General features: G+C 37.2%; 1 protein-coding gene across 1 annotated transcript; it reads left to right on the top strand.

Moving 5' to 3' along the window:
• The first annotated feature begins 44,355 nt into the window (after positions 1-44,355).
• Positions 44,356-60,972, top strand: LOC142504614 (uncharacterized). The gene is made up of 8 exons (XM_075617481.1): positions 44,356-44,539; positions 45,648-47,088; positions 47,279-48,461; positions 58,778-59,674; positions 59,773-59,880; positions 59,973-60,257; positions 60,366-60,470; positions 60,563-60,972. The coding sequence occupies exons 4-8, from the start codon at positions 59,606-59,608 to the stop codon at positions 60,851-60,853; spliced, it is 858 nt and encodes a 285-aa protein (XP_075473596.1). The 5' UTR covers positions 44,356-44,539; positions 45,648-47,088; positions 47,279-48,461; positions 58,778-59,605; the 3' UTR covers positions 60,854-60,972.
• The last annotated feature ends 11,117 nt before the right edge of the window (positions 60,973-72,089 follow it).

Below are 72,089 nucleotides of genomic sequence, written 5' to 3'. Positions count from 1 at the left end.
CTTCGCCATCGTCAACAAATTATCGTGTGTTTAAAACGCAAAGGCACGCCTATTCTTTTCTTCAAACATCATCACACCATAGTATTTGTTTATGCATGATTTTTTTTTAGAAAAACATAGTACCATGCTAAATTTTCGTAACTATATACTTAGGTGTTTCAAATGGGTGTTTTCAATTTCCAAAATCATGTTTTATACTTGTTAAAGGAGCTTCCATGATTAGGACTTGTTAGGAGCATGTTTTATATGATTTTAAAGGTCCTAGAATGCACTAATAAGATGCAAACGTGAATAACAAAGCTGGGAAAAATAAAAACGTAGGCTACAAGAAGGAAACGAAGGTGTGTTGGCAAGTAAGTGTCATGTAGGCTCGGTTCTGTGCATGGGCTGGAAGGGGCTCGGCTAGTGCTGGGTCAGGGTCAGGGTAGTCTCAATCTAGGGTCTGGTAGGGTCCTAGCATGGCTAGGACCCGTGGCTAGGCGGTTAGGAAGAGCCCATGATCACATGGACTCTTCCCACGCAGGATTTTGGTGCAGACGAGAGCTGCAATTTTCGAGGGGTTAGGGGCTTGGCTAGGGTGGTTCAGGTGATGGCTCAGGGTGGTCCATAGAGAGCCAGGAGGGTTCGGGCTTGAGGGAGACTCGAGCAGGAAGTCCTAGCCGAAGTAGGAAACGCACAGCGCCTAAGGACAGCACAGATGCGCAGCTGCTGGTTTCCTGAAGCAGGTGGCTCGCGCGCGGTTTGTAGGGCTTGGGTCGGTCTGGCTTGGTCTAGGCATGGTCCAGGGATGGTTAGGGTCATGAGGGGTCAGTTGGTTAAGGGCTGGAGGTGTCCTAGTTGGCTAGGACTCTTGGGGAAGAGAAAGGAGTCACACACGCACAGGGGCAGAATTTGGGTTGAATTCCAGCAAGCTTTTGGTCGGGCCAGGGCTTTTTTTTTGGGTTGGGCTTTGACAGTAGGGTCCCTAGATGGGTTGGCTAGATTTTGGTTCAAGGCAGCTCGGGCGTGGCTCGAGAAAATTTGGAGATGGCTTGGTATGTTCGTCGGTGTGTCAAAAAACGAAAATTTAGGAACTAAAATTGAATCCAAGGGTCCACGGGGGTGGCTCATGACTTGGAAGGGTAGAATAAATATTAAAAATTCTATGTTTAAAATTTGTAATCAAAATAACGAGTTTTGGATTTATTCGGAATTTAATCGCCGCACGAAACGCTAATTAACGAGTTAATTGAAACGCATAGTTTTAAGCTTAATAAAATTATGAAAAATTAGATTTAAGCTTAAATAATTATTATAAGTCTAAATTTTTAATTTGGAAATTTTATATTAAGGTTTGGTTTAATTCGGGATTAAAACACATTAATACGTCATATTTAAAGAATAAATTAAAAGTACTTGATTTAAGCTAAATAAAAATATGAGAAAATTCATGTGAGCTTAAATAATTATTTGGGACATGTTAGAGTCAATGGAATTAAGAAAAAATCAAAAATATGAAATTTTATGTCCAAGGGTAAAACGGTCTTTTTACACCTAAAAATTAGTAAACGTCATGGCAGTGTCCTAAATGCTATTTTATATGCTAATATGATTATTTTCAATGATTATGGATGTTTATACGTTTATATGTCAATTCTAAATGTTTATGGATTTTTAAGAGGATATGTTTATTGATTTATGATAATATGCGAAAACGTTTATTTTAAATGTTTATGATTTAAATGTTTATTTTAAATATTTATGATGTAAAATTGATTATTTTAAAAATGTTCATGGATGTTTATGATTTTTAATATGCTAAGTGATGATTTTTAAATGTCTATGATTTTTATGATTTAAAAATGGATATTTAAAAGACATGTTGCATGCTTGGTTTCAAAATAAAAATGATATTATATGCATGTTTTTATTAAGTGATGATAACATGTTGAAGGACGTGAAGGGATTGTGACTACTACAATATGTTGGAAATATCGTGAGGGTTATGGTCCCAGTGGGAGCCCGACGATCGTGTTTCCGTTGATACGAATACGAATATGATGAATATGATTGGAGATGTTGTGAGGGGAGAAGGCCCCAGAGGGAGCCCATTTATGGGAAAAGGCCCCAGAGGGAGCCCCGACGTTCGTATTTCCAATGCCATGATATGTTAATACGTAGGCCTGGGCCAGTTGACTGGTGAGAGTGTTGCTGGTGTCCCCCGCCGCCCAGTACTGTGGTTACATGTAGATGGATCCATCGCCCAATACGTTTAAGAATACGAGTCATAATCACGATCTGAATTCAACAAACACGAACATGAACATGAATATGTGTGAGGCCCGGGGCCGAAGAGGGCCGGGGGGTGATCGCCGGTGCCATGAGGTTGCACGGACAATGAGCGGCTCCTGACAGGCTTCTAGGTGGAGGGAACATGAATGAACCGATCCCACACCGGAATAAGAGGGATTCCGAGACTGTTCAATGTAATGGACTGTACAGTTTAAGAGGGCTTAAAAGATTTGATTTGTACTACTCATATCACGAAGGTGCATCTTCTTTTCGGTAGCTCATCACATAAAAACTCCAAAGTTAAGCGTACTTGGCTGGGGCAATTTTGGGATGGGTGACCTCCTGGGAAGTTTCCCAGGGTGCGTGTGAGTGGGGACATAAGCACGCTGTAAAGACTCGTCTTGATACAATGAGGACAGTCGTCGAATCTGGGGCATTACAGTTGGTATCAGAGCCGAACACTATTAGTATGGTGTGGTTCGGGGACGAACCAAGCGGAAGCTGGTGGGCATGTGAGGCCCGGGGCCGAAGAGGGCGGGGGGGTGATCGCCGGTGCCATGAGGTTGCACGGACAATGAGCGGCTCCTGACAGGCTTCTAGGTGGAGGGAACATGAATGAACCGATCCCACACCGGAATGAGAGGGATTCCGAGACTGTTCAATGTAATGGACTGTACAGTTGAAGAGAGCTTAAAAGATTTGATTTGTACTACTCATATCACGAAGGTGCATCTTCTTTTCTGTAGCTCATCACATAAAAACTCCAAAGTTAAGCGTGCTTGACTTAAGGGCAATTTTGGGATTGGTGACCTCCTGGGAAGTTTCCCAGAGTGCGTGTGAGTGAGGACATAAGCACGCTGGAAAGACTCGTCTTGATACAGTGAGGACAGTCGTCAAATATGGGGCGTTACAATATGAATATGAATATGAATATGGACACGAATATGGATATGAATATGAATATGAATATGTTTATGTGATATGTTTATGTTTATATGAAAACGTTTTTATGAAATGTTTTTATGCATCATGAAAATGTTTACGAAAATGTTTATGTTTATGCATCTTCATGAAAATGATATTTTAAGTACAAGTATTTTTCACTGTTATATGTTAATTGTCTTACGTATTATTCGTTATCAAGAATATGACGTGTTGAGTCTTTAGACTCACTAGGTGTGATTGATGCAGGTGGTATTGATTATGAATATGATAATGGAGGTTTTGATGGTTGATCTAACTGGACTGAAAGTGCACATAACCCGAGGACCAACGCTAGTTTTCCGCACTAGTTATGATTTATGATTTTGAGTTATGTTAAAGATATTTTTTCGACGTTTTATTTGTGAGTGGTTTTTGAGAGGTTATAGTATGGGCTATACTTTTCAAATGTTAGATGGTTGATTTATTTTAAAATGATGTCAAAAATATTTTATGTAATTTTTGGTGGTTCGGCCGATGCTAAGGGAGGTTTTAAAAAAAAAAATTTCTAGCACGTTTTAAGAAAACGAAAAAGGGCAGACGCTTCAGTTGGTATCAGAGCAATGGTTCTGTAAAGGGTTGTGCCACCATCAGCACCGGGAAGATCAGTCATTAAGCCTCAAATTTGTAAGTTTATATGCTTTATATGATTTTATGATGTTACCTGCATAAGTACATGACTTATATGTTTACGTCACATGTTTGTTTTATATGCTTTGAATTTTTATACGTGATACGATATGAAATGAAAAATTATTTTTCAACGTATGTTTGTTTTGTGGTGGAATTGGACTATCTTGATATTTGGGTTTTAGTGTTGACGTTCTATTTTTGGGCTATAAGTTAATCATAAATTTTATGAATGTTTTGGGACACATAGATTTTCTAAGGCAATTTTTATGATTCATGGTTACTAGTCGAATTAATTTTTGGGAATTAGACGTAAGGAATAATGATTTAAGGATTTGCAACGACTTTGGGAGTAAGAAAATGTATAAATTGGGATTTTAAGTTTTGATGAAAGATAAGATTGATTATGAGAATTGATTTTTGGGTAAATAAGTTTAAAATTTTCGAAATTATGTTATGGGAAACCAGTAGAAAGAAATTAAGAATGCCAAGAACTTATGGGTTAATCATAGGATTTTTGAAGTTAAGGACCAATTAAGATAATTTTTGAGGAAATTAAGAATTTATTTTGAAATTTTTAAGGAATTTGGGGACTAGTTTAGCAATAAGCGATAATTTGATGGTTTAAATTATAATAATTTTGAGGATTTAGACTTTTAAGAATATTTGGAACCTTGGGATATTTAGGTTATAACGTTATAAGGAATGTTAATCAAGGGCTTTTAAGGATGAAACGATATTAGTTTAAAATATATTTTTCTATATGGTTGCATTAAAATGTATTTTTAAAGGTTATTTGAGTTGCGATCGAGGAACGGAGACCGAGGGCTGAAAAACGGAAAATGTTTTTATTAAATAATTGTTTTTATTTATTTAAAATATGATTGTGGGTTTTTCTTATTTTTGAAAATAAAGAGTTTTGATGTGATTTTATACGCCGGGACGTAAATTTTATCGTTGTTGGTTTTTCAACAAAAATACGAACTTTTTGACAACCCGGCTATTAAATTCACAAACTTATTTTTACCAAAACTATTTTAATATTTTAATTAAATCCTAATTAAGACTAATGGGCCTAAATTGTTGGCTTAATAGGCCTAAAGCCTTGTTAGTGTTTAAGTAGTATTTAATATACATAAAACCCTACCAAAACCCCACACTTGTACACGCCTCTTTTCTGAAAATATTTTCTCCCAAAGACCTCAAATCACACGGCACACACCATCACTAATTTGAAGGAGAAAATTCGAGAATTTGCAAGGTAGAGTTCAAGCCAAGGTTCTTGCTCCGTTCTTCGCCATCGTCAACAAATTATCGTGTGTTTAAAACGCAAAGGCACGCCTATTCTTTTCTTCAAACATCATCACACCATAGTATTTGTTTATGCATGATTTATTTTTAGAAAAACATAGTACCATGCTAAATTTTCGTAACTATATACTTAGGTGTTTCAAATGGGTGTTTTCAATTTCCAAAATCATGTTTTATACTTGTTAAAGGGGCTTCCATGATTAGGACTTGTTAGGAGCATGTTTTATATGATTTTAAAGGGTCCTAGAATGCACTAATAAGCTGCAAACGTGAATAACAAAGCTGGGAAAAATAAAAACGTAGGCTACAAGAAGGAAACGAAGGTGTGTTGGCAAGTAAGTGTCATGTAGGCTCGGTTCTGTGCATGGGCTGGAAGGGGCTCGGCTAGGGCTGGGTCAGGGTCAGGGTAGTCTCAGTCTAGGGTCTGGTAGGGTCCTAGCATGGCCAGGACCCGTGGCTAGGCGGTTAGGAAGAGCCCATGATCACTTGGACTCTTCCCACGCAGGATTTTGGTGCAGACGAGAGCTGCAATTTTCGAGGGGTTAGGGGCTTGGCTAGGGTGGTTCAGGTGATGGCTCAGGGTGGTCCAGAGAGATTCAAGAGGGTTCGGGCTTGAGGGAGACTCGAGCAGGAAGTCCTAGCCGAAGTAGGAAACGCACAGCGCCTAAGGACAGCACAGATGCGCAGCTGCTGGTTTCCTGAAGCAGGTAGCTCGCGCGCGGTTTGTATGGCTTGGGTCGGTCTGGGCTTAGTTTAGGCATGGTCCAGGGAAGGTTAGGGTCATGAGGGGTCAGTGGGTTAAGGGCTGGAGGTGTCCTAGTTGGCTATGAGTCTTGGGGAAGAGAAAGGAGTCACACACGCACAGGGGCAGAATTTGGGTTGAATTCCAGCAAGCTTTTGGTCGGGCCAGGGCTTGTTTTTTTGGGCTGGGCTTTGACAGTAGGGTCCCTAGATGGGTTGGCTAGGTTTTGGTTCAAGGCGGCTCGGGCGTGGCTTCTAGAAAATTTGGAGATGACTTGGTATGTTCGTCGGTGTGTCAAAAAACGAAAATTTAGGAACTAAAATTGAATCCAAGGGTCCACGGGGGTGGCTCATGACTTGGAAGGGTAGAATAAATATTAAAAATGCTATGTTTAAAATTTGTGATCAAAATAACGAGTTTTGGATTTATTCGGAATTTAATCGCCGCACGAAACGCTAATTAACGAGTAAATTGAAACGCCTAGTTTTAAGCTTAATAAAATTATGAAAAATTAGATTTAAGCTTAAATAATTATTATAAGTCTAAGTTTTTAATTTGGAAATTTTATATTAAGGTTTGATTTAATTCGGGATTAAAACACATTAATACGTCATATTTAAAGAATAAATTAAAAGTACTTGATTATGCTAAATAAAAATATGAGAAAATTCATGTGAGCTTATATAATTATTTGGAACATGTTAGAGTCAATGGAATTAAGAAAAAATCAAAAATGTGAAATTTTACGTCCAGGGGTAAAACGGTCTTTTTACACCTAAAAATTAGTAAACGTCATGGCAGTGTCCTAAATGCTATTTTATATGCTAATATGATTATTTTCAATGATTATAGATGTTTATACGTTAATATTTAAATTCTAAATGTTTATGGATTTTTAAGAGGATATGTTTATTGATTTATGATAATATGCGAAAACGTTTATTTTAAATGTTTATGATTTAAATGTTTATTTTAAACATTTATGATGTAAAAATATTTATTTTAAAAATGTTCATGGATGTTTATGATTTTTAATATGCTAAGTGATGATTTTTAAATGTCTATGATTTTTATGATTTAAATATGGACATTTAAAAGACATGTTGCATGCTTGGTTTCAAAATAAAAATGATATTATATGCATGTTTTTATTAAGTGATGATAACATGTTAAAGGACGTGAAGGGATTGTGACTACTACAATATGTTGGAAATATCGTGATGGTTATGGTCCCAGTGGGAGCCCGACGATCGTGTTTCCGTTGATACGAATACGAATATGATGAATATGATTGGAGATGTCGTGAGGAGAGAAGGCCCCAGAGGGAGCCCATTTATGGGAAAAGGCACCAAAGGGAGCCCCGACGATCGTATTTCCAATGCCATGATATGTTAATACGTAGGCCAGGGCCAATTGACCGTTAGAGTGTTGCTGGTGTCCCCCGCCGCCCAGTACTGTGGTTACATGTAGATGGATCCATCGCCCAATACGTTTAAGAATATGAGTCACAATCACGATTTGAATTCAACAAATACGAACATGAACATTGACATGAATATGAGTATGAATATGAATATGGACACGAATATGGATATGAATATGAATATGTTTATGTGATATGTTTATGTTTATATGAAAACGTTTTTATGAAAATGTTTTTATCCATCATGAAAATGTTTACGAAAATGTTTATGTTTATGCATCTTTATGAAAATGATATTTTAAGTACAAGTATTTTTCACTGTTATATGTTAACTGTATTACGTATTATTCGTTATCAAGAATATGACGTGTTGAGTCTTTAGACTCACTAGGTGTGATTGATGCAGGTGGTATTGATTATGAATATGATAATGGAGGTTTTGATGGTTGATCTAACTGGACTGAAGGTGCACATAACCCGAGGACCAACGCTAGTTTTCCGCACTAGTTATGATTTATGATTTTGAGTTATGTTAAAGATATTTTTTCGACATTTTATTTGTGAGTGGTTTTTGAGAGGTTATAGTATGGGCTATACTTTTCAAATGTTAGATGGTTGATTTATTTTAAAATGATGTCAAAAATATTTTATGTAATTTTTGGTGGTTCAGCCGATGCTTAGGGAGGTTTAAAAAAAAAAATTTCTAGCACGTTTTAAAAAAACGAAAAAAGGGCAGACGTTTCAATCTCGCTTGGGCCACTGCTGCACATACTAACATGCGTTCAAACCCTTAACTTTCATTGCTTAGACGTAGGTACTCGTGCTCACCACCGAAGTAAATGAATAGCTTATGACATTCTAGATCACTCGGGACTTGACCTCATTTAATCATCGTACTAAATAATGACATCAAAACCCCAAAACAACCAACATATTTTCCCAAAAATCTAGTACACGGACCCCGTGCCCGGGTCCGGCTATGGGTCCTTGTAGGCTCTATAATGCTATACACGAAAAGAACGAAGGACACGAACCCCGTGTCAAGTCCATCTAAGGGTCCGTGTAGGCTCTGTAAGTTGATACTTTGAAAGAAACAAGGGCATGGACCCCGTGTAATGGTCTGGCCCCGGGTCCGTGTACCTGCGGGAGAAGCAAACCAACGAGAATTTCCTGTGCATGTGACTTAGTCTCCCTAGCTCGATCATTACGACCTTGAAACAACACCTCGAGACCCATCCTAGGATACCATAGTATTGACTCAAACCTATGCAAACGCCCCAGAATAACTACACATCATAAGCAACGCAACAAATCCGTGAACACGACACTTGACGCCAAAACTATTCCTACGACTTCTAATTCAACCAAGTGTCTAACGACACGAAACGAAACACCAATGATCATCCTAACATCATTCTCGATATACCTAAATGCAGCAGTGATCACCCGTCGATCCCCAACAAAGCCTGCAACAATAAAACTTCAAGAACACATCAAGAACGTATTTTTTGGAAAAACGCAGTTTGAGCTGTCCCACGAAAACGATCATAACTCACTCATTTCTTATCTAAATATTTCGAATTTACTGTCAAATCGAAGGTATCAAAAATTTATACGTTTCGTATGTTGAAAGTTTTTCCAGAAAACCGACTGAAAAATCGCAGTAATTAAAATGACAGCGAATTCGTGTTTTGAGATTCAAAAACAGTTTCAAAAGTGATCCAACCATATTTGCTCAAACTTCTACATAACATACTGTTGGAACGTTTCAAGTTCGCAAGCTTGATTTTGGTAATAACAAAACCTGTTAATTATGTTACTAATGATCTACCTTAGTGTGCAGCATCTAGGATCACTTACGAGATGTTTACATTACAAAACTAAAGACCCAACTGATCGCACAAAATGAATCAGTCTAACTGATTACGTCAATTGAGCAGTCCAGCTGATTGTCCAGTTGATAGGTAATTCAGCAGGAAAACCTCAGAAGCGTGGCCAGCCGAAGGAGTGGTCAACTGATGAAGAAACTCAACTGATCAGTCCAACTGAACAAGTGTGAAATCAGTTCAACTGACGAGTCAATTGATTTCACCAGCCCAACTGAAAGATCAGTTCAACTGACCAGTTCGAAGCATCAATTAGAATCTTTCAGTTATGGATGAAGACAAACTCTCTCAAGTGGAATCCAGCTGTACGTGAAGGTACAAAGCCATTATCCAGTCAAAGGGCAATAATGGACGTTGCATCAGTGCATTAAAGACAAAACGTTTCAGAAGGGCAGTTGAAAAGTCGAGACACAAAGTCCAAGAAACAAATTCAAGATGCAACGGATACAACCAATGAGTCTCACTGTACGATCAGTTTTCCCGCCTATTTAAAGAGAAGATCAGTGAAGACTCGACACACACACAACACAAGAGAGAAAAGAAAGGGCACGCTTCAAAGTCATATCAGCTTAAAGAGAGAAGCATTCAGCCCAGTAAAGGGAACTCTTCACAGATATATCAGCTTAGATTAGAAGCATATTTCCCTCAGTGTGTGAGAACATCCTTGTTCAATTCTCACACACACAAACACTTTCTACTCCATTCAAAAACAGTCTTGCACAAAGACGTTAAACTTGTGTATGTAGTCTTTGACACATAGACGTTAAAGAAGTGTTGGCTGGAAGGTGTTGCCTTCAGTCGTAGCTAGGAGTTCAGTTTTGGCAGTAGTGTAAGTCCTAGCTGAGTGGGTTTGTACAAGTAGTTGTATAAATCAAAGTCTTCTAGTGGATCATGTCCGTGGAGATAGAAGGGGTGACGTAGGAGCAGTTGAAGTCTCCGAACATCTATAAACATATCTTGTGTATTTAACTGATTAACTATTGTTTTCAAAGTATTTTGATCAGTTGGAGTATTCGTCAGTTCAGTTGTCACCGTAACTGAACTGAAGAATGCAAAAACTAATATGTCTTATTTTAGTTAGTCTATTTACACAAGTTAAAATGTTTTCTAAATATATCAGTACTCTTCACGAAGGATTACTTCGAGTTTCTTCCGCTTGGTTTCAAAACCAAACTCGATTTAATTCATCGGTGCTAATATTCTTAGAACACGAGCTATTGCAGCTTATTGGGGAATATTTTGTTTGAAGCATCCCAAAGATGCTGAGCAAACGATCCTTCACAAACACATATTTTTCATACAATAAACATAGAAATCGTTACTAGGACAAGATCGATGCAAAAACGAGATAATATACATGCCTTTTGATGATTTGAAATATCGAAACGACGATACCGAGGCGGGAGTGATACGAAAGATGATCCGGAACGAACGTGGCACGATTTTCTTGAAGGAAAGTAACCAAACTCGTAGGAAAATATACAGAGGATGGGGCAGCTGCACTCTTGCTAGAAGAACCCTAGGTTTGCTCTCAAAAATCTGAAATAGAAGTGTAAAGAATTGTGTGTGTGTGTTTTACGTGAGTGTGTGTGTGGGAAAAAGTGTGTGTGCGTGTGTTTGGGTAATTAGGAGGAAAAGTATTGCTTAATTACACAACTAAGAATGTTAATTAAAATATTAATTGAAATATTAACCCACCTTTAACTTCTAATAAACTTCTCTAATTTAAAATCAAATGCACACTTGCTAAACTTTAAAAGTTTAAAATCCTAAAATCACTAACTAAATCAATTAGGCTTTAAAAATTCTAAAAACTAAATAAACCTTTTAAAATGCCACAATCCTAACTTAAAATAAAATACCAAATTTAAAAATCTCCATAATCGTCGTCGATCTCTTTTCTTCGATCTCGCATCGAATAATCGTCTGAAACATGAAACTCAAGAAAACATTTAACGTGCATCACAAAAACATAAATAATTAAAATAATACAATTTAAATAGGTCATGCATCGCTATAAATCATTTTAAACTTAAATAAGTTCTACAGTTCCTCCCCCACTTATATAAATTTCATCCTCGAAATTAAATCTTACCAAACAACTCCGGGTAGCTGCTTCTCATATCTACTTCGGTCTCCCAAGTGGCCTCCTCCACTGATTGATTCAGCCACTGGACTTTGACCGAATTGGTTACTTTGTTCCGAAGTCTCCGTTCTTGTCTGTCTAGGATTTGAGTAGTTTTTCCTCATACGACAGATCTGGAGCAAGCTACAATGGCTCATAGCTCAAAACATGTGAAGGATTAGCTAGGTACTTCCTTAACATCGAGACGTGGAACACATTGTGTACTCCGATTAGATTTGGCAGTAAGGCTACACGATAAGTTAGTGTCCCAACTCTGTCAAGAATCTAAAACGGCCCAATAAACCTCGGACTATAGTTTGCCTCTTTTCCCAAATCTCATAACACCCTTCACGGGTGCTATCTTTACAAAACGTGGTCACCTACGGCAAACTCTAGATCCCTTCTTCTCTTGTCAGCATAACTTTTTTTACGACTCTGGGCAGTCTTCATCATGTCTCGGATCTTGACCACCACATCTGCAGTCTGGTGAACAATCTCTGGTCTAAGTTCTGATCTCTCACCGATTTTATCCCAATGAATCGACGATCTGCACTTCCTCCCATACAATGCCTCGTAGGGAGCCATACCTATAGATGATTGGAAGATGTTGTATGTAAACTCCACTAGAGGTAGCTTAGATTCCCAAGTCCCATAGAAATCGATCATACAAGCTCGCAATAAATCCTTCAAAATCTGAATCACTCGCTCAGACTGGCCATCTGTCTGAGGGTGGAAAGCTGTACCGAATAGCAACTTCGTCCCCATGGCTGCATGAAAACTCTTCCAAAAGGCCGATGTAAATCTCGGGTCCCAGTCGGACACAATAGAAACTGGGATCCTGTGAAATCGAACTATCTCCATGATATAGAGCTCCGTTTACTGCGTCATGGAGAAAGTCATCTTCACTGGCAAGAAGTGTTCCGACTTAGTGAGTCGATCCACTATAGCCCAAATAGCATTAAATCCTCTAACTGACCTCGGCAAACCAACAACGAAATCCATGGTGATATTTTTCCATTTCCACTCGGGGATAGGGAGTGGCTTAAGCATCCCTACTGGCCTCTGATGCTCCGCTTTCACCTGCTGAAAAGTGAGGCATTCAGACACAAATCGGTGGATGTTCCGCTTCATACCTGACCAACTACTGATTTCTCTTGCACTCATCTTTCTCATCGAATCTACTTCGAACTCATTTCTATTTGCAGAAAATGGCTGGAGCTTACACACTCAATGCCTATCAAGTTAACTTAAATCAGTCCTGACAATCAAGGACGATAATCTTGTTAAGATGTTTCAAGCTATCGAAAAATCTGGTCTCAGAAAGTTTTTGGAAACACCTGCTGTCATCTACAAAGCTACTCTCTTAGACTTCTACGCCAAGTCAACCGTAGAGGATGGAAAAATCATTTACTCTCAAGGAGGTGTGTCCATCTCCATTGATACTGCACTACAAGGATCGACGTTCTTTCTCCCGTTTTCAACTTCTAGAGAGGATCTCTCTCCCTCATGTTTCAAAAATCTTCTGAAAATGGAATATCAAGTGCTTGCTGATATTGTCGCAAAGGCACTTCTGGTCAAAGCTGAAACATTTAATTGGTTGACCAAGGAAAATGTTCAAGTAATGATAGCCATCACTTCCAATTTCAAAGTGGACTGGAGCCGTTTCTTTTTCAAAATCATGAAGGATATGGTTGTTAGGAAGAGTTCTGGTTTGGCTGTGCAGATCAGCACAATGCTAAAGGATGCTGGTTTTCCTTTAACTTCGGAATAGGACGCTTCTTTTGTGACAATGGCAGATGCTGATAATGTGCTCTCCTTGAGGCCAAAGCCAACTGTGGCGGAATTTATTGCTCTAAAAAGGGAAATTGGAGATGCTCAGACTGAGGTTCGAGGAACTCAGAAGAAGATCAAGAGAAAAAGAGTGGTTATCTCCACTGATTCTGATAAAACAGTATCTGAGAAGTCTGCTGCTCCTACCCAAGCATCTATCCCTGCCACCCCAAGCAAGAAGAAGGCTCGCACGGTGCTTCGCATCAAGAAAACAGCAGCCATTGCTGATTTAGACATTGTCCCGTTGAGACAAGTGTTTCCAGAAGCCACATCTTCTTTGCAAGTATCTATCCCTGTCACTAAGCCAGCAGCCACTTCTGCTGCCACAACCTCTACTGCTCCGACCTTCAGACCCTCGTCTGGAGTTGTTATTTGTGAATCTACTGCAGGGTCTTTTGCTTTTAGACCCGTGATGCCTGCCTCATCTTCAGATAAAGGCAAAGAGAAACTCATTGCAGAACCACAATTTCACGGCGCCAAATCATCTATTTTAACTAGTATTGATCTTCACTTGGAGGAGATTGAAAAATCTGCCAATGAAGGAATGAATTTCTATGATGATTGACATAAGGTTCGAGTATTCCATCCACTCACATTCTTCAGAACACCAGGTGCATTTCGTAAAATGGTAAAGAATGAAGAGAAGGTGTTTGAACTTGCCAAGACTGAAAATGAAATTGAAGCTACGAGACGCCGAAGTTTCATTCTTGAGCAGCTGAAACGACAGAAGCTGGAACCAGTGTTGAAGACTCTTCAGTCCAATTTTGATGTCATGATTCCCGCTGCTGCTCAGGATCAAGATGTAATCCATTTTTTGACCGAGAGACTGAGATCAATGAATGAGCAACTTGTTGCTCACGAACAAGCGTTTGGAGAACCTGTTCAATATCATGAAGGCTTCGTTCCCGATTTTTCTCAGATTAAGCCAGTTGAGGAAAGAACTATAGCTCCTCAAGAAGCTAGGGTTTCCAATACTTCTGCATTTCCGAAGCAGCCTACTCAGTCTTCATCTCTTCTATCTGTTCGTGAATTGACTTCAGTGGATGAAGTCATTCAATCTATTGTTCTTAATGTCTCTGCTGCACCGGAAGCAGCTCAGGCTGATGACATGGTCCAACTGGACACTCAACCAGCAGACCAACACTTAGCAGAATCAGATGCTGCCCCATCTCAATCACTGCCAAATTTTGAGATTTTCTCTGCTGAACATCAAGCAGAAATGGTAGTTATCTTGAATGATCAAATTCCTGCCGTTGAACAACTGGAGGCCATGGAAGCCGAGCAACCAGAATCAAGAACACTTCCTGAACCCTCTGCTGCTGCTGAAAGATCTTCTGCTGAACAATCTACTGCTGTTACTACTGCTCCAACAGATCTTGTTTCTTCTACTGCCTTAGTTGTCCTTCCTACTAATTCACCATCTCGCATTGCTCATATTACACATCTTGCTGAAATCTCAGAATGTATGCTCGCAAGAAGTCCATCCCCAGACGAAGAGCGCTCTAATCTTGAATTTGAGATTGACATACTAAAATGAAATTTTGACAGACTTTCAGAGATCGTCAAACAGATATCCTATGAATATGCTGGTGAAGTCGACGCCACCAAATTCTTCCGAGAACGCGTAACGAAATATGTCAATAAAACGGAAGAATCATTGGCTAAGCTTGAAGTTGAATCCGACCTTTTCAGGAAGAATGTTTTGTCTAGTCACGCCAACATCGTTCTTGGTCAATCTGATGTCATTCAAACTTTGTCTGCTTATGAGTCGTCTCTGTAACGTACCGTACTTTTAACTACTTAAAATTTGCGGAAGAATTAAAAATTTTCTTAAAATAAATAGTTAACCTTCAAAATTCGATAAAAAAACTGTTCATCCCAAAGTAGTTGCACAAAAGATCTCAAAGAAAAGTTTGCCAAAAGTGTTCGTTTAAAATCTCATAACCAGTAACATAAATCAGAGTATTTTTGAACTTTCATAAAAACTTAAAACATGGCGGTCCTCGGGTTTGGCCTCCCGCTCAGTCCAAGCCAGCTCACTGGTCCTCACCCATCGTCTCCTCAAATGCATCCTCACCTGCATCGATCAAGTCTATTGAGCCTAAAGACTCAACACGTATAAACTGGAAGTAGCAAGTAATACGTAATAAAATCACATGCACCTTTAAAATTGAAAATACATACTTGAACTTGAACTTGCATAAATAAACTGGAACATACGTACATACATACATAGACGTGCCATCAACATAAAACTTTTTTTTTAAACATGCTTGCATACTTGTACATACTTGAACATACATAACTTCATCATTTTTCGTAGAGGCATGTTTCAAAGCAAGTGACCCATACATAATACGCCTGATCAGACTAAACCACCGTACTGGGCTGACAGAGAAAATCCACTGCCACATGCATTAGATCCCTATTCATGCTTTAACAGTAGATTGGTCACTCGTCATGCTTTACCACTCTCCAATCCTGATCTAAACACGTTCATGCTTTAACGGGGTGGATTGGTCCCTGGTCATGCTTTACCGCTTTTCAATCCCATACATAAATTTGGTCACAAGACATTTAGCATACCTAAAAAACTTGAAATATTTTCTTTTGCACGTCGAACATACATACTTGGCGTTGAGAGATACGTTAAATCTCGCTTGGGGCACTGCTGCACATACTAACATGAGTTTCAATACTTATCTTGCACAACTTAGACGTAGATATTCGTGCTCACCACCGAAGTAATTAAATAGCTTATGACATTCTAGATCACTCGTGACTTGACCTCGTTTAATTATCGTACTAAACCATTACATAGACCCCAAAACAACTATCAAAGGAAAACCTAAACTATTCCCAAACAGGAGGTACACGAACCCCATGCCCAGGTCCGGCTCCGGGTCCGTGTAGGTACTGTAAAATGCGTGGGAAGAAAAGGGAAGGCACGGACCCCGTGCCTAGGTCCGTGTAGATTCTGCAAAATGACACTTCGGAAGGAACAAAGGCTTGGACCCCGTGTCAGGGTCCGGGTGGACGTCCGTGTACATACTGGAAAAACAGACCAAGGGAAAAACAAAGGCACGGAACCCGTGCAAGGGTCAGTGTAGAGGTCCGTGTGGCCTCGAATGGACGAACTTGCGGGGAAAATTTTACACGGTGCTTATGACCCCAAACCAAACCAAATAGACTATGAATCGATACCTATAGACCCATCCTAGGATGCTATTACCTTGTTCCAAACCCATACAAACACCCCCAAACAACGAAATCCAACCTACGACACAATACAACTCAAAAACACGGAAATTGACACCAAATCGTTTTCTACGACTTCTAATGAATTCAAGTGCCTATCGACACTAAACGGCATATCAAATACCAACCCAACATCATACCAAACATACCTAAATGTATTACCGATCACCTGTCGATCCCCAACAAAGCCTGCAACAATAAAACTTCAAGAACACATCAATAACGTAATTTTTCAGAAAGCGCAGTTTGAGCAGTCCCACAAAAATCATCATATCTCACTCAATTTTTATCCAAACTAGTTACTCTGCACACGCTATGCGTGTGTGTACAATCTTTTTTATCATTATTGATAAACTAAAGTGAAATTTAACAAATTATGGAGGGACTAAATTGATACTTGAATTGTTGAAATAAAAAAATAAAAATAAACAAAAGTGTAATATTAGTATCACATAAGGCTAAAATTGGAAGATTGTGTGTTGAAATTGAAAAAAAACAAAAAACAAAAGTGTAATATTAGTATCATATGAGGGTAAAATTGGAAGAAAAAGATGGTATCCTCTTTATTTAGTTATTATCATGTCCTCACACTTAATAATATAGTATAAATATTTTGAATTTTATATCCAATCGAAGGCATCGAAAAGTTCTACGTTTCTTATGTTGAAAGTTTTCCCAAAATCTCGACCAAAGAATCGCAGTATTTAAAGATCAGTAAAAACGAGATTTGAGATCCCAAAAATGGTTTCAAAAGTGATCCAAACATGATTGCTCAAACTTCTACACATCACACATGTATTTTCTCGCATGAAAACATCGTAACACATAATATGACAAGATCGACGCAGGAAAAACAGAATACACATGCCTTTTGTTAACTAAAAATACCGAAACGACGATACCGACGCGGGAAGGATGCGAGAGACGATCCTGCACGAACGTGGCGTGATTTTCTTGCAATAAAACCAACGAAAATTTGCTGGAAAAGAGAATGGCAAGGGGCGGCTGCTTTCCTCTCAAGAACCCTAAGGTTTGCTCTCTCAAAATAAATAAATCTGAATTGGAATAAGTGTGTGTGTTGAACGGTTTCAGTGTGTGTAAAAGTGTGTGTGTTCATGTGTTTATGTGATAATTAGGGACTATAATTTGCTTAATTATAAATTAATCACTAATTAGGTGGTAATCAACCACTAGCCTTTCTTTAAATTTAAATAAAATCTCTTAATTTAAAGTAAAGTGTTCAAGTGTCAACTCTTCAAAAACTTTAAAATCATAAAATCACCTAATAATTAAATTAGGCTTTTAAAATGATAAAACTAAATAAATATTTTAAAATGCCCCAATCCTCACAAAAAAATAAATACCATGCTTTAAAATTGCCAAAATCGTCGCCGGTCTCTTTTCCTCGATCCCGCATCGAATAACCGCTTGATATATGAACTCAGGAAATATTTTAATGTGCATCACATAATCATTAAAATAATGCAATTTAAATAAATTATGTGTCACTAAAATCATTTTAATTTAAATAACTGATTTAACAATTTAAATAAATGTATGGGTTTTACGTGTACTGATTTTGGGCTCTACAGTTCTTCCCCCACTTATATAAATTTCATTCTCGAAATTAAATCTTACCAAACAGTTCTGGGTAGCGGTTCCTCATATCTGTCTCGGTCTCCCAAGTGGCCTCTTCCACTGATTGGTTCAACCACTGAACCTTAACCAACTTAGTAACCTTGTTCCGAAGTCTACGCTCCTGTCTGTCTAGGATTTGGACAGGTCTTTCCTCATACGACAGATCTGGAGAAAGCTGCAATGGCTCATAGCTCAAAACATGTGAAGGATTCGCTAAGTACTTCCTCAGCATCGAGACGTAGAAAACATTGTGTACATCGGCCAGATTCGGCGGTAAGGCTACACGATAAGCTAGTGTCCCAACTCTGTCGAGAATCTCGAACGGCCCAATGAATCACGGACTAAGCTTGTCTCTCTTCCCAAATCTCATAACACCCTTCATGAGTGCTATCTTTACGAAAACGTGATCACCCACGGCAAACTCTAGATCCCTTCTCCTCTTGTCAGCATAACTCTTTTGACAACTCTGCGTGGTCTTCATCCTGTCTTGGATCTTGACCACCACATCTGCAGTCTGCTGAACAATCTCTGGACCAAGCTCTGACCTCTCCCCGACTTCATCCCAATAAATCTGTGATTTGCACTTCCTTCCATACAATGCCTCGTAGGGAACCATACCAATAGATGATTGAAAACTGTTGTTGTATGTAAACTCCACTAGAGGTAGCTTAGATTCCCAAGTCTCATGGAAATTTATCACACAAGCTCTCAACAAATCCTCTAAAATCTAGATCACACGCACAGACTGGCCATCTGTCTGCGGGTGAAAAGCTGTACTGAAAAGCAACTTCATCCCCTTGGCTGCATGTAGGCTCTTCCAGAAGGACGATGTAAACCTCGGGTCCCTGTCAGACACAATGGAAACGGGGATCCCATGCAATCGAACTATCTCTCTGATATAAAGCTCCGCATACTGCATCATGGAGAAAGTCGTCTTCACTGGCAAGAAATGTGCCAACTTAGTGAGTCGATCCACTATAACCCAAATTTCATTAAATCCTCTGTCTGACTTTGGTAAACCAACAACGAAGTCCATGGTGATATTCTCCCATTTTCACTCTGGGATAGAGAGCGGCTTAAGCATTCCTGCTGGCCTCTGATGCTCTGCCTTCACCTGCTGACAATTGAGGCATTCAGACACAAATCGGCGGATGTCTCTCTTCATCCCTGGCCACCAATACAAAATATGCAGATCCTTGTACATCTTGGTACCTCCTGGATGAATGGAATACGGAGATGCATGTGCCTCCGTCAAAATATCATCTCTGATCGAATCAACACTAGGCACCAACATTCTACCTCTGTATCTCACAATACCATCGGACACTGTGTAGAGTACACTGCCCTTGGCTTCGTCTTTCAGCCTCCATTTCTGCAACTGCTCATCTGAAGGCTGCCCCCTACATTTTTGGTCTAGCAAATTGGATTTGACTGTCAGATTAGATAGTCTGGGAGCTCTGCCCTTGGGATAAACCTCTAGCCCAAATCTCTGAATCCTGACTGAAGAGATCTCTGTACTGACAACTGTGCGATGATTGCAACCTTTCGGCTCAAGGCATCCGCCACGACGTTAGCTTTCCCAAGATGGTAGCTAATCTCGCAATCATAGTCTTTCATCAATTCTAACCACCGTCTCTGTCTCATATTCAATTTTTTCTGCGTGAAGAAATACTTGAGACTCTTATGATCGGTTAATATCTGGCATTTCTCGCCGTACAAGTAATGTCTCCATATATTCAACGCAAATACAACGGCAGCTAACTCAAGATCATGAGTCGGGTAGTTCTTCTCATGCACCTTCAACTGCCTGGAAGCATAAGCTATAACCCGACCATGCTGCATCAACACTGCGCCTAACCTGAGATTAGATGCATCGGTGTATAACACAAAGTCTCCTTGCCCCGATGGCATGGCTAACACTGACGCTGAAATAAGAGCTTGCTTCAACGTATCAAAGCTCTTCTGACATTCATCACTCCACACGAATTTAGCATTCTTCTTTGTTAGTGAAGTGAGTGGCACTGCTATCGAAGAAAACCCTTGAATAAACTTACGGTAGTAACCGGCTAAACCCATCTCTGATGCGTTTTTGGGCTCAACCCATTCCTTAACAGCTGCCACCTTAGTTGGATCCACCTCAATTCCACTGCTAGACACTATGTGACCCAAAAACGCTACCTTCTCCAACCAGAATTCACACTTACTGAACTTCGCAAATAACTTGGGACTCTGCAGGATCTGCAAAACCGTCCTCGAATGCTGGCTGTGCTCCTCATGGCTCTTCGAGTAAATAAGAATATCGTCAATGAATACTATGACGAATTGATCAAGGTAAGGCTGAAATACTCGGTTCTTGAGGTCCATGAAAATTGCTGGAGCATTCGTCAGTCCAAATGGCATCACTAAGAACTCGTAATGCCCATACCTGGTTCTGAAAGATGTCTTGTGCACATCTGCATCCTTTACCCTCAACTGGTGATACCCTGATCGAAGATCTATTTTAGAGAACACGGTAGCTCCCTGCAACTGATCGAACAAGTCCTCGATCCTTGGAAGTGGTTATTTATTCTTGATTGTTACCTTGTTCAGTTCTCGATAATCGATACACAACCTCATGCTTCCATCGTTCTTCTTCACAAAAAGCACTAGTGCGTCCCATGGTGAGAAACTAGGACGGATGAATTCCTTGTCAAGGAGCTCCTGAATCTGCTGCTTGAGTTTTAACATCTCAGCTGGAGCTAATCGGTACGGTGCCTTGGAGATTGGCACTGTGCCTGGCAAAAGATCAATGGGGAACTCCACCTCTCTCTCTGGTGGGAGGCCTGTGACATCATCTCGAAAGACGTAAGCAAACTCTCTGACTACTGGTACTTCATATATAAATAGACGGAGTGGGTACGTCAGGTGCAGAAACCACACTGGCCAAGAAAGCCTGACACCCTTTGAATGAGTCTCCGCGCCTGCATGCAAGAGATCATGCGAGGAAAACTCCTCCGTCTAGCTGGCTCAAAGAGAAACTGCTACATACCCAAAGGTCTTACTAACACCGACCTTTTCTGGAAGTCGATAAGAACTCTGTTCTTCATCAGCCAGTCCATTCCCAGAATGATATCAAATTCTGGCATCGGCAATACAATCAAATCGACGTACACTAGGTGGCCTTGCAGCTCGAGATCGATGTCTCTGACCACGCTAGTAGCTGAAAATTCTTCCCCTGATGGGACTCTCACTGAATAGCTCACCTCGAGTCCAATAGACTTGACGTCTAGGTGACTAGCGAATGTCTCTGAAATAAAAGAGTGGATGGCTCCTGAGTCTATCAGGGCCTTCGTGGCAACTTTCTTTATGAAAATATTTCCTGTGAGACGTCAGCACAACGCAAAACTTATATCCCAACAATTCTAATCTTACCCTCAAGCACAGTAGGAAACCTCTACCCAAGTCACCAAAATAATATAGCACACCAATAATCCCAAATAAAATTTGAAACATGCATGGCAAAACAATACAGCGCTTATTTAAATAAGTTTACCAGTCAGTAATGTTGTGTCTGGGTTCACCTCTTGAGCATGCATGGCGAACACTCTGCCCTGATTCGGCTGCCTCCACTGTGGGCACTCCTTCAGCATGTGGTCACTGGCCCCACATTTAAATCACTTGCCTGACCCATATAAACATTGCCCCGGGTGCTGGCGGTTGCACTTAGGACACACTAGGAAATCACCGGGCTTCTGAGGCACCCTCTGCTATTGAATTGGACCTTTGCCCTTCGACGGTCCCTGGTATGGCTTTTTCCCTGGATGTCCCTAGAAAGGCTTCTTGAACGGAGGTCGCTGTTGATGCTGCTGCAGTTGCTGTGGAGCCTGATAGGGCCTCTTGCCCTGTCTGTCAGCCTCAATATCCCTCTGATAATGTTCTGTCGCCAAAGCTCTCGACACGACAACTGCATATGTAGCAGGATCAGCAACTCGGACATCTCGGCGTAAGAGCGGCTGCAACCCATCCATGAAATGCTTCAACTTCCCTTGGGCATCATTAGCTATCAGGGGTACAAAGTGACACCCCCTTTTAAACTTCCTCACGAACTCAGCTACGCAGCCGTCTCCCTGACGCAGCGTCATGAACTCCCTGGTCAGTCTGGATCGTATTTCTTCAGTGAAGTACTTGGAGTAGAATAACTCCTTAAATCCACCCCACGTCAGTGTTTGCAAGTTAACTGACACTAGTACACTATCCCACCACAATCTGGTGTCTCCTGCCAGGAGGAATGTGGCACGCCTGACTCTATCAGCATCTGTCAGTTCCATAAAGTCAAAGATTACCTCGATGGACTTAATCCATCCCTCGGCTATCATCGGGTCAGTGTTCCCCAAAAACTCCTTAGGATTCATCCTTCTGAATCTCTCGTATACCGCCTCTGGTCTGGGCCTAGCCCCTGCATCCACTGTCGCCTGGTTCCCCGCCAACTGTGCGAAGAACTGAGTCATTCCTGCAAGTATATGTGCCTGCATATCTGGCGGTGGTGGAGGAGGAGCGTCTCTCCCCTCCTCTTGGGCCTCTCTATCCTCATCCCTTGCTTCTCGGTTAATTATGCGTCTAGGAGGCATACTGTTCCAACAATTTACCCAACACGTAAACCCGATATGTATGCATGAACATAATATCAATAGCATAGTATGCACATAAGTTGAACTTGAAACATGACATGCTGAAATCATGACTTAATGCTTAATACATAACATAATTCAAAACATTAGAACTTACAGACTTGAGGTGTGGCTTCGTGAGCTTCTCGCAACTGGCAGTAGGCGTAACCCTTTACAAGAACACCGCTCTGATACCAACTGTAACGTACCGTACTTTTAACTACTTAAAATTTGCGTAAGAATTAAAAATTTTCTTAAAATAAATCGTGAACCTTTTTAAATTCGATAAAACAAATTGTTCATCCCAAAGTAGTTGCACAAAAGATCTCAAAATAAAGTTTGCCAAAAGTGTTCGTTTAAAATATCATAACCAGTAACATAAATCAAAGTATTTTTGAACATTCATAAAAACTTAAAACATGGCGGTCCTCGGGTTTAGCCTCCCGCTCAATCCATGACATCTCACTGGTCCTCACCCCTCGTCTCCTCAAATGCATCTTCACCTGCATCGATCAAGTCTAGTGAGCTTAAAGACTCAACACGTATAAACTGGAAGTAGCAAGTAATACGTAATAAAATCACATGCACCTTTAAAATAGAACATACATACTTGAACTTGAACTTGCATAAATAAACTGGAACATACGTACATACATACATAGACGTGCCATCAACATAAAACTTTTTTTTTTAAACATACTTGCATACTTGTACATACTTGAACATACATAACTTCATCATTTTTCGTAGAGGCATGTTTCAAAGCAAGTGACACATACATAATACGACTGATCAGACTAAACCACAGTACTGGGCTGATAGGAAAAACCCACTGCCACATATATGATATCCCCGTTCATGCTTTAACGGGTGGATTGGTCCCTTGTCATGCTTTACCACTCTCCAATCCTGATCTAAACCCGTTCATGCTTTAACGGGGTGGATTGGTCACTGGTCATGCTTTACCGCTTTTCAATCCCATACATAAATTTGGTCACAAGACATTTAGCATACCTAAAAAACTTGAAATATTTTCTTTTGCACGTCGAACATACTTACTTAGCGTTGAGAGATTCGTTAGATCTCTCTTGGGGCCACTGCTGCACATACTAACATGAGTTTCAATACTTATCTTGCACAACTTAGACGTAGATATTCGTGCTCACCACCGAAGTAAATAAATAGCTTATGACATTCTAGATCACTCGTGACTTGACCTCGTTTAATTATCGTACTAAACCATGACATAGACCCCAAAACAAATATCAAAGGGAAACCTAAACTATTCCCAAACAGGAGGTACACGTACCCCATGCCCAGATCTGGCTCCGGGTCCGTGTAGGTACTGTAAAATGCGTGTGAAGAAAAGGGAAGGCACGGACCCCGTGCCTAGGTCCGTGTAAGGGTCCGTGTAGACTCTGCAAAATGACACTTCGAAGGAACAAAGGCACAGACCCCGTGTCACGGTCCGGGTGGACGTCCGTGTACATACTGGAAAAACACACCAAGTGAAAAACAAAGGCACGGAACCCGTGCAAGGGTCACTGTAGAGGTCCGTGTGGCCTCGAATGGACGAACTTGCGGGGAAAACTTTACACGGTGCTTATGACCCCAAACCAAACCAAATAGACTATGAATCGATACCTCAAGACCCATCCTAGGATGCTATTACCTTGTTCCAAACCCATACAAACACCCACAAACAACAAAATCCAACCTACGACACAATACAACTCAAAAACACGGAAATTGACACCAAATCGTTTTCTACGGCTTCTATTGAATTCAAGTGTCTATCGACACTAAACGGCATATCAATTACCAACCAAACATCATACCAAACATACCTAAATGTAGTAACGATCACCTGTCGATCCCCAACGAAGCCTGCAACAATAAAACTTCAAGAACACATCAATAACGTAATTTTTCAGAAAACGCAGTTTGAGCAGTCCCATAAAAATGATCATATCTCACTCAATTTTTATTCAAATATTTTGAATTTTATATCCAATCGAAGGCATCGAAAAGTTCTACGTTTCTTATGTTGAAAGTTTTCCCAAAATCTCGACCAAAGAATCGCAGTATTTAAAGATCAGTAAAAACGAGATTTGAGATCTCAAAAATGGTTTCAAAAGTGATCCAAACATGATTGCTCAAACTTCTACACATCACACATGTATTTTCTCGCATGAAAACATCGTAACACATAATATGACAAGATCGACGCAGGAAAAACAGAATACACATGCCTTTTGTTAACTAAAAATACCGAAACGACGATACCGACGCGGGAAGGATGCGAGAGACGATCCTGGACGAACGTGGCGTGATTTTCTTGCAATAAAACCAACGAAAATTTGCTGGAAAAGAGAATGGCAAGGGGCGGCTGCTTTCCTCTCAAGAACCCTAAGGTTTGCTCTCTCAAAATAAATAAATCTGAATTGGAATAAGTGTGTGTGTTGAACGGTTTTAGTGTGTGTAAAAGTGTGTGTGTGCATGTGTTTATGTGATAATTAGGGACTATAATTTGCTTAATTATAAATTAATCACTAATTAGGTGGTAATCAACCACTAGCCTTTCTTTAAATTTAAATAAAATCTCTTAATTTAAAGTAAAGTGTTCAAGTGTCAACTCTTCAAAAACTTTAAAATCATAAAATCACCTATTAATTAAATTAGGCTTTAAAATGATAAAACTAAATAAATATTTTAAAATGCCCCAATCTTCACAAAAAAATAAATACCATGCTTTAAAATTGCCAAAATCGTCGCCGGTCTCTTTTCCTCGATCCCGCATCGAATAACCGCCTGAAACATGAACTCAGGAAACATTTTAACGTGCATCACATAATCATTAAAATAATGCAATTTAAATAAATCATGCGTCACTAAAATCATTTTAATTTAAATAACTGATTTAAAAATTTAAATAAATGCATGAGTTTTACGTGTACTGATTTTGGGCTCTACAATCTTTTCGCTCAATCTCAACTAAAGTTGAGGCTACTGATTTGAAACTTGAATCCATCGATGCCAAGATTGAATCCCAATCTCAATCTCTTCAGGCCCTTAATGATCGTGTTTTGAATCAAGTCCCATTTTTGGAGATGATGAATGATAGCATTATCAGTCTTACTAGACGAATGGACGAATTACTCACTTGTTTTGATGCCAAAAAGGGGGAAGCAGTGGGTAGGGCAGAAGAAAGTACAGAGGAAGGTAGATCTAGAGGACATCATCAAGCAGAATCATCTTTCAGAAGCCAAGATCCTCAGGATGATGATGCACTGTTCAAGGATATTGGGACTGATGATTAATCTTTCTGATTAATACTATTTTGAACTCTGCTTTACTGTTTATTTACTTATCAATTATTTGGTTATTATTGCTATCTATTTTTGTGATATAATTGCTTTTCTTCATACTAACTTCTAGGTTTTGGCATCACCGCAAAGGGGGAAATTGTTAGACTTAATTTAATTCTGGTAATGATAGTCAAAATCAGTAGATCACGTTAGTAAAACAAGAAGATAGTATAAAAGTAAAAGTTCTCATATCGCCTTAACAAAGCAGTGCTCTTCAAGTACTTATCAGCTTAGAAAAAAAGAAGCAGAACTTGACTTTTACTAAATCAGAACTTATCGATCATACATTAAATGTTACCGTTACTTTACCAAGTACAAGTATTAAATGCATCATCAATGCTGAACAAAGTCATTTAATACATTTTACAAATTTTGGTATGAAACAAGACTGATTGTTCTGAAATTTTTTGCAGGAACCTTTTAAGGCAATAAAGTTTATTCTATCAGAAGTCAAAGAAGCCATTTTATTTATAGACTTTGGAATCAAAACTTCTTAAATACACAAGATCAACGACGTTTATAGGTCACCGAACAATAATCACATTTTATATTATACGAACAATATACGGAAAGCAGCACACGCTTCACAAAAGTTATCTGATCTTTTGAGATCATATTGTGTTGACTGTTTCTTACTCTCTCTACAATCATAATCTCGTTACTATATATTTGAGAAGAGTTTGTAAACTGGAAAAGAGTCTTTTCCAGGACTTTGTTGTAATTGTTTTATTGTGTTGAGAAACTAAGAGTTTCAGTAAGCAAAGGATAAGTCCTGCTGAAGTGGGTGTGTACAAGTGTTGTACTGTAAAACCAAACTCTTTTAGTGATACCTTCTGGAAACAGAAGAAGGGGAGACGTAGAAGATTTAATATTCGAACTTTCATAAACAACCATTGTCTACTGCCTACTGTTTTATCTTTATTCACCCTTAAACCATCAGATCGTTTCCGCACTGTATTGTGCTCTGCTGGTTATATACTTGAACTAGATTAGCTATAATCTCTAACAGGATTCTAGCACCCTTTGCAAAAACGACCGTCAAAGGAACGAGTTCATTCACCCCCCTCTAAACTCTATATCGATCCCCAGCAAACTCCCCATTTTCAAACTTACTTTCTCCTCACACCCCATATCTTCAAATATTTTCTTTAGCTCTCAATTTTTTAAAATTTCCAAAAATATCATCAATCTTTATAATTATGGTACATGACATTGTTTTACACATCGTGTATGATCTTAAGGGCATATAGCCTAAAGACATACAACTATGCAAGGTTTCCAGCCTATATACCATGTTTAGATGATCGTTTTTTATGTGTTTCCGTATAAAAAATTGAAAAATTTTCCTTTTTGACTGGAGTGTCGTCGGGTTGTATCGACTATGTTTTTCATACTGCTCTTCATAGCCTAATCACGCAGATGCAATAGATGGTTTCTGACAAAGATTCCTTCAATAATACCTAGCAGAACCTTGTTTTGTCTCCTACCTCAGTGTTTAAAGTAAAGTATCCCAATTTGAAAATAATACATGAGAGTGAAAATAAGCTTTGATCTTTTTATTCAAACATACAAACTATTATTACATAGTAACCTCTGTAGAGATTGAGAAACTTGCTTAGCTACCTATAGTAGCCGGAGTTACAACACACGTAAACTGATAAGAGAAAATATTACAATTTATTATAAGAAAATAAAGAGATTGAATGATGTCTATATCTTCTTTCCTCCTTTGTATTTATAGACTTTTTGGTGGATTTAAAATCTGGATTTCAAAGTTTGTGAATTCTTATGTCAGTTGTGGCCGACAACATCTTGTGAGTATTGGTCCCTTCAACCGCTAATTTGTGGTTTTTCTTTAATGGGGGGTTGAGTGCTCCATCTTGCCACTAGTTAGTGGAATCGTCTTTCAGTGGTGGTTTGGATCACATGTCTATTTTTCTTTGTCGGAGAATCTTTTGCTTTTGTATTGTCCCCAAAGAAATTGTTTTTTGTGTGGTCCTTCATTATTTGGTCATGTTTATGCAAGATTCTTCCAGTCCGATCTGGGTCTAAAACCCTTGCCAAACTCTAGCTCCTTTTGTTTCGGGCATTCTGGACATATGTTTTCTGACCATCTTCCCACATAAACCATTTTACAAAATTTCCGATGAGTTTTTTTGCTCCCCGGTAGCTTGCTATTCTACGAAAGATTTTTTTTTAAATAGGACTTTTGCAAAACTTGTTGTTTTTCTTGTTATAGTATTTAACAAGAACGATCCATTTATAGAATTATGATAAAACTTAAACAGAAACTTAACTTTGTCATTCTCGGTTAGACAAACCCATAAACCTCATGCTCTTCTAGTAGAGATGTCATCTTCAGTTATTGAAGCAACAATGGGTGTTTCTTTTGTTGGAGGATCCTTGATAAATTTGTGAACATTTGTGCAAGGTCCAAAATACGATAACGTAATCCAACTGCATGCAAATCTAGGAAAAATGAAAAATAACTAATTCAATGGTTTTAATGGCATGAATTAGTTATGATGTGCATGATTGCATGTTTAAAATAGGGTTTTCTGTTAGAATGTATAAAACTGTGTTTTATGGTTATTGACGCGATTGAGGAACGGAAACCGGAGACCGGGGACCATATGAGGGAAAATATTTTATAAAATAATTATTTTTAATTTTTATTGTGTGGTGTATTTTAAATATAATTTTCGAAAATGAAGTTTTTTGAGGTATTTTTATTTGTCGAGTCGTATTTTAAACCGGCAATCTATTTTAGATAAAAATAGGGACTTTTTGAGAACTTGACTAATACTTTTACAAACTTTCCTAAACAAAATATTTTAAATAATAACTAATGTGCCTAATATACTAGGTTAATGGGCCTAATCTTGCACCATGTTTTAATATCAAAATAAAGCTCTCAAAATCCTAAACACACACACACACTAGGACTTTTCACCAGCCAACACACACACATATCACAAGATTTTTGGAGAGAAATTCACGTGAGAGTTGAAGTATTTCAGCAAGGGTTCATCTCCGCCAACGTTCCTCGCACGAGAAGTCGTTTTTTGTGTGTAATAACCGCAAAGATACGTCTCAATCTTTCTTCAAACATTTTTCACAACATATTATATATTATTATCCTAGCATGAAAAATATGATGCACAATTTTTATTATCGTTTTTATGGTCTTATATGCATAAAAGTAGATATCTTTTTCTAAAACTCTTCCTAATGATGCACAAATAGGCTGCCATGATAGAGGAACTTGAAGGGACGTTTTTACAACACGTTAAGAGTCAAAGATGCATAAATAAGGGCTTCACATGTAAGGTTGAGGGCTTGAACGAAAATTGGAGTTTATGGGGGTTAGGGTTTCGGCCAAGGCTTCCTAGAGGAGCATGGCACTTTGCTGATGTAGGGCCGTGTTTAAGGGTCCTAATAGACTCTAGCCAAGGTCCTAGGCTGATCACAAGAGGGCTGGAGCGAAGGCTAGGCACGAGGCGCGCCATGGGAGTCGCGCATGGCTTCCTAGGGCACGGGTGAAGGGCTGGTCATGTGTGGGGTGTTAGCTTCGGTCCAGTAGCTTTCTATAGGTTCGGTTAGGGTTCTAGGGTCCATGGTTAGGGGCTGGACATGATGGTTAGGGCTTAGGCATGTAGAGGCTCAAGGTTGGTTAGGTAGGGTTTTCGAACATGCACCAAAGAAATTCAGTAACTGTCTTAGGCTGGTCCAAGGGTTTAATTGGCTTGTTTTTGGGATTTAAAAGGGTTAATTAGGTGTTAATTAGATTTGTTTCAAGTTTGGTAAAGTTTGGTGAAGTTTCGAGTCAATGCGAGTCAAAACCGAGATATACGTCTAAGTTTAAATACGAATTGGGAAATTTGTCGAGAAGCTTTAGTTTATGTCTAACAAATATTTATGGGTGTATTTTAAGGTGTCATGTTAAGTTTGGATGGATTTGGGTCGTCGTTTCAAGGTCTAAGGATAAATTAAGAAAGTTAGGGTTTCAAGGGCAAAACAGTCATTTCACACCTCAAAAATGTTAGATGTCCTGGAAGTATCCTGAATGCTATAATAAATGTTAAAATATTTATTTCAAATGTGTATTGAATTTTATGATAAAACATAAATACTAAAAGACATGTTGCATGCTTGATTTAAAAGAAAAAAGATGTATATATGCATGAATTTTTATAAATGATGGAAATATGAAAACTTGAAGGAGGTAAATTTATTGTGACTAATATAATGATACGATGATATGTAAGGTCAAGACTAAGTTGACGGGTGAGAGTGTCGCTGATGTCTCCGTAGCCCGGTACCGTGGTAATGTGTAGATGGATCCATCGACCTACAACTAATACGAAATTCATAATTGAGGATCTGAATTCAATAAAAAGAGAAACATGTACAAAAATGATAAAAGAAAAAGGTATATGATGAAAGGAAAATGTTTATGCATATCTTGAAAAGTTATTTTCTTAAAAGTATTTTTACTGTTGCTTGTGAATGTATATGTATTTCTTGCTATCATGGTTAATGTTTGGTGAGTCAATAGACTCACTAGGTGTGATCGATGCAGGTGAGCATGATTTTGATGTTAACGGAGGACTTGATGGTTGAACTAGTTGGACTAAAGATGCACACAACCCAATTATTGTCGCTAGTTTTCCGCAAATAAAATTATGCTTATGATTTATGATTACTCAAATATTTTATAACTTATATGCTTTTGAGAGGTTTTGAGAGGATGTTAAAGTTAGGTTTATTTTGGAAATAATGTTAGCTTAGGGTTGGCTGACGTTTACGATTTTATGTTTTAAATGATTTCTTTTGGATTTTCAAATAATAGTTTGGTTTGTATTTAAATAGCAAAAATATTCATATTTAAATGTTTGGTGTCGGTCGAATGGTTAGAAAAAAATTTCTAGTACATTTTAAAGAAAAACGAGTAGTGGACATTTCAATTTGTGTCTGGCTTTCTTAGCTTGATAAAATGAAAGGTTTCGAGTGAGTCTTTTCCTGCTAGTTCTGGTTTTGTACTAAAAAAATATAACTCCAAAATGTTTCCTATGGACAAATAGTTGTTGTTTGCCCATATTTCATGAATAGCTTCTTGGATTGGTAAACCTGATATTTCTGAGAAGTTGGGTGATGTAGTATAAAATGAGACAAGATCCCCGAATTCATATTATCCTTTTACCTCCTTTGGATATGAATTTTGTTTCATCCATATCCGATGATATTTTCTGGATATATCAACCCCGATTGTGGCTGGGTTAATGCATATTCTTGTTTTTAATTTCTCTCAGTTTTTGTTGATACACCTAAAATGGAGAAACTGCAGTTTCATTTGTACCAATCTTAGATATACCCTTGTCTGTATTAGGTCTAACATTGATCATTCCCTCTTCAATCCCCGAGATGAATGATTGAATTGAAGACTCGAGATAGGGATCGGAAGTTTCAATTTTTGTTTCACCCGACTCATTTGGGGATGATTATGACTTAACACTTGTGCTAGGGATATTTGAATCCTCTGCTCCAGGTAAAGAATCATGTACTCAAAAACTCTTCATTTGGGAAACCATTGGCTTCTCAATACCTTCGATGACAGGCTTTTTTATTATGTACCATAGTTGTGTATAAACCTGTAAACATCCTGTAATTTATACAAATACTATTCTCTTATCAGCTTGTTGTAGCCTACCCGCAACTTCTGCATTTAGGGCAAGCTTGTTGAACTCGTTTTGAAGCATTTCAAGGTGTTCTCTCAAATGCCTCTGCATTTTTATGATGACATCGATATAAAAATTGTCTATCTCCTGTTAAAAAATCTGCAATAATATTTTTATGATATTTAATAATCGCAATATCAAAAATATAATTTTGACATATAGCTTGTCATCTTAATAATCTAGCCTTCTCGTGTTTATGTTATATTCTATTTTTCAATAAAGCTTTTATTTGTGTGTGATCAACTTTTAAAGTAAATTTATTTTCTAGTAAACATAATGGCCATTATTCAAAAAACTTTTTTATTGTATAAAATTCTTTTTTGTTGATATGTCATCTTATGGTTTCTGCTTCTGAGAATATTCTACTGCAATACATGCATGATTGTTCTCCTTCTGGTGTGAGCTTTGTTAAAACTCCTGCCCACCAATGATCACTCGCATCTGTGTATAATATTATATCATCTTCATCCTGAGGAACAACCAATTTTTGAAGATTTTTGCAAATTTCTTTTAGTTGGCTAAGTCCTTCTATGTGTTCTTTCGTCCATATAAATTTTGCAAATTTTTTCAGTAATGGACTAAACGATTTCCTGTGTTTTTCTAGGTTCTTAATGAACATCCTAGCAAAATTAACATAATACTTTGAAGTTGTTTCTTTTCTTTTAGTTCGTTTGGAAAATTCTACACTTTTTCTACTATGTGTTCCTGCAAAATTATTTCAGACTCATCGATTTCTATTTCAAGGAACTCAATCTTTCTTGTGGCAACGAATGTTTTTCTTCAGATAAAATCAATCCTTCTTTCTTACAAACTTTAGAGAAAACCTCTAAATGCTTGATATATTCTTCCATATTTTTAGACTCTATTAAAATATCATCAATATAGACAAACATAAATTTGAAATAATTTTTAAATAGATTATCCATTTTTCTTTTAACTATCTTGGGGTTAATTAGCCAATCTCATTGTTAAGACTTACCAAATATAATATTCTTATGGTGTGGAGAAAGCTGTGAATTTCTTGCTTTCTTCCTGCATCCGGATCTGATAAAATCCAGACTTAAAATCAAATTTAGAGAATATTTTAGCGTTGCATATGCAACTAATTAAATATTCTCTACTAGATATGAAATACCCGTCAAAATCCGGAATCTTATTAATTTCCTGGTAATTTATAACTAATTTGGGTTTATTCTTTTTTATCTCACCATGATTTCTTACAAGAAATCCAAAACTCATATACGGTGAAATTTTTGATTTGATTAAACTAAGGTCCAGATGTTCCTTAATTATAATCTGCATATCTATTTGATCAACTATGTTCATTAGGATTGGTTTACATTTGAAAAACTCATATTCTTTGTCTTTCTTAATTTTAAGGCTGGCTTGGAGTTGGTTCTTATCCAACCATGCCAAAGGATCTTCATTGTAATTTTCTTTGATCCTTTTCTTGATATCTTCTAGGGATACTTTTGATTTAAACTATATCTCATTATGGTGTAGAGATATTTTGAGGAATTCTATTTCTTCAGGTTAGAGGTTCTTAGCTGCTCTTAATTGGAGCATTGTTTCTCCAAAACGTCTAGAATCCTTCATTTTTGGATTCAGAAGTTTTCCTTCATCACCACGCTTTCTGAGAAATTAGGTTGGAAATTTTCTGTAAAATGCCTCTCTTAGTCTCTCAACTATGACTTTGTGATCACATGGTGTTGTGAACACTAATCTTCTAGTCTTATTTTCTTGTGTAAATGACTAATCCCCTGGCCCATCATTCTTCGCGAATCAGAAAGGTACTTTTCAAGTTTGAATTTGTTCATTTGGAATCTGGGTTCTTCTACTTCATTTTGAATTTACGATTCATGTCACGGTATTGATACTCCTGAAAGTAGTTCTATTTGCTCGTAGCTCCCGTTTGATACCGGATAAGGCAAATCTCGGTTTTTCTTTTCCTTGTGATGGACCTGGAAGAGGGGGTACATGACAAGTATCAGCTTGGGATCATGTCTTCTTAGGACTATTCTGGATGTACAATTCCATTTCCGTAGTATTATTCCATTTCAATTGAAAAATGCAGTCAGATGTTTGGGGAGGCATAAGTGATCGAGGGGTAGTAACTCATATCACGGGAGGAAACTTCGCGCAGAGTTCTATTAATATTAATTGGTGGCTCCAGGATTTCTTATGGGTACAGACATCCCAGGTAATTCAGTCTTATGGTTCTTCATTATCTGCATATGGCTTTTTTTTCTGGGTGCTCATTTTGTATGGGCTTTTAGTTTAACGTTTCTATTCAGTGGACGTGGTTATTGGCAAGAACTTGTTGAATCCATCGTTTGGGCTCATACGACGAAGATCTTTTGTTGCTGTCGGAAAAAGAAAATTCTCGTTCCTATTAACATAGGAGCTGGAAGTTGAAGGAAAAGTATGATCCATGCAGATTGATAGGTCTGTTCCATAAAAAAAAGTTTTTAAATTCGTGTATTTGTGTAATTAATATTTATTGTATTGTTTTCGATTCACCGAATCTTACCTCTTTTCAAAGGAATCAATAAAAAATTAAGATATATATTAACTTAAATAGAATTTTTTTCATTTTTATTTCTTTTTACTTATTTTTTTGGAGTTTATGTTAACTACTTCAAATAGTCAAATCAAAAAATTACAATTGGTCAAATGAAAGAAAAAGATTTATAATTATTCTCTTTCTAATTGAAAAATTCAAGTGAAATTCGGCGTACTTTCCCTTGTTTGACAAGTTTATATAAATAAAGTTTTTTTTAAACAGAAAGTTGGGTTCTCATCTTAAACCTTTCTTGAGATATTTTCATTTTATGTCATGTTATGTAATTTTTGATTCTTTCATTTTATTAAGTTCAAGCAATGCCATTTCTATGGCACAATAGATTTTGGAAATATCGATTTGAATCGCGAAGAATATGAAAGAAAAACACCAAGCGATAAAACTTTTTTTTCATGGACTGGAAAAACTCATTTGAAAAATAAAGAAATAATATCCTTCTTTTATATTTTCTATTTTTTTAGTAATGTTTTATACAATTTTTTTCATATCGTTCACCTATACCTATTCTTTTTTTATAAAAAAAAATATTTTTTTTTAAAAAAGATATATATATAATGAATTAAGAAAACATATATTTATTTTGAACAATAGATGTCTTTCACATCCAGCTATACCAATGAGTAATCTCTTAATTTTAATTTCAATGGCAGTTCCAAAAAAACGTACAGAGAGATTCAACAACTAAAAAAAATATCGATTCTTTGGGATCCTTCCTTTCTTCAAACGGAAGGAACATATCCTTCTTTTGTCCCTTCTAGGCGATTGGAAAAGATAATTACGTATTTACAAAATACTGTCTTAATTCATCTTATTTCATCAGATCCAGGGTGTGATAGGGTTCTGAAGGATGAACCTGATATGTACAGCTCGAATAAGATTTCCCATATTCATATAGTTCCGTATTTAAAAAATAAATAAAAATATTATAATTACAATAATTGGCCTAAGTGCTATTTTTACCCAAGGCTTTGCTACTTCAGGTCTTTTAACTGAAATACACAAATCCATTACCCTCCTAAATCTGAGTGTTTAATAATGCACGTAAGTACGATGATATTAGGCTACGCTGCCCTTTTATGTGGATCTATTATCAGTATCACTTATAGTCATTACAGTTTGAAAAAATAAAAAGTTTTTTTCTACGAGTAATTGTTTTTTAAATTTCAATGGTTCCTTTTTCTTTGGTGAAATCGAATACATGAACGAACGAAGTACTATTTTCGAAAATACTTCTCTTTTTAATTATTACAGGTCCCAGAACGAATTCACCACCGTATGGCTGACCGGCGATTACTAGCAATTTCTGCTTTCATGCAGGCGAGTTGCAGCCTGCAATCCGAACTGGTTGAGTGACGGCCCTTCCACGCAGCACCGTCGGATCACTTTCCAAAATTTCGACTTAATCTATTCATTTATTAAAATAGGTGCTAAGAGAAGTCTTTTGACCCGACGATGCCGAGTGGAAGGGCCGTCACTAGCCTGCTCCGTCCCTCGGGATCAACAAGGGGAACATTTTCCACTAAGTGATTTAAAACATTTATAGAAATTTGTTTCCTAACAAAATGTCAGTTCTTGTATCATGAAAATAAATCGGTGATGTTTTTACCTTGTACCAAGGTGTTTGTCTAATACCTCCGATTAATATTTTTGTTATCTTAATCTCTTTACATAAGATTAAGATTCTTTTAGAAAAATCTCATCCAGCAATTTGAGGTAATTATTCTTCCAATCCTTTTGGAAAAACTTCTCTTTTTATTGTACATATTCTAGCTCTTGAATCAATATAAGCAGCAAAATATTCTGCATTATGTTGTTCATATAACATCCCTACTGGGATGTATATCGAGAATGTGCTTGAGGTCATTGGATTTTTCACTTTCAATCTTATGCCATGAACTTCATTCCATATTCTAGCCGTTTCCAAGGTTTATGCTCCTCGTGTAATACCATATACTATTTAGAATAGCCAGTTAATCTGGTTCTTTTCCTGGGATTACTCTAATGTGAACTTCCAATTCTCCAATATTAATCATTTCTTGATAAGTTACAATCATAAGTTGTTCTAAATAGTATATATTATTACAAGAAAATTGATTTCTTTGTCTTGTAATATCAAATACTATTTCGATTTCCTTCCACTTTTCTGGACATCTAATCTTTCCTAATGTCGAAAAAAATTTTAGTACCTGTTGTGTTTCTTGGACATGTGTTTGTCCCCACCTGTGACTGGTTATTATATCGCCTTGAAAATATAATCTTCTTGGTTTCAGTCTAAGACTTTGATTCTTTTGTAGAATCGGTTTCTCTTGGATCTGTATATCTGTTTCTTGTATTAAAGGAAACTCGATTCTTTCTGGTTAAATTGTCTGACCAACTTTTCCAAATATTTCTATTATTTCAATGAGCTCATTTATAATAAACAACTCTGAATGATGTGTATAAGATAGAGCATACGAAATTTGATAGGAAATAGAATATGATCTATTACCCTCTTTCATCAGCATTTTTTCTTTGAATTTCTGATGCAACATCAGAGCTCAAATGATATCTCGATCTACCAGTTTGTAGGCAATTCTTGGATAAATTACTCCTACAATTTTCCTACACAGATGTTTCTTGAGATAGTTCGCAGTATTGAATTTTGAGGGTTACCCATTCGTTTATCGTATATAGCAATATCAACATGTGAATCTATTCCTTTTTTAAAAGTATCTTTTATCAAAATTTGGATTGTTTTGATATGAATCTAAGACATGGTTTGTGTTACTTGTATCTTGAGTTTTTGTAATTATTCATTACTTTCTTCAGAATGAATTAACTGCATCCCCATTCTATTTCCCTTAAGTTCCATTGGATTGTCATTTTCCTTCTGAAAAATTTATAGATTAGATGATGCTTTCTATTTCTTAGGCCAAGATTTCTTAAGAAATTTTCTATCTGTCCTGCAGAGAATCCTTGATATCTCTGTAGGCTAAGATTTTCTCTCTTGATCTTTTGGACTATGTTATGGGATATTGTTGTCTGACTAAAAAAACCAGACAAGTCTTCACGTGTTTCATGTCAAAACACCTCGTATTCAGTCAGATTCTAATTCTGTTCCATCAGATTCTTTCTGACTCGAGACTTCTTCTTCTTCATATATACTTTCGTCGAAGGCAATATCCTCAAAATGGTATACTTGAATAAGATCTTGGTAATAAATTTCTTCTTCAATATTCGGGGTCGGATCGAAGCGTATTATTCCCGTTTTTTCATTTTCTGAACAGTTAGTCGAATATGACATCTCGCTCCACATGTCCAACAATTACAATCATTAAAACTTTCATTAGCTCGCGTGTGAGCTCTTCTAAAAGTTTTCTTTGTAGGTGTTCTTCCCGGGCTTCGAGATGTACTTGATGCTTGGGATGATATCCTAGTTCTTGATGGCCAGCTTCATTGCCTAGATTTTTAAGATCTGGTTTTTTGTCTAAGACAAAATATTCTTGGTTTCCAAGAACTTCTTTCACTTATGGCATAAAGATGAGATATTGTAACGTACCGTACTTTTTACTACTTAAAATTTGCGAAAAAATAAAAATTTTCTTAAAAGAGTAATCAGACTTCAATTTTGATAACGTAAACCGTACGTCCCAAAAGTAGTTGCAACAAAAGATCAAAAGTAAAGTTTGACAAATGTATTTGGCATTTCATAAAAACTAAAAAAAACTTGGGCGGTCCTCGGGTCTAGCCTCCTGCTCAGTCCAAGCTAGCTCCTTGGTCCCCACCCCTAGTCTCCTCAAAATCATGCTCACCTGCATTGATCAAGTCTAGTGAGTCTAAAGACTCAACACGTATAAACTGGAAGTAACGAGTAATACGTAATAAAATCACATGCAGTTTTAAAGTAGAACACATACGGGAACTTGAACTTGAATAAATGAACTTAAACATACGTACATACATACATAGACGTGCCATAACATGAAATTTTTCTTAAACGTGCTTGCATATTTGAACATACTTAAACTTCATCATTTTGCGTAGAAGCATGTTTCAAAGCAAGTGACCCATAACATAAATCGCCTGATCAGACTAAACCACAGTACTGGGCCGACAGGAAAAAATCCACTGCCACATACATGAGATTCCCGTTCATGCTTTAACGGGTGGATTGGTCCCCGTTCATGCTTTAACGCTTTCCAATCCTGATCTAAACCCGTTCATGCTTTAACGGGGTGGGTTGGTCCCCGTTCATGCTTTAATGCTTTCCAACCCCATACATAAATTGGTCAAAAGACATTTAGCATACCTCAAAAACTTGAAATATTTTCTTTGCACGTCAAACATACATACTTGGCGTTGAGGGATTCATTGGATCTCGCTCGGGGCCACTGCTGCAACATACTAACATGAATTCGAATACTTAACAGGTGTAACTTAGACATAATAACCATGCTTACACACAAGTTCATATATTTCCTTAGGACGTTCTAAAATTCCCGTGACTCGACCTTGTTAAACATTGCATTAGACTAAGATATCGAACCTCAAAGCATTGAGCCTAAGTTTTCCCAAGAATGAAGTACACGGACCCCGTGCCCAGGTCCGGCTTTGGATCTGTGTAGGTACTGTAAAAGATGTGTGCAGAAAAGGGGAGGCACGGACCCCGTGCCTAGGTCCGTATAGGGGTCCGTGTAGATACTGTAAAAACTCACTGAAAAGAAGTGAGGACTCTGCAAGTTGACACTTCGGAGGGTCCGTGTCAGGGTCCGTCGAAGGGTCCGTGTCAGGGTCCGTCGAAGGGTTCGTGTAGACTCTGCAAGTTGACACTTCGGAGAAAAACAAAGGCACGGACCCCGTGCCTGGGTCCGTGTCCGGGTCCGTGTACCCTCAGTGAAAGGAAACCAACGAAAATTCAATACATGTGATGCTCAACATTCTAAACATGATTGTACGGACTATGACCCGACGCCTCGAGACCCATCTTAGGATGCTACTACATTGATACAACCTGTACAATCACCCCGAATCAACGACATCCAACCTACGACACGATGCAACTCAAAAACACGGGACTTTGCACCAAATCGCTTCTTATGACTTCTAATGAATCCAAGTACCTATCGACACTAACCGGTACACCAATTACCAACCCAACATCATACCAAACATACCTAAATGCAGCAACAGTCACCCGTCGATCCCAACGAAGCCTGCAACAATAAAACTTCTAGAACGCATCAATAACAAAATTTTCCAGAAAACGCGGTTTTAGCAGTCCCACAAAAAACATCATAACTCACTCAATTTTTATCCAAATATTTCGAATTTTATATCAAATCGAAGGCATCAAAAAGTTCTACGATTTTCATGTTGAAAGTTTTCTCAAAATCGCGACCAAAAAATCGCAGTTTTTAAAAGAACAGAAAAAACGAGATTTTCAGATCCAGAAATGTTCAAAATGCGATCTAAACAATTTCCGCTCAAACTTTACGCATCACACATGTATTTTTACGCATAAAGACAACGTAACACATACTATGACATGATCTACGCAGGAAAAATTGTATATACGTGCCTTATGATGTTAAAGTTTACCGAACCGACGATACCGAAGCGGAGATGGCGCGAGGATTGATCCGGGACAATAGTGGCTCGATTTTCTTTGAAGAAAATACACGAAAATTTGCTGGAAATTGGATAGGGAGGGGCGGCTGCTCTATGGCTCCAAGAACCCTAAAATTTTCTTTTCTCTCAAAATAATAAAATCTGAAAGTATGTGTCTGTGTGTTTGTGTCGTGTGTTTGTGTGTGTGAGTGTGTGCGTGCGTGTGTTTGGGTAGTGGGGAGGGGGTTAGGGATGTTAATTAGGAAAATAAATTGCTTAATTAGTAATTAACAACTAATAAAAATGCTAATCCATCTCTAACTTTAACAAAATCTCTTAATTTAAAATAAGGTGCACAAGAAATCTTTAAAAGTTTTAAAACTTCAAAATTCCTAAATAAATAATTTAGACTTTAAAGATGTTGAAACTTAACAAATTATTTAAAAATGCCCCAACCTCAACTTAAAATAAAATACCGCATTAAAAAAAGAATTTGTCAAACTCGTCACCGGTCTCTATTCCTCGATCCCGCCTCGAATAATCGCCTGAAACATGAAACTCGAAGCACATTTTAACGTGCATCACATAAACGTAAATAATTTAAAATACTGCATTTAAATAAATCATACACCACTAAGACTCATTTTAAAATTAAATAAATGCTTTAATAATTAAATAAATGCATGGGTTATACATGTACTGAATTTGGGCACTACAGATATAAAGCCCTTCCTTTTCTGTCTTTGTGGTTTACGTCCAATAATTGTTGTAAGATCATTTTCCTTACAACATAATGAAGTATGTCTGTTAATACCCCTTAATTGTTTGTAATTCTTTGGTCATGCTGTCATATGACACTATTCTACCAATTTTTAGAAAAGACGCTCTTCGTGCCAACGTATCTAGATTGCCACGGACATATTCCCTTATTAGAATTTATATTCAGGGACTTGGCATTTTGACGAAGAAAAGTTTCATTGCGGCATTTTCTTCGATCTCTTAATTCCATCTATATTTAGTGAATAACATAATATATTCATCCACTAAACATACGTCATGTAATTCAAGACAATACATAGCTTGAGTGTACTTTTTTCTTCTCTGTGTCTTGATTGTTAAAATAGTCTACCCATATAAATTTTGCGTTAAATAAGGTAGTCATTGTTCCAGCTATTTCACTAAGAGATTCTCGGGCTAAGACTGACTCATTGGTTTCCACCGAAGTCATGTCTCATATAATTTTAACTAATCCCATAAGACTCATTTTTAAAAGTTTAATGAATCATTTTCTGTTGAGATCAAGTGACTCAACTGCGACTCTCGTAGCTGATGTCCAGTCATCTCTGAGATCTTCTATATTTTTGAATTCCAGTACATCAAGGTTAAGCATAACGCCATAAGGATGTATAGGTTCTAAAATAGATTTTCCGTAATATGGTGCAAGGGAATTTGACTTCTCCTTTACCTTATTCTCCCTGGGTGTGATTCTCTACTCAGTATGAAAATCTATTTGGGATCCTCTCATATTTGTGTTATAAGATCCCGCACTTTCTCTTGGTGATTTAGGAGAAGATGACCAGGTTATGGTGGGTGTTTCTCATTTAATGTTTCAAGAATTTCTTCTTGTTTTTCAAGGATTTTTTCCATATTTTGTGGTACATAATACAACATATGCCGTAATTTTTTACTGTCATGTAAATTCTCTAAGATCTTCGGGGAGTTTAGTGAAATCTGGTACTATTTCTAGTAACTTATTTGTTTGAATCATAAGTTTATCTTAGGATTCTGATGAGTTCCACTTTTTTCTTGATATCTATTTGTTATATCTTCTTGTTTCAAATATTTCAAAGTTTTAGAATAAATCCTGCAAATAGTTAATCTCGAACCTGAGTTCGGATCCATGTTATTTGAGAAAATTCTCATGCTCAAACATTTAATTACACAGTAATAATAAATTTGTATTTTTGAAATCATTTTACCTAGATTCTAATACCATTTTCTGGTCCAAAAAAATCAACCATTAAAATCAACTCATATAAGGGTACTTTTGTTATTTTTATTACTTTAGGGAGTTCAAAACAAAGTTTTTTGGTATAGAGGATTAGAATAAATTTATGTTTGAGTTTAAAGATTTATCTCTAATTTACCAAAAAACTAACTACGTAAACATGTAATGGATATACAACAGTGTTAGTTAAAATAATAATTATTTTAATAAGAATTAAGATGTATACTTAATAAAATACTAGCGTCCTTGGCACACAATGCTTGAATATGTATAATTTTTTGTAGTTAAATATTTGTTCGTTATTTATATATTGATGATAGTTAAGATCGAAAAATTGATGAAATATGCTCATCCCAAGCGAACTACAAATTTAGTAAAATACTTTTAATGATTTTTTATTAAATAAAAATGGAGAATTAGAATTTTTGTGTTTTTTGAAGGTATTATTAATATTTCAAAAATTACACATAACACCAAAATGAGATACTTCATGTCACTCAATATTTTTTTTTTATTTGTTAAATGAGATTAATAATTGCAAGATAATGTAAGGGATAAGAAAGTTTTGTATAAGGACATTTAGTACTATGCATTAAATTTATTTTTTGTTTGGTTTTAATTTTGCAGTTGTCTGTTAAAAAAATTATTGGATTATCATTTTCTCGCATTTAAAGCGTAGCAAAAGTTCAAAAATTTTGTTTTAACAATCAAAACATTCCTTGTGCATCATATGATTTAAACATTCATAGGGTGTTTAAATATGTTTACTTTTACATATTTAATGTTGGACATCAAATCAATCCAGGATTAGCGGAGTTGATCCTTCTTTTAAATCCCTATGAACGGATCTCCCTCATTTGATCTCCTAGTCAATTCTACGATCGGAGACTCGATTCTTTTTAGATCGCACTTGAGATCTAAACGAACTTGGCGTCAAGACTAGATCATCGGAATTTTAGAAATCTGGCGGCATTGCAGCAGCGACAGGGCGGCGCTCGGTGGAAGGGGTGGTCGCAGAAAATTTCTTGTGAAATTACAAGGGTGGCCGAAATTGTCCTTGTGATGGAAAGAGATGAATTTTATCTTCCAAAATCTGTGTGTAAAACTTGTCTTATTTTATATAACTATTAATGAAATATTTATAAGCTTTGATTCCTGATCAAATCAGGAGTCCTACTTGGATCAGGACATTTTGTTTGATTATTTAATAAGGAGATTATAAATTTACTCAATAAATAATTGTAAACACATTATAACCTCGATCGACGATCAGACAGGGTCGATATGTCGAGGGTACAAGTCTCTTTCATATAGTGAAAAATAAAAATTTCGAAGATCAAAATTTACACTTGTATATTTTTGACAGCTGCTAGTTTTGTTAACTCTTTAACCAAAATAGACAGTTCCATTCTCCTCAAAAAATTCAGTTAAGATAAATTTCACAACTTCCAATAATTGAATTCACTTATAAACTCCTTTATAAACAATTTGTTTGATATCCATCAAAATACACTTGCCAAATTCAACTCCTTGAACTTGACTATCTCAACGAGAATACATAATCTAATAATTGTGAGACTCTCAATGGTTTAGTGATATGGCTAGCCGTGAGTTCAAAACTTCATATAATTCAGAATAACATTTATTCTTATCGGGCTTACCCTAATTAGCCTCATTCTTTTTATCAACCCTTTGATCAAGAATTTCAGAACTCAAGTCCTATTGCACCCATAGGATTATGCTAAGAGTGTCTAGTAGCATCACCTTATGATTCCTTAGGTATCATTGATAGTGCGTGCAAGAACCTTACACTACAACAAAAATGGCTTTTCGCAGCGCATATTAAAATCACGCCGTTAATATTATTATTAACAGCGTGCATTTTTATTTGCGCTGTTAATAGTATAAATTTTTTTTAAAACAAAATCGCGTTTAGACATTAACAGCGCACATTAAAAGCACGCCGTTAATAGTATTATCAACGGCGTGCTTTTTATGTGCGCTATTAATAGTATAAAATTTAAATTAAAAAAATCGTTTTTATACATTAACGGTAACGGCGTGCTTTTTATGTGCGCTGTTAATAGTATAAAATTTAAATAAAAAAAAATCATTTTTATACATTAACGGCGCACATTAAAAGCACGCCATTAATAGTATTATTAACGACGTGTTTTTTATGTGTGCGGTTAATAGTATAAAATTTAAATTAAAAAAATCGTTTTTATACATTAACGGCGCACGTTAAAAGCACGCCGTTAATATAAAACACAATTTTTTTTAAAATTTATACGCACATTGTGGAAGAAAAATGCGCGCACATTACTTTCCAAGCGCGCTCACTTTTCATTCCCGCAAGCCCCGATTTATTTGCTTCTTTTCTGTGCGCCAATTTTTTCTTTGCAAAATCCTTGTCGCCGCCTCTAACTTTCCGCCATCTTCGCCGCCACGTCCTCCTAATCGACGCTGCTTGTGTCTGTTTATGTTGATTTCTGTCTTCATGCCCTAATCCGAAAGGTAAGGAACCTTCCTTGTACGATTCTGTAATTTTTAGGAACAATCACTGGTTTTCATTAACCTTATATAGGTGGACAGTTTTGTATTGTGAAATTAATTTTTGTTATAGCATTAGGAACAATCACTGGTTTCCTATAGCGTCGACTTTTCTTCGTCTCGTGTGGCTCTTTGAGTTTTGTTTTAGGTGGGTCTGGTAGATAAACGAGGATAATTTTTGTCTTAAAATACTTTTTGTGTACTACTTATGTAAAGAAATAAATTTGTAAAGAGTGTAACAATATCTATTGGGGGAAGTAAAGGGAATTAGCTGATAAATTTTTTTTTGCCGTGTCATTGTTGGGGGTGAGATAAATGGATATTGGTTGGTTTGTGAGGATAAAGGCATCATTGTATTGATACATAAGAACGAAGCATTGTGATTCATTAAAAAATCTAGAAATTATTTTTGCATATTTAAATAGAATTAGCTATTTAATTATATTATAGCATAAACTTAATATATAATCATGATCTCGTGAGATTTTTGGTGTTTTTGAAATTTGAATTGGTGGGGGTTTGAATCACAGCTGTATATGTACTTAATTTATTTATCTTTAAAAATCGCCTTAACTTTGAAGACAAGTAGAGTTGCTTTTCCACCGTTTTTAAATTTGTGTTTTCTCTGCCCATCCATACCTTAAATGCACTTGGAGATGATTCGGAAAAAGGATCTTGCAGTTTTTGGAACTTCTAAAATTTAAAATTCAAAAGTTTCTTGACTGGTAAATTATTATGGGCGTGATAGTAAGGTGTCTTGACCTCTTATGTAAAGAAGTAACAAAATGTTGGTTTCATTACATGCTTATGTTTGCCATGTATGTTTCCTGTTTATGAGTTGGTTTTCATCCTTTGCATAATTATTTTAATTTAAGTTATTTAGATTCTTTCGACAACCTTTTTGTTATTGAGGTGTAACTGCTTATAATTTGGTTTTAGTATTCTAAAATGTAAGATGTTATTGCATGATACGAAAAAGTGGCCCTTTTGTGGTTTATGGTTTCCATTGTGATGGTTAACCCTTCTTGAACCTCCTTATGTGGCTATTATTTTTGTTTCTCTGTCTCCGCAGAGAAGCTTGTTAAGAATTGCACGTGGATTCAGATCGACGGGAGTTCGTGATATGTTGCATCTTAACTTTTCGGCCAAATAATGTCTCCATAAGGTTTACATCTACTCTAACTTTTGGTCAGTTAATGTGATATGTTTGATTTTCTTTGCCACTAGAAGATCCAAAAGATACTTGAACTGGAGCCCTTTCTGAAGTCGGAGCATAGATAATCCGTTATATGCAGAGGTATATATGCTCTCGGTTTGTTTACTTCTTTTTCCTGCAGATGCCCTCTTATACAAGTTCTGTGGATAAAAAATATTGATCAAACTGCACCTTGTAGGTTTTGACCACCTTCACCATCTTCATTAACATTTTTTTTTAAAAAAAGTCAAAACAGATTCTTATAGTCGTGTGTTTTTGTTCTTTCAAATTCTCAAGTAGTTAGCTTTGTTGGGTGTTGCCAGGCTGAAGCTAATCAATTGCCTTTTTCAACTTATAAACCCCCATAATTTTCCAACGCTTGACCTTTGGTTGCATTCTCAACTATTCTCCTTGCATTTGTTTTTTGAAAGTTTGTTTTATGTTGCATTTAAAATTTCTCATAATATAATAAAATTTTGGCATCATTATAGGATTGCTTGCTTCTTCATCATCAGAGAAACTGAATCGGTGTTTTCTGTACTTCCCAGTTAAATAAGGGTGACGTGCACTGCATCGGACCAAATTACGATTATAATGTAGAATAAAAACATTTTTTTAAAATAAACCGGCTCTTATAGTCGTGCAAGAGGCATATTCATCACTCCTTGTAACTTTCAAACTTGATTAAAAAATTTCAGTTTCATTCCAGACTAATACCAGTTAAAACTAGAGTAAAACTCATGCAATATCACTCAAGGGGTGGCTCTAGCCTCTAGGAGAACACATGTATTAGTGGAGGGGCAGGACAGAACATACCTATTTCTTTTATTGGAAAAATTGTGTACAAATAGACGGTTGATTAATAATATGGAGCAAATCCGTTCATAATTATAATGAAAAATAATATTTTTAACTTAAAAAATAATATTTTTTTTTTATTTAAGTCAGGTTGGAGCTTCGTATAAATTTTTTTGTAAAAATTTTTATTTTAAGGATAATATGATTATTTAAAAGACATTTTATTATAATACGTGGTTTTTAAATAAGATACAAATTTAATAAAATAAAATTTTATTTTTATTTTTTAGAATACTATATTTTTAATTACATATATGAAGATGAAATATTTTTAATTTTTTATACCATGAAAACATGGAGATATTTTTGGGTTTATCCACGGAACACTCAAAAGAAGTTCTAAAATTACCTTGAGCAATAGCCTTCATAACCAGTGGCATAGTTTGTTCTAAACGGCAGGAGGCTTCCTTCCCTTTTGATACACTGCTGGAGTTTTGAAGTATGCTTAATCTGTGTGCAGGTATAAATATTAATTGTGTGTATTATTTTGACATAGATGATAAATACTACTTTGACACATGATATTTATTTGTTTAAAATATAATGATGTATGAATAAGTTTTTTTGTATTTAAGTTTTTTTATTTATTATGTGGTGTTCTCTTATAAGAATTAATGTTCTCTCATAATTATTTCATACAAATGAAAAAGGTTTGTTCACGAGATGGATAAGGAAAGAGGATGAAAGTAGAGAGGCATATCACTTATATAAGGATGTTTTTTTGCCGGAAGAAGAGGTTGGACACACTATGTCTGAAGCAAAAGATTATGAGTTTGATGATTTATTAAAAGATGTGAAAACTCCTCTCTTCCCTGGTTGTACATCTTACACAAAGTTGTCAGCAGTCGTCACACTATACAATTACAAGTCTACTAATGGTCACACATACAATAGTTTCAATGAGCTCCTTAAGATCATAGGTGACATGCTTCCAGAAAACAACACACTTCCAGAAACTGTTTACATGATGAGAAAGTTGTTGAAACCATTTGATTTAGGATACGAGAAGATTCATGCTTGCCCAAATGATTGTTAACTATTTAGAAAGGAGCTTCAAGATCTGGACTCATGTCCAAACTGTGGATCCTCAAGATGGAAGTTAGACAAAGTCACCACCAAAGTTTGTAAAGGAGTTCCTGAAAAGGTCCTACGGTATTTTCCAGTGATACCAAGACTGAAAAGGATGTTTAAATCAAAACAAAAGGCTGAAGAGTTGATTTGGCACTCCAAACACAAAAGTCAAGATCATATGATGCGTCATCCAGTTGATTCAGTAGCTTGGGATACGATAGATCATAAGTGGCCTGATTTTGCATCAGATCCTAGAAATCTCTGCCTTGATCTTGCAACAGATGGATTCAACCCTTTCGGTGACCATAGTTCCAGATATAGTTGCTGGCCAGTTATTTTGGTCAATTATAACCTTCCTCCATTGTTGTGCCTCACAAAGGAAAATCTTATGCTGACATTACTGATTCCAGGTCCGAAGCAACCGGGAAATGATATAGATGTATATTTGGAACCCCTTGTGGAGGATTTGAAGGAGTTGTGGACACCGGTGTGAAGGCTATTTTGATGCATTTTGGGATTGTTCCTTTAAAACTTATGTCTGTTATTAATTTTCGATTTAAATAAAAGAAATATTTATTTTATCATTTGATAGTTTTATGCTATATTGTGTAAATGAGTATCTATATAAAATCCATAATATATTATTATTATAACTATGAAACATACATTTGGAGATTCGTTGATACATTTATCTAGGAATATGATTTACAGATATGGATTCACAACTTCTGAAAGGATGCTAAAATGTTTCCTTTAGTACTGGTTATGTAAAGTACCGTACTTTTCATACTCAAAATTTTCGGAAAAATTTAAAATTTTCTTAAACATAAAATAACATTCAAAGTCTGTCATAAAATATCCCAACCAAGTCCCCCATAAGACATGGTTGTTCAAAATACTTCAATATAATTTGCTCACAAAAGGTTTGCTCAAAGTGTTTTCCTCAAAACATGAAATCAGAGTAAATTAACATTTGCATAAAAACATAAACATTGCGGTCCTCGGGTTAGCCTCCCGTTCAGTCCAAGCCTGCCCTTTGGTCACCACCTCCTGTCTCCTCATCACATACTCACATGCATCGATCAAGTCTAGTGAGTCTAAAGACTCAACACGTATAAACTGGAAAATAGCGAGTACTACATAATAAAACTGCATGCAACTTTAAAATAGAACATACATACTTAAACTTGAATTTGCGTACTAAAACTTGAACATACATACGTAACATAGACGTGCCATACCGTGAAAACTTGTCATAAAGATACTGCATACTAGAACATATATAACTTCATCATTTTGCGTAGAGGCATGTTTTAAAGCAAGTGACCCATAACATAATAAATGCCTGATCAGACAAACCACAGTACTGGGCTGACAGGGACGTATCCACCCACATACATGAGATCCCCGTTCATAATTTAACGGGCTGGTTGGTCCCCGTTCCTAATTTAACGCTTTCCAACCTCGATCTAACCCGTTCATAATTTAACGGGCGGATTGGTCCCCGTTAAAAATTTAACGCTTTACAATCCTAAACATAATTTGGTCATAAGACATTTAGCATACCTCAAAAACTTAAAATATTTACTTGCACGTCACACATACTTACTTGGTGTTGTGGGGTTCGTTGGGCCTCGATCGGGGCCCTTGCTGCACATACTGACCATGATTTAACATGCTTAACTCGCATAACTTAGACGTAAGTAATCATGCTCCCTTACGAGTTCAATCAATTCCTTAGGACGTTCTAAAGTTCCCATGACTCGACCTTGTAAATCATTGTACTAAACCTTGACCTCAAACCTCAAAACATACCATATATTTTTTTTTTTCCAAAATATGAAGTACACGGACCCCATGCCCAGGTCCGGCTCCGGGTCCGTGTAGGTATTGTAAAATGCGTGTACTGAAAAAGGGGAGACACGGACCCCGTGCTTTGGTCCGTGTAGGGGTTCGTGTAGACTCTGTAAAATGTGTCGGGCGGAAAGGAAGGGGAACGGGCCCCGTGTCAGGGTCCGTCAAAAGGTCCGTGTTGACTCGGTAAACTGACACTTTGGAAAGAACAAATGCACGGACCCCGTGCTTAGGTCCGTGTGAGGGTCCGTGTACCTGCTGTGACCGCGAACTTACGAAGGTTTCTGTACATGTTATGCTATACACTCTAGACTCGCTTACCCGGGCTAAGAATCGACACCACGAGACCATCTTAGGCTACTATGTCCTTGAATCAAGCCTATACTATTGCCCAAAAACACCCACATGTCACAAGCAACCCAATAAACCCGTGAGTGCGACTTTTGACAACAACTCGATTTATGCGCCCATTCAATCTCTCAACTGCCTAACGACACGAAACGAAACCGCAATAATCATCTTAACAACATGCTAACCATACCTAAACGCAGCAACGATCGCCCGTCGATCCCCAACGAAGCCTGCAACATAGAAACTTCAAGAACACAATTTTCGTAAAAGTCGCAGTTTGAGCAGTCCCACGAAAAATGCCATAACTCACTCAATTTTCACCCAAAAATCTCGAATTTTATATCAAATCGAAGTCATCAAAAATTTCTAAAATTTTCTAGTTGAAAGTTTTCTCAAAATCTCGACTGAAAATTCGCAGTTTCAACCAGAACAGTAAAACGTGATTTTTGATTCCTAAAATGGTTTCAAAAGTGATCCCAACACAATTGCTCAAACTTCTACACGTCGCACACATGGTTTTACGTATAAATAACAACGCACGCATAATATGACATGATCGATGCATCAAGAACAGAATATACGTGCCTTTTGATATATATAAATACCGAACGACGTCACCGAAGCGGAGATAGAAGCGAGGTTGATCCGGGACGATTGTGCAACGATTTTCTTGCCACAAAATACACGAAACTCGCTGGAAAATTATTGGAGAAGGGGGCGGCAGCTTTCTCCTCCAAGAACCCTAGTTTTCTTTCTTTTAAAAATCTGAAAAATAAAAGTGTGTGTGTGTTGTGTGTTTTTGCGTGCAGTGTGTGTGTTTGGCTAGATTAGGGGATTAAAATTTGGCTTAATTAAATAATTAACATACTAATAAAATGCTAATTTAAATGCTAGTTAAAATGTTACTCGATTAAAAAATTAAATAGAATACTATATCTACACCCTTTTTAAATATAATCCCCTAATTGGAATAAAACACACTAAATTTTAAACAAACTCTTAATTTAAAATAACACACACCAAAAGGCTAATTTTAAAAGTTTTAAACTCTTAAACCACTACATACGTAAATTAGGCTTTAAAATGCTAAACTAAATAACTTTATTTAAAATGCACATCCATAACTTAAAATAAAATACCACATTTTTAAATTGCCAGAAATCGTCACCGGGTCTTTTCCTCAATCCCGCTTCGAATGAACGCCTGAAACATGAAACTCGAAAACCATTTTAACGTGCATCACCTAAACATAAATAATTTAAAATAATGCATTCAAATAAATCATGCATGACTTAAAAATCATTTTAAAATTAATTAAATGATTTACTAATTAAATAAATGCATGAGTTATACGTGTACTGAATTTGGGCACTACAGTTCCTCCCCCACTTATAAAAATTTCGTCCTCGAAATTAAGTCTTACCGAACAACTCCGGGTAGCGAAGTCTCATATCTGCTTCTGATTCCCAAGTGGCCTCTTCCACCGATTGATTTAGCCACCGGACTTTGACTAGCTTAGTCACTTTATTCCGGAGCCTACGCTCTTGCCTGTCTAGGATTTGGACTGATTTTTCCTCGTAAGACAAGTCTGGAGTCAGCTGCAACGGCTCATATTTCATAATGTGCGAAGGATTAGCCAGATATTTCCTCAGCATCGAGACATGGAACACATTGTGCACCCCGGCCAGATTCGGCGGAAGGGCAACACGATAGGCTAATGTCCCAACTCTGTCCAAAATTTCGAACGGTCCAATAAATCTCGGACTCAGCTTGCCTCTCTTCCCAAATCTCATCACCCCCTTCATAGGTGCTATCTTGACGAAAACGTGATCACCAACGGCAAATTCGAGATCTCTCCTCCTCTTATCAGCATAACTCTTCTGACGGCTTTGGACAGTCTTCATTCTGTCACGAATCTTGACCACCACGTCTGCAGTCTGCTGAACTATCTCTGGACCAAGTTCTGCTCTCTCACCAACTTCATCCCAATGAACTGGTGATCTGCACTTCCTCCCATACAACGCCTCATAGGGAGCCATACCAATTGATGATTGGAAGCTGTTGTTGTATGTGAACTCCACTAGAGGTAGTCTAGACTCCCATGTTCCTTGAAAATCAATCATGCAGGCTCTCAGCAAATCCTCTAAAATCTGAATCACTCGCTCAGACTGACCATCTGTCTGCGGGTGAAAAGCTGTACTGAAAAGCAACTTCGTTCCCATGGCTGCATGTAAGCTCTTCCAGAAGGACGATGTGAATCTCGGGTCCCTATCGGACACAATTGAAACTGGGAATCCATGTAGACGGACTATCTCTCTGATATAAAGCTCCGCATACTGCGTCATGGAGAAAGTCGTCTTCACTGGTAGAAAATGCGCTGACTTAGTTAGTCGGTCCACTACAACCCAAATAGAATTCGATCCTCTGACTGACCTCGGCAACCCAACCTCAAAATCCATAGTAATGTTCTCCCATTTCGACTTTGGGATAGGAAGTGGCTTAAGCATTCCTGCTGGCCTTTGATGCTCTGCCTTCACCTGCCGACAAGTGAGGCATTCTGACACAAATCGGCGGATGTCCCTCTTCATCCCTGGCCACCAATACAAAATCTGGAGGTCCTTATACATCTTGGTACCTCCCGGATGGATAGAATACGGAGATGCGTGTGCCTCTGTCAAAATATCATGTCTGATCGATTCACCACTAGGCACCCACATTCTACCTCTGTATCTCACAATGTCGTCTGTTACTATGTAAAGAACACTGCCCTTGGCTTCATCTTTCAGTCTCCATTTCTGTAGCTGCTCATCTGAAGACTGTCCTGCTCAGATACGGTCTAGCAAATCAGATTTGACTGTCAGATTAGACAGCCTAGGGGCTCTGCCCTCACGATAAATCTCTAGACCAAACTTCTGAATCTCAGACTGAAGAGGTCTCTGCACTGACAACTGAGCTACAACTGCCACTTTCCTGCTCAATGCGTCTGCGAAAACATTAGCCTTTCCCGGATGGTAGCTAATTTCACAGTCATAATCTTTCACAAGTTCCAACCACCGTCTCTGTCTCATATTCAACTCTTTCTGCGTGAAGAAATATTTAGTGTCTCCAAATTTTCAGGGCGAAGACAACGGCGGCTAACTCCAGGTCGTGAGTCGGGTAATTCTTCTCGTGCACCTTCAACTGCCTGGAAGCATAAGCTATGACCCGACCCTGCTGCATCAATACTGCGCCTAACCCGAGCTTAGATGCATCGGTATATAATACGAAATCTCCTTGCCCTGACGGCATGGCTAGCACCGGCGCAGAAATAAGAGCTTGCTTCAACGTATCAAAGCTCTTCTGACACTCATCACACCACACGAATTTAGCATTCTTATTGGTCAGGGAAGTGAGTGGCACTGCTATGGATGAAAATCCACGAATGAACTTACGGTAGTAACCGGCTAAACCCAGAAAACTGCGGATTTCTGATGCGTTCTTCGGCTCAACCCATTCCTTGACAGCTGCTACTTTCGCTGGATCCACCTTGATTCCACTGCTAGATGTTATATGCCCCAAAAATGCAACTTTCTGCAGCCAAAACTCGCACTTACTAAACTTCGCAAACAACTTGCGACTCTGCAGGACCTGTAAAACTGTCCTTAAGTGTTGGTTGTGCTCCTCATGGCTCTTCGAGTATATGAGAATGTCGTCAATAAACACGATGACGAACTGATCCAGGTAGGGCTGAAATACTCGGTTCATGAGGTCCATGAAAATAGCTGGAGCATTTGTCAGTCCGAACGACATCACCAAGAACTCGTAATGCCCGTATCTGGTCCTGAAAGCTGTCTTGTGGACATCTGCATCCTTCACTTTCAGCTGATGGTACCCTGATCGAAGATCTATCTTAGAGAACACGGTAGCTCCCTGTAATTGATCGAACAAGTCTTCGATTCTATGCAACGGGTACTTATTCTTGATCGTTACCTTGTTCAGCTCACGGTAATCGATGCACAGTCTCATGCTCCCGTCTTTCTTTTTCACAAAAAGTACTGGTGCGCCCCACGGTGAGGAACTGGGGCGGATAAATTCCTTGTCGAGAAGCTCCTGGATCTGCTGCTTGAGTTCTAACATTTCAGCTGGAGCTAATCTGTACGGTGCCTTAGAGATTGGCACTGTGCCTGGCATGAGATCGATTGCAAACTCCACCTCTCTCTCTGGCGGAAGGCCTGTGACGTCGTCAGGAAAGACGTCTGGGAGGTCTCTGACTACTGGCACATCTGATAGCGATGGAGTGGGCATATCGGGTGCTGCGATGATGCTGGCCAAGAAAGCCTGACACCCCTTAGAAATTAGTCTCCTCGCCTGCATGCATGAAATCATGCGAGGGAAACTCCTCCATCTAGCTGGCTCAAATAGGAACTGCTCCATGCCCAGCGGTCTGACCAACACTGATCTCTTCTGAAAATCGATCAGAACTCTGTTCTTAGTCAGCCAGTCCATTCCCAATATGATGTCGAATTCTGGCATTGGCAATAGGATTAAATCTGCATATACTAGGTGGCCATGCAGTTCTAGATCGATATCTCTGACCACACTGGTAGCTAACAGCTCTTCCCCTGATGGGACTTTCACTGAAAAGTTCACGTCTAGGCCAAAGGACTTGAGGTCCAAATGATTAGCAAACGTCTCCGATGTAAAGGAGTGAGTGGCTCCTGAATCTATCAGTGCCGTTGTTGCTAATCTCTTTATGAAAATGTTTCCAGTCAGTAAAGTGGTGTCTGGGTCCGCCTCCTATGCATGCATGACGAATACCCTGCCCTGGGTTGGCTGCTTCCACTGCGGGCACTCTTTCAGCATGTGATCCGTAGCTCCACATTTAAAACATTTGCCTGACCCATACAAGCACTGCCCTGGGTGCTGGCGGTTGCATTTAGGACACACTGGATAAGCAACGGACTTCTGAGGCGCCCCCTGCTGCTGAATTGGACCCTTGCCCTTTGGTGGTCCATGATACGGCTTCTTCCCTGGCGGCCCCTGATACGGTTTCTTGAATTGGGGCCTCTGATGCTGCTGCTGCTGGTGTTGCGGCGCTTGATAGGGCCTCTTGCTCGGCCTGTCAGCCTCAATGTCTCTTTGGTCCTGCTCTGCCGCTAAAGCTCTAGATACTGCGACGGCATACGAAGTAGGGCCGGCTACTCTCACATCACGGCGCAAGATCGGCCGCAGTCCATCCATGAAATGCCTCAGTTTTGCTTGGGCATCATTCGCAATGAGGGGTACGAAGTAACACCCCCTCTCAAACTTTCTGACAAAATCTGCCACACTACTGTCTCCCTGTCTCAGCGTCATAAATTCCCTGGTCAGGCGAGAGCGTACTTCTTCAGTGAAGTACTTGGCGTAGAACACCTCTTTGAATCCGTTCCACGATAGAGTCCGCAAGTTTACTGCCACTGATGCACTCTCCCACCATAATCTAGCATCTCCTGACAGCAAGAATGTAGCACATCTGACCCTGTCAGCGTCAGTCAGCTCCATAAAGTCAAATATTACCTCGATGGACTTGATCCATCCCTCAGCTACCATCGGGTCAGTAGTACCCGAAAACTCCTTCGGACTCATCCTCCTGAACCTCTCATATACTGCCTCTGGTCTAGGCCTTTCCTCGGGGCCTACAACAGTCTGGTTCCTCGCAAACTGTGCGGAGAATTGCGTCATACCAGCAAGCATCTGCGCCTGCATATCTGGAGGTGGTGGTGGAGGATTGGCTCTTCCCTCATCTCGAGGCTCTCTGTCCTCCTCCCTAGCTTCCTGGTTATTCATACGTCTAGGAGGCATACTGTTCCAATGAATTACCCAACACGTAAACCCAACATGCATGAATATGATATAAATGACATACGATGCACGAAATTTGAACTTAAACATGAACATGCTGAAATCATGGCTCAATGCATACTACGTAGCATAAATTTTTGAAACTTTAAAACTTACAGACTTAAGGTGTGACCTCGTGAGCTTCTTGCGGCTGGCGGTAGGCGTAACCCTTTACAAGAACACCGCTCTGATACCAACTGTAAAGTACCGTACTTTTCATACTCAAAATTTTCGGAAAAATTTAAAATTTTCTTAAACATAAAATAACCTTCAAAGTCCGCCATAAAATATCCCAACCAAGTCCCCCATAAGACATGGTTGTTCAAAATACTTCAATATAATTTGCTCAATAAAGTTTTGCTCAAAGTGTTTCCCTCAAAACATGAAATCAGAGTAAATTAACATTTGCATAAAAACATAAACATTGCGGTCCTCGGGTTAGCCTCCCGTTCAGTCCAAGCCTGCCCCTTGGTCGCCACCTCCTGTCTCCTCATCACATACTCACCTGCATCGATCAAATCTAGTGAGTCTAAAGACTCAACACGTATAAACTGGGAAATAGCGAGTACTACATAATAAAACTGCATGCAACTTTAAAATAGAACATACATATTTAAACTTGAATTTGCGTACTAAAACTTGAACATACATACGTAACATAGACGTGCCATACCGTGAAAACTTGTCATAAAGATACTGCATACTAGAACATACATAACTTCATCATTTTGCGTAGAGGCATGTTTCAAAGCAAGTGACCCATAACATAATAAATGCCTGATCAGACAAACCACAGTACTGGGCTGACAGGGATGTATCCACTACCACATACATGAGATCCCCGTTCATAATTTAACGGGCTGGTTGGTCCCCGTTCATAATTTAACGCTTTCCAACCTCGATCTAACCCGTTCATAATTTAACGGGCGGATTGGTCCACGTTCATAATTTAACGCTTTCCAATCCTAAACATAATTTCGTCAAAAGACATTTAGCATACCTCAAAAACTTAAAATATTTACTTGCACGTCACACATACTTACTTGGTGTTGTGGGGTTCGTTGGGCCTCGATCGGGGCCCTTGCTGCACATACTGACCATGATTTAACATGCTTAACTCGCATAACTTAGACGTAAGTAATCATGCTCCCTTACGAGTTCAATCAATTCCTTAGGACGTTCTAAAGTTCCCATGACTCGACCTTGTAAATCATTGTACTAAACCTTGACCTCAAACCTAAAAGCATACCATAATTTTTTTTTTCCAAAATATGAAGTACACGGACCCCGTGCCCAGGTCCGGCTCTGGGTCCGTGTAGATACTGTAAAATGCGTGTGCAGAAAAAGGGGAGACACGGACCCCGTGCTTTGGTCCGTGTAGGGGTCTGTGTAGACTCTACAAAATGTGTCGGGCAGAAAGGAAGGGGAACGGGCCCCGTGTCAGGGTCCGTCAAAAGGTCGGTGTAGACTCGGTAAACTGACACTTTGGAAAGAACAAATGCACGGACCCCGTGCTTGGGTCCGTGTGAGGGTCCGTGTACCTGCTGTGATCGCGAACTTACGAAGGTTTCTGTACATGTTATGCTATACACTCTAGACTCGCTTACCCGGGCTAAGAATCGACACCACGAGACCATCTTAGGCTACTATGTCCTTGAATCAAGCCTATACTATTGCCCAAAAACACCCACATGTCACAAGCAACCCAATAAACCCGTGAGTGCGACTTTTGACAACAACACGATTTATGCGCCCATTCAATCTCTCAAGTGCCTAACGACACGAAACGAAACCGCAATAATCATCTTAACAACATGCTAACCTTACCTAAACGCAGCAACGATCGCCCGTCGATCCCCAACGAAGCCTGCAACATAGAAACTTCAAGAACACAATTTTCGTAAAAGTCGCAGTTTGAGCAGTCCCACGAAAAATGCCATAACTCACTCAATTTTCACCCAAAAATCTCGAATTTTATATCAAATCGAAGGCACCAAAAAGTTCTACAATTTTCTAGTTGAAAGTTTTCTCAAAATCTCGACTGAAAATTCGCAGTTTCAACCAGAACAGTAAAACGTGATTTTTGATTCCTAAAATGGTTTCAAAAGTGATCCCAACACAATTGCTCAAACTTCTACACGTCGCACACATGGTTTTACGTATAAATAACAACGCACGCATAATATGACATGATCGATGCATCAAGAACAGAATATACGTGCCTTTTGATATATATAAATACCGAACGACGTCACCGAAGCGGAGATAGAAGCGAGGTTGATCCGGGACGATTGTGCAACGATTTTCTTGCCACAAAATACACGAAACTCGCTGGAAAATTATTGGAGAAGGGGGCGGCAGCTTTCTCCTTCAAGAACCCTAGTTTTCTTTCTTTAAAAAATCTGAAAAATAAAAGTGTGTGTGTGTTGTGTGTTTTTACGTGCAGTGTGTGTATTTGGCTAGATTAGGGGATTAAAATTTGGCTTAATTAAATAATTAACATACTAATAAAATGCTAATTTAAATGCTAGTTAAAATGTTACTCGATTAACAAATTAAATAGAATACTATATCTACACCCTTTTTAAATATAATCCCCTAATTGGAATAAAACACACTAAATTTTAAACAAACTCTTAATTTAAAATAACACACACCAAAAGGCTAATTTTAAAAGTTTTAAAATTTTAAACCACTACATACGTAAATTAGGCTTTAAAATGCTAAGCTAAATAACTTTATTTAAAATGCTCATCCATAACTTAAAATAAAATACCACATTTTTAAATTGCCAGAAATCGTCACCGGGTCTTTTCCTCAATCCCGCTTCGAATGAACGCCTGAAACATGAAACTCGAAAAACATTTTAACGTGCATCACCTAAACATAAATAATTTAAAATAATGCATTCAATTAAATCATGCATGGCTTAAAACTCATTTTAAAATTAATTAAATGATTTACTAATTAAATAAATGCATGGGTTATACGTGTACTGAATTTGGGCACGAGAGGTTATTTGTTTATCATCATGATGTCTTCATTACTCCTCTTTGGTAGATTGGATATTTTGTTAGGTTAGTGAAAGGAAAAATTAATGGCGTTGGTATATTTTGTTAGGCTAGTGAAGTGGTAACATAATAATATTTTCATTGATTAATTAAGAACTACTTTCTATATTGCTTAGACACCTGTTTAACTTCAAATGGGGTACGGCCTGGAACCATAACCGGATCAACAGGCCAACTACTCCACGTCCCAGTTCTACGGGCCCTATCCAATAGTCGGTTGGCATGGAAGTTCGAACTCCTATGAACCCTGTAGTTTGTAAGTCTAAAACCCGACCGACCAATGAGTCAATCATATAACTTGCTTAGTTTGTCTGTAGATTCGGTTTATAGCTCCTAATAGAAAGATTTCGCGCGCGGATCCACCATTGGTCTGTAAGATTTGGTTTATGGCTCCAGTATCACAGAACTTTGCTCCACTTTTTCTGAAATCCTTTCGATGATTTATAGCTTCGGCCAAAACAAGAGTCAAACAAAGCAGAGCTGATATATCCAAGGCCGCTAGTGTCTCTAAGTTTCTAGGTTCAGTTCTGGAGATGCGGTAATTATCATCATGAATGCATAAGTGTATACTTTATATGTCGTGTAATATTTATAAGCATTGAGTAATAAATGTATGCCAAAATGAGCTATAATATATTGAATTTCCTTGAATCCTCATATTTTGGATGCGTTGCTTTGGTTGGGTCAAGAGACTACTAAGTTTTAATCTTTTGCACAGTTTGATTATGCGATTTTAACTAATCTCAGGAAAAGAGTGAAAGATTTAAAGCGATGAGGAAAAAACAAGATCACATTCACACAATAAGCCGGAGAGGTTATGCTCGTTTGACTCATATTATTGTAATTTTTTTAATTATTTTATAGTTTATGTAATTAGTAATGATATATACATCTTGAATTATGTTCTAACGATTTTTTTATATATTTCTATATTAAAGGAAAAGAGAAGCCCGACAAATACAAAAATTACGAGATCGCAAGTTTGGATTGAAGGTCGCAAGAAAAAAAATGGGGAGTCTAGTACTCAAGCTGTTGTAGAGAAAATTGTAATAAAATAAATATTTTATTTTTAAAATATTAAACACAATTTCCCCTTCTCGGTTTTATCGCATTTGCTCATAATTTTTTTTTTTTGCAGAAAGAAATACAAGAATGTCCACCTGAATCTCAAAACACAACTAACATTGTTGATGATGCAATAAGCCTTGTGTTTGGGAAGGAAGCTCGGGGTAGAGTGCGCGGAATGGGCTTCGGAGTTACACCCTCGAAAGTTGGAGCTTCTGTGAAACAAAATGGAACTGTTCAACAACTTCTAACTATGGTACAAAGCCTTCAACAACAAATGCAACAAAATCAGCTAGAAATGCAAGAAATGAGGTCCATATTTTTACAAAGTATGAATCAACAAAATCAGCAAGAACATGTTAGTAAATAGACAACATATTAAAAATATGTTTGGTATATATACACACTTAAATGCTTTTGAGTTAGTATGATTACATTGCTTGACACGATTTGATTGTAAAATTAGGTTGCTAGTAGTGGCATTGGTAGCGGTATTGGGAATGAAGTTGGTAGTAATGGTGATATCGATATTGGTGCCAAGAAAAATGGTAATTTTGATCATGTTTCTCAGGTAATTATCTTTAAATTATGTATTTTTAAACCGCAAAATTGTTACGAAAATAGACATGGTTGAATCAATAACTTTTCATTGTTTATTTACAGTCAAATTTGAGGAATGTGAATCTTGGAGATATCCGTGCTAATAATAAATGTAAGCTGCTTCATTGGTGTGCTGATGAATTAGTTGTTGCAGAAGGCCGAATCGCATCCACAAATCCAAACACAAAAGTGCATCACATTGTTCTTGGTAGATCTTGTTGGAAAGTTTGGGTTGATAAGGTTTTGGTGGAGAAGGTGGACCTAATTCGACAAAATGATGAAATGCAGTTTCTCGAGGACACGATAGGAAGCACGGTAGCATGGTTATGTAAATTTATAGTATTGTGTGATTGATAAATATTCTATTGATTTGCGTGTATTGAAAGTTTAATCATTGTTATATATGTATCAGCTAGTTGTTACAGATTCCGTATCTTTCTTCGGATTTTCAGATTTTCTGTTTTGATATACTGAAAAACAATGACTTTTTTCAATTTTGCATTAATTAAACTTAAAGTTGCACTAATATTTTTGCAAAATTTTGGTTTATCCTTTGTTTTTGTCCATTCGATTGATTTTTTTTAACGAATTTGATTCTATCTGTTTGCAAACGAATGATGCAGAATTTGTTTGCATGTTGCGGATATGAATGCACACTGCAGATAATTTTATCATCAACGTGCGTGTGCGTGCTATTGATAATAGTATCCGCGGCGTGCGTGCGTGCGCTATCGATAATAGTATCCGCGGCGGGCATGTGCGCGCCGCGGGATGATAGTATTAACAACATGCTCATGTGCACGCCGCGGATACTAGTATTAACGGCGTGCACATGTACGCAGCGGATAACAGTATTAATGACGTGCGCATGTACGCTGTGGATGACAGTATCCGCAACGCGCATGTGCACGCCGCGGATAGTATTATTAACGGCGTGCAAGTTCACGTCGCGGATAACATTTTCCGCGGCGCACATGCGTACGCTGCGAATAATCTTGAGGGTATCTCCAACCCTTGCACCAAAATGGCGTCTGCGCTATTTTAAAATAGCGCAGCTCCATTTCCCCAAATTTGGCGCAGAGCTCTATTTTTTTTAATTTTTATTGTTTTTTTTAAAATTATAAATATTAATATTAAAAATTATAAATATTATTTTAATAATTAGATATTTTTAAATAATAATATATTCAACAATATATTTAAAATAATTAAATTAATCAAATTAAAAAAATATTTTGAGAATATTTTAGAAATATATTTTTTATTGTAAGATTTGAAGTAAATGAGTTGGAGATGAATGTTATATTTGGTGTAGAAACTGCACTATTTTGGTGCAGAAACTACACCAAAATAGATTTATGGATTGGAGATGGCCTGAACTTTCAACAGCCTGCAGTTGTGCAGCGTGCAATGTGCGCCACGGATAGGGAATTTGCATGCTACGAAAATTCATTTTTATTGTAGTGTTAAGTTATTGTTAGCGTATAGTACGGTCCCTTCAACTCATATATCCGGATCGAATTTGCAATCATTGGTACATCGAGAGTTGCAAATGAATTCGACAACGATTTGATATATCTTTGAGTAATAACAGTGACACGGTATGTGCAACTAATGAAACACCTTTTAAAATGCATATATATTGGCTCTAACGTATTTCAGAAATATACAAAACCTCGCCACCTGATGACTCTCAATGGAATCGGTAAACGTATCAAAGTGCATGCTAGTACGTAGAGCTTCTACAATGTCCCTGGTCAAAGGACTAATGGTGTACAAATATAAACACAGATTATTCTACTCGATAAGAGATAATCACTTGGACAGTCAGAGGGAGGGTTGTTTAGTGCATCATCATATGATCACTCATATGTATAAATGGACATCTCCATGTTTTTTCCAATTAAATACGATGTTTACATAACATATTCTAGTCTAAAGCTCAAGTGACATGTATCCTTATTTTAGGCGGCAGATTTGACTAGGAATCTTGTTTAGAATATACGGTACACTTTTTATGAGTTTCGTAATCTTATGTTGTGAAGGAGACCATATTGTAACGTCCGAAAAACCAACCAACATAAACCATATGCATGTAAAATTGTTTTAATATTTTAATTGTTTTATTTAATTGATTTTAAATGCTAACTTGATATTTATTATATGATTAAATGCATGATTAAATGATAATATGACATGTTTACATGAAATTAAGGATTTTACCCGAATATTCGATAATAGGCAGGGAAAAGGAGACCGGGGACGACCAAGACAATAATATTTATTTTTCATTAAATAATGGCAAGACTTCCTAATATGATTTAATTTTCCTACAAATGTTGGAGTTCGAATTATTTTACGAGTCGAGCTCGATTTTCTCGGGAAGCCGGTTTTGAGTAAACAAGGAGTTTTAAAAGATCAAAAAAATTATTTTATGGAAATTTATTTTATAAACTTTTATTATTTAACTAATTAAGTGTTATTGGGCCCAATTTATTAATTTAAATAAGGCTCAATTACCCTTAAACTTGCAAGCCCAAAATCAAAGCCCATTTAACTTGTTAATTAAATTATAAATAACTAAACCTAGGTCTTTTATCATTCCAATTCAGCCTCCATTCAGCCGAGATACACCTTGCACACACACCAAGTATTTTTGAAACTTTTGGGAGAAGAAAAGCTTGTGTCTTCGTCGTCCGGTCGTCCAACGTCGCACCCTCGCCAAAGATCGTATATTCGAGCGTTTTAAATGCAAAAGAATGTTCCTAAACTCTTTTAAACATCATACGAATAATAATATGTGTGTTTTCATTGATTATGCATGAAAAATACGTGGGTTCGGTTATTTTACAGTATGATACGTATTTTCAACGTTTTTACGATTTCTCGCTTGTTTTAAGAGAATCATTATGAACCCAACGGACACGTTGCCAATACATGATAAAATATTTTAAAATATGAACAAACATGACAATTTTAAAAAGGAATAACTAGCTGGAACCGTGGGCAGCAACAGAAGAAGGAACCGTGAGTTTGTGTTTGTTGCACAAGTCAAGGAACTCGGTGGCTTTACATGGGCCTTGGGGCGTGGCCAGGGCTCGAGGAGGGTCAGTGATGAGGGCCTGGTAGAGTCCTATGGGGCTAGGGCTCGCGCTAGGTGGCCTGGAAGAGTCCTTGTGTGAAGGGACTCTTAACGCGTTTCAGGGGGTTGGCCGAGAGTTTTTAGAGGGTGGCTCGGTTTGGGGATGAGCTAGGTGGTCCATCAGGGTCCTAGGATGATGGGCAGGGGTCAGGCTAGGGGCTATAGTGGTGGGCTCACTGCTGGCTTGAGCTAAACGAGGGAATCGCATGGCAGCAAGGGAACATGCATGCTGTTTTCTGATTCAGGTGCTTCATGCTTGGGGTTCCAGGGTAAGTGCTGGTCTGGGTATGGTCCAGGGATGGCTAGGGTCAGGTGGGCTTGGTGGTTAAGGGCTAAAAGAGTCTTAGACTAGATAGGAGTCCTATTACTCAAGGGAAACTCACGCACACACACATGCAGTACATGGTCTCGATTCCAGGCGAGTTTGAGAGAGCTAGGGGCTGGTTCTTTGGGCTGGGCTTGGTCAAGAGGGTGCCTAGGTGGGTTGGCTCGGGTTTGGCTCGAGGCGGCTCGACCATGGCTCAAGTATTTTAGGAGATGGCTCGGTGTGTCTTTATATGTGTCAATTTGGAAAATTAAAAGACTAAAATTTGAATCATGGGTCCACGGTTGTGGTTCATAGCTCAAAAGGGAAGAATAAATAATAAAAATGTTATTTTTAAAATTTGGGATCAAAATATGGAGTTTTGGATTTATCTAGAATTTAATCGCCTCATGAAACGTTAATTTAAGAATTAATTGAAACATCTAGTTTTATGCGGGATAAAATTATGGAAAATTATATTAAGCTTAAATAAATATTTAGAATAATCCCATGTTATTAAAAGTGAGAAAAAGGTAAATTCGAGAATTTTTACGTCCAAGGAAAAAACAATAATTTTACACTTAGGAAAATACGTAGAAGCTTGGCAGCATCCCGAAGAATCATAACACATGTTAAATGATATTATATGATTTAAAATGATGATTTTGATGATAATATGTTATTTTATGATTTATGATAAATCTGTGCAATTTATACTGTTTAAAATGCTATTTTTTGAAAGTTATGCTATTTTATGATTTTAAAAGAAGAGAAAAATATTTTGAGGGATGTGAATTGACTGTGACATACGATATATGATTAGTGGGGGATCCGTTTATGTTGAGGACGGTGAAGTTAGAATTTTATGGGGATGTCGTGAGGGAAAAAGACCCTAGAGGGAGCTCATCTACGGGAAAAGACCCCAGAGAGAACCCATGTGTGGGAAAAGGCCCCAGAGGGATCCCGTCTATGGGAGAAGGCCCCCGAAAGAACCTCGACGATCATATTTTCTCGGTGGAGCCTAGTACACACCCCCATGGGCCATGTGGAGCTGAAGTTAATCGTTTTCAAGGATCAAACTTCATCCAAAATGATATATGATTGAAAGCTTATGATTAAAATGATTTTGTGATATATGATTCATGATGATGATTAAATATATTTTTAAAATGATTTATTTGCTTAAAGCTTATTTTAAATGATTTTTAGAGGATTTATTTAATGCTTAAAGTTATTTTAAAATGATTTTACTATTTATGATTTAATTATGCTTAAAGTTATTTTAAAATGATTTTACTATTTATGATTTAATTATGCTTAAATGATTTTAAACGGTTTAATTATGTCCAAAAGCTATTTTAAATAAAAATATGATTTTTAATGTATGTGAATGTATATGTATCATTGGCTATCCATGTATAGAACGTGTTGAGTCTTTATATTCACTAGGTTTGTATAATGCATGATTTGATGATTTATGGGAGGCGCTGACGATTGAGTGGATCGAGTGCAGCAGTACACATCCGAGGGTATTTATGTTTCCGCACTAGCTTGTTAGATAAATGATTTAAAGATTATGTTAAGGATTTTTATTAGAAATATTTTTTATGCTTTATTTTTATTTTTAGTTGATCTTCTCAAATGTCAATTTAGGAAGTTTTGGTTAGTTGGTGATTTAGGATTTTATTTTATGTATTTGAGATTTCATATATTAATTTATTATGATTGTTAGAAATGTTAAGTTATTTTATTTAGTTAGTATTTTCGAGTTTATGATTTATGATTAGAAAAAAAAGTCGAGGTCACTTTAGTTGGTACCTACAGTATATTCAAAAACTTTATCTATTCAGCTTGCACGGGTATACAGATAAAATAAATATCATAATTGGATAAAACCGTAAAATATTATTAAAATAAATATTTCTTATATAAGAGTCAATAAAACATCAGCCATAAGTTGGCTCATTGGGTACCTACTCTAAAAATCTCTCACTTGCCTTACGGACAATTACCAATAGATCTCAGATCCATTGCTTCATGATGCTTCTCAAATAATGGTCCTGACAGGATATTTGTCAGTGGATAAGCAACGTTATCTGCAGAGGTGACTGTCTCTACTGATTTGTCTCCTCTTCACACAATCTTCTGGATTATGTGGAACTTCCTCAGTATATATTTGGATCGCTAATGAGATCTCGGTTCCTTTGCATGAGCAATGGCACCGGTGTTATCGCAATATGCCGGAAATGAATCAACGGTTTGAGGAATGACACCCAACCCTCGAAAAAAATTCCTCATCCAAACAGCATCCTTTGCTAAGCTGATTCAGCTATGTATTCGGCCTCAGTGGTTAAATCTATTGTGGTGTCTTGCTTGGGAATCTTACAAGAGAAAGCACCACCATTGAGCATGAATACAAATCCAGATGTTGATTTCGAATCATCCACATATTATTGGAAGCTAGAATCAGTATAGCATTCCAATTTAATTCTCCACTTCCGTAAATCAAGAACATATTCTTAGTTCTTTTCAAGTACTTAAGAATGTCTTTCACATCCTTCCCATGCAATGGACCGGGATTCAACCGATATCTACTTGCAACACTCAATGAAAATGCAATATCAGGTCGAGTAGATCTCATATCGTACATTATACTGCTTATAGCAGACGCATATGAGATGCAGCTCATGGTTTCTATCTCATTGTCGGTCTTAGGAAACATAGACTTAGATATAGACACGTCACGACACATTGAGAGATATCCTCTCTTGGATTCCTCCATAGATAATCTCCTCATTATGTTATCGATATAAGTGAACTGAGTGAGCCTAGCATCCTCTTTGATATATCCCTATAGATTTATATTCCTAATATACAGAATGCTTCAGCCATATCCTTCATGAAGAATTTACTAAATAACCATAATTTAGTTGATTCCCTACATCATTCTCAATGAATAATATGTTATCAAAATAAAGTATTAGGAATGTCACTGCACTTCCATTAATATTCTTGTATACACATTCCTTATGATTTTTAACAAAATCAATCTCTTTGATAATGTTATCAAATATGTGTTTCAAGCTCATTGATGCATGTTTGAGACCATATATGGATCTCTGAAGTTTGCATACATTATTCTCACTTCCTACTGAAGAAAATCCTTCAGGTTGAGACATGTAACTATCTTCCTTAATGTCACCATTAAAGAACTCTGTCTTTACATCCATCTACCATATTTCGTAGTTATGCCATGCTGCTATTACTAGCATTATTATAATGAACTTGAACATTGCAACTGGATAAAATGTTTTTTCATAGTCAATACCTTGCCTTTGAATACATATTTTTTCTACCAATCTTGCTTTGAAGATCATTACATTCTCATCTTCCACAGGTTTTCTTATGTAAATCCATTTGCTTCCTATGAGAACAATTCTCTCAGGTGGATCCACTGAGGACCATACATGGTTTGAATATATGAAGTCCATCTTGGACTGCATGGCTTCAATCCATTTAGATGAATTAGCATCAGACAATGTTTTTTTGAAGTTTCTTGGATTACGTCCAAGAATAAGCTCATCTTGGCTTTCTTCGAGAAGCATGCTCATCCTCTTAGGTGGCCTTGAGACCCTTAAAGTTTTCTAGGAGCTTGTGTTTCTTCAACTGGCTGTTGAGATGTGAGTTCTACTATTTCAGAAGTGGGTGGTTCCTAAATCTCTTTGAATTCTATCATTCCGCTTTTCTATCTAATATAAACTTTCTCTAAGAAAGTGAAATTCCTTGAAACAAACATTTTTGTTTCATTGGGATCATATAAAGTATCTAGCAGAATTATTTGGAGGATATCTCACAAAGTAGCACAAATTGACTCTACTATCCAATTTTTTTATCGCTGTCTGCTTCACATAAGCAGGTCACATATGGTTTTCCCATCCATATCTCAAATGGATTTTTATCCAATGCCTTTGAATGGACTTGGTTCAACAACATTGTCTCATTTTCAAGCGCAAATCCCAAAAATGATAACTGCAATTTAGTTAATCCTATCATAGATCTAACAATGTCCATCAATGTTCGATTAAGTTGTTCTGACACGCCATTCAATTGGGGTGTGGTAGGTGGGGTCCATTGTGAAAGAATCTCATTCTTTTTAAGGTAGTATTGAAATTCAGTACTTAAGTATTCTCCGCATCGATCAGATCGAAATGTTTAAATACTCTTTCCTAATTCTGAATTCTTTGAATTTTTCAAAGACTTCAGATGTGTATTTCATTAAATGCACATGCTCAAACCTCGATAAATCATCAGTAAAGTTAATAAAGTTGGATTGGACATATTTGGTGCTAACACTTAGCAGGCCACACATATCTGCATGGATCAAATCCAATAAATTATGTGCACTTTCCACTTTCCTAAAAAAATGGGCTTTAGTCATATTTTCTTTCAGACAAGACTCCCATCTTTCTTTGGGAATTATGTCATAGCCTAGCGTACCAAAAATGTGTTTGATTTATACTATCTTGTTTTTTTTTTGTTGTTGTTGATATCGTGTTTACTTGAACATCGTTAATTGGAATATTTTTTATTTTTAAGTTATATAGATTGCTTAGTAATTCGTCTGTTCTAATTAAACATTCATTCTTGTAAGTAGTGCAAACATCTTTAGCAAATAAACAAAAAAATTCATCTTTATCAAGCATAGAATGGAAACAATGTTTTTAACTAAGTTATGAACATATAAAATGTCTCTTAAAAGTAACTTAAAATTATTTTTTAATACCAAGTAAATGCCTCATACGGCTTCGCATAAACTCTTGCTCCATTGCCCATCATCATGAAGGTCTCACCAATAATTAATTTTCTACTTCTTGTCATCGTCTGCAAATCATTGCATAGATGAAATCAACATCCAGTATATAATATCCAAGAAGTTGAATTAATTTAGACATTTTCTTCAATATAAAACATACACTTGCCAGAACTTTTTTGTGCTAGATATTCCTTGCAATTACGCGTCTGATGTCCAGTTGAAACAAACAACTTCTACCTTATCGGGTTTTTTTAGACCTCTAGAAGTTTTTGAATCTTGCTTCTTACTTGTTTTTTTTTTCTTGGAAAGAGTAGAACGTTGCTTTCTCTTTCCATTTGGGCCTTTCTTTGTCCCATATGAGGAGCCCACTAGGAAAACCTTCAAGTCTGCCCTCTAGCTTATTCATATTGAGGTTTACCACAATTTCATGAAACAACAGTGGAAGTGACAGTAGCAGAATTTCGTAGAAAACTCGTTTGGAATAACAAGGTCCAGACCAACTAGTTTCTCGATGAGCCTAATCATCCTCACACCATGCTCATGGACCAAGGCACACCATTTCTCAAACTTAGTCAGTTCCTCAGAACGGGAATTGGAAGAAACCATTTTCGGAGGCGCTTTGTTGAGCATATATGTTATTTTCTCATGATTTAAAAAAAATTTAAAATTCCTATGTCAGTCTAGGTAATTTGGTAATGTTAGCTTGTTTTGATCGAGTATAACAGACATATGATTTCACAAATATGTTGTAAATATACTAAAATAGAAACATAATAAACGTTACTAATTATTTTAAAATATTTTGTAGGAAAAAATATGGACTTTTTTTTATGAATTTCCTCCCATTATTTTGACATTTTCATCACCATCTTATGAAAATGGGAAACCCAATTTCCTTAGTGAGTATGCAAGGTTCAATCGCTAAGTTATGATCTCAATTTTTTTTGCAAATCATTAGTTTTGTCTCACGTTTGATAAGGGCATAATATTATGATGTCGTTTATCTTTATGTGTTGAGTTCGGCCCATCAATGTTGAATCTTAGTGAACAGTCGTCATGAGATCCCCAATTATCTAGGCCAAAATCATGGGAGTTCCTTGTAATTCACCTCAAGCATGTCAGTGAGAGTCGCGAATTTGCAGTGTCTAGGCTTCTCCAATTATCAAGGTCTGAGCGTGGGTAGCGTTCATCATGCAACTGCCATTGACGGAAAACAATAAAATATTAAACTTTCTTTTAATTTTTTTCTCAATGGATTTGATTTAAATTTTGAATCTTTTCTAAAACGAGAGATTTTATTTTTGAAAATTTGTCCCATCATTAGTTTTAAAATCTTGTGACATGTTTGTATACTTGCTGGATTCATGCAACTCTTGTTATTATTTTAATAATAACGTACATAATGATTATTTATAATATATTAATAAAAGATTGTCGATAAGCTAATTAATCTAAATGAGGCCATATATGGATCCATATCGAAAATCTATGTAAATGCGATGTTATATAAGCTTATAAATTCTAGTATTTTATATTTCTTCAATCTTTAAAACTCTTGAGGATCTGAACTCAACATCTTTGAATCTTGATCTCCCACTAAATCTAATATTTACATTAAACTTTCATGACACATTGGGATACAAATTTAAGGGATGAGAATGAGCCATAAACAAGACACACTTTATATTATCAAATAATTAAAAACACAACATGTAAAATATCATAACATACACCTAGAAAATTGGTCATGGTTATCGTTTATCAATTTCCATATTATATTAAAACATAATATCATTTATTATCAAATCATGTATCTTACAAATATGTCACTAACAACCATAATTAAAAAATTAAATTGAAAATTAAATAAACACCTTTATTTAATTATCCATTTTATTAATAATTATATTCTTTGTTAAACTACTTTTATCAAATAATAAAAATCAAATTTAATTTTATTAAAATTATTTTCAAGGGTAAAATTATCTAATTTTCATAAAATATAAATGTTGACCCATAATTTTAAAAAACTCACTTGAGACCAAACGTTTCGAGACCATGGGCCAGAGACTGTCTGAGACCATCTCGGGCATCCTTGATTTCTCTCCTACCCGCTGTCCAATATTTCATGCAACCACCGGCGAGCAGGGCTGTTTTGCATAGGACCGTCCCAAATTAATTAATTTTATTAAATTATTGTTCGGGGAAGTCATCGCTGCCCAGAATCATGGGCAGCCCTTGCGCATGTTCCAGGCAGCAACAAAATAAGTTTTTCTGAAAAAATTTCATGGCGTGAGATTTGGATTTCTTATGCGGTTAGAAATAATTTGTTCAGCATGATTCAAAAAACAAATCATACGATAGAGAAAAATTTGGATTTGATACCACTGTTGGAGTACCGTTTTCTCATACCCAAGGCTCGGGAAAAGTTTAAAAATTTTGTTTTGACATTTAAAACATTCATTGAGCATCATATGATTTAAAACATAAGGATTTTTAGATCCGTTTACCTTTGCGTATTTTACGATGGACACCAAACCAGTCCGAGATTAGCTGAGTTGGTCTTTCTTGTAAATCCCTACGAACGGATCACACTCATTTGATTGCATAATAGAGTCCATGATGGGGGACTGGATTCCTCGCTAAGATTGCACTAGAAATCTAAACAAAATTTGCATAGAGACTGGATCATTGGAATTTCAGAAATCTAGAGGCGTTGCAGCGACGACGAGGCACCGTGAAGTGGAAGAGGTGGTGGCCGAGAATTATAGGGGTGACAGAAAATGGGAGTCTTACTTGAATCAAGACACTTTGTTTTCATTATTTAAAATTTATCACGCATATATTTCTTCTCTTGAAAATATCAAGCATAATTAAATCATTCAATATATATATATATATATATATATATATATCAATACTAACTTCCACAACTTTCAATAATGGAATCCATTTATAAAATCCTTTATAAGCAATCCACTTGATTTCCATCAAACTACAGTTGCCAAATTCAACTCCTTGAACTTGATTAGCTCAAATGGAACACATAATCAAATATTTGTGTAACCATCAATGGTTCAGGGATACATCTAAACACGTGTTCATAACTTCATGTGATTCAGAATAACATTTATTCTTATCTGGGCTTACACTAATTAGCCATATTCTTTTCATCATTCCCTTGATCAAAACATTAAAACTCAAGTCTGATTGCACCCATCGAATCATGGTAATTGCATCTAGTAGCATCTCCTCATGATCCCCTAGGCATCACCGATAGTGCCTGCAAGATTTTAAGTTGTGGTTAGCATACAGTATGGTCCTTTCAACT

This window comes from Primulina tabacum, chromosome 9 (genome assembly GCF_025594145.1).
Source record: "Primulina tabacum isolate GXHZ01 chromosome 9, ASM2559414v2, whole genome shotgun sequence".
NCBI lineage: Eukaryota > Viridiplantae > Streptophyta > Magnoliopsida > Lamiales > Gesneriaceae > Primulina > Primulina tabacum.
Note: the sequence above shows the minus strand (reverse complement) of the source record. Positions and strands in the feature narration are given on the sequence as shown.

Bases quoted from the DNA above. Each gene is read 5' to 3' on its own strand.
- LOC142504614 (XM_075617481.1), top strand. From the start codon at position 59,606: ATGAGGAAAAAACAAGATCACATTCACACAATAAGCCGGAGAGGTTAT. The intron at 59,675-59,772 runs GTAATTTTTTTA...TCTATATTAAAG, and splicing joins CTCGTTTGACTCATATTATT to GAAAAGAGAAGCCCGACAAA. The intron at 59,881-59,972 runs GTAATAAAATAA...TTTTTTTTGCAG, and splicing joins AAGCTGTTGTAGAGAAAATT to AAAGAAATACAAGAATGTCC.